At 43.4% G+C, this 71,562-nt stretch overlaps 3 protein-coding genes and 2 long non-coding RNA genes across 7 annotated transcripts; 1 reads left to right on the top strand and 4 right to left on the bottom strand.

Annotated features, from left to right (window-relative positions):
• Positions 1-7,281: 7,281 nt before the first annotated feature.
• Positions 7,282-9,632, bottom strand: LOC135568564 (uncharacterized). Its single transcript, XR_010462689.1, has 2 exons — positions 9,320-9,632; positions 7,282-8,302 (listed from the first exon to the last, which is right to left on the bottom strand). It is a non-coding gene; the product is annotated as an uncharacterized LOC135568564 (long non-coding RNA).
• Positions 9,633-18,942: 9,310 nt separating this feature from the next.
• On the top strand, positions 18,943-20,976 carry LOC135568559 (ubiquitin carboxyl-terminal hydrolase 37-like). Its single transcript, XM_065015355.1, has 5 exons — positions 18,943-19,076; positions 19,172-19,303; positions 19,926-20,058; positions 20,168-20,304; positions 20,472-20,976. The coding sequence occupies exons 1-5, from the start codon at positions 18,943-18,945 to the stop codon at positions 20,581-20,583; spliced, it is 648 nt and encodes a 215-aa protein (XP_064871427.1). The 3' UTR covers positions 20,584-20,976.
• A 14,480-nt stretch (positions 20,977-35,456) lies between these two features.
• On the bottom strand, positions 35,457-47,242 carry LOC135568560 (C-type lectin domain family 10 member A-like). 2 transcript variants are annotated; one of them, XM_065015356.1, is made up of 6 exons: positions 46,957-47,232; positions 37,578-37,691; positions 37,258-37,491; positions 36,995-37,137; positions 36,689-36,792; positions 35,457-35,844 (listed from the first exon to the last, which is right to left on the bottom strand). In XM_065015356.1, the coding sequence occupies exons 1-6, from the start codon at positions 47,174-47,176 to the stop codon at positions 35,688-35,690; spliced, it is 972 nt and encodes a 323-aa protein (XP_064871428.1). In that variant the 5' UTR covers positions 47,177-47,232; the 3' UTR covers positions 35,457-35,687. The 2 variants fall into 2 exon arrangements, with proteins under 2 accessions (XP_064871428.1, XP_064871429.1); XM_065015357.1 differs by having other exon boundaries at positions 35,760-35,844; positions 36,662-36,792; positions 46,957-47,242.
• Positions 47,243-65,679: 18,437 nt separating this feature from the next.
• On the bottom strand, positions 65,680-66,351 carry LOC135568563 (uncharacterized). The gene is made up of 2 exons (XR_010462688.1): positions 66,315-66,351; positions 65,680-66,206 (listed from the first exon to the last, which is right to left on the bottom strand). It is a non-coding gene; the product is annotated as an uncharacterized LOC135568563 (long non-coding RNA).
• Positions 66,352-67,548: 1,197 nt separating this feature from the next.
• On the bottom strand, positions 67,549-69,534 carry LOC135568561 (C-type lectin domain family 10 member A-like). 2 transcript variants are annotated; one of them, XM_065015358.1, is made up of 6 exons: positions 69,317-69,534; positions 69,151-69,252; positions 68,759-69,046; positions 68,509-68,651; positions 68,219-68,322; positions 67,549-67,854 (listed from the first exon to the last, which is right to left on the bottom strand). In XM_065015358.1, the coding sequence occupies exons 1-6, from the start codon at positions 69,456-69,458 to the stop codon at positions 67,743-67,745; spliced, it is 891 nt and encodes a 296-aa protein (XP_064871430.1). In that variant the 5' UTR covers positions 69,459-69,534; the 3' UTR covers positions 67,549-67,742. The 2 variants fall into 2 exon arrangements, with proteins under 2 accessions (XP_064871430.1, XP_064871431.1); XM_065015359.1 differs by having other exon boundaries at positions 68,509-68,633.
• Positions 69,535-71,562: the final 2,028 nt, after the last annotated feature.

Raw genomic sequence — 71,562 nt, 5'->3', positions numbered from 1 at the left:
ACAACAGTTTGAGGTGCTGCATGCTAACAGACAGTCAGAGGAGACCACTGAGGTGTAATAACAACAGTTTGAGGTGCTGCATGCTAACAGACAGTCAGAGGAGACCACTGAGGTATAATAACAACAGTTTGAGGTGCTGCATGCTAACAGACAGTCAGAGGAGACCACTGAGGTATAATAACAACAGTTTGAGGAGCTGCATGCTGACAGACAGTCAGAGGAGACCACTGAGGTATAATAACAACAGGTTGAGGAGCTGTATGCTAACAGACAGTCAGAGGAGACCACTGAGGTATAATAACAACAGTTTGAGGTGCTGCATGCTAACAGACAGTCAGAGGAGACCACTGAGGTATAATAACAACAGTTTGAGGAGCTGCATGCTGACAGACAGTCAGAGGAGACCACTGAGGTGTAATAACAACAGTTTGAGGTGCTGCATGCTAACATACAGTCAGAGGAGACCACTGAGGTATAATAACAACAGTTTGAGGAGCTGCATGCTAACAGACAGTCAGAGGAGACCACTGAGGTATAATAACAACAGTTTGAGGAGCTACATGCTAACAGACAGTCAGAGGAGACCACTGAGGTATAATAACAACAGTTTGAGGAGCTGCATGCTAACAGACAGTCAGAGGAGACCACTGAGGTATAATAACAACAGTTTGAGGAGCTGCATGCTAACAGACAGTCAGAGGAGACCACTGAGGTATAATAACAACAGTTTGAGGAGCTGCATGCTAACAGACATTCAGAGACCACTGAGGTATAATAACAACAGTTTGAGGAGCTGCATGCTAACAGACAGTCAGAGGAGACCACTGAGGTATAATAACAACAGTTTGAGGAGCTGCATGCTAACAGACAGTCAGAGGAGACCACTGAGGTGTAATAACAACAGTTTGAGGAGCTGCATGCTACCGGGCAGTCAGAGGAGACCACTGCGGTATAATAACAACAGTTTGAGGAGCTGCATGCTAACAGACAGTCAGAGGAGACCACTGAGGTATAATAACAACAGTTTGAGGAGCTGCATGCTAACAGACAGTCAGAGGAGACCACTGAGATATAATAACAACAGTTTGAGGAGCTGCATGCTAACAGACAGTCAGAGGAGACCACTGAGGTATAATAACAACAGTTTGAGGAGCTGCATGCTAACGGACAGTCAGAGGAGACCACTGAGGTATAATAACAACAGTTTGAGGAGCTGCATGCTGACAGACAGTCAGAGGAGACCACTGAGGTATGATAACAACAGGTTGAGGAGCTGCATGCTAACAGACAGTCAGAGGAGACCACTGAGGTATAATAACAACAGTTTGAGGTGCTGCATGCTAACAGACAGTCAGAGGAGACCACTTGTGGCAGGAGCTGGATGAACCAGCTTCAGTGGGGGATGGACACCTTGGCACTGGGGGCTCCCATTCTGAGTCAGTGTCACTGTGAAAGAAAATGTTCAGTTAGAATAGTTTGACATATGAGCCCTGTATCAACAGGTATAATAAACAGATATATATAGAGTACAGGGAACATAAGGTTGAATATATTATTATAGACCTGCTAGATCTACTGTCTCATTTATATTATGACAGACCAGCTAGATCTACTGTTTTTATTATATTACAACAGACCAGCTGTATCTACCGTCTCCATTTCACTTTGGCCATTGTTGTGGGCCTGCCCTCCCCTCAACAGCCTCAAATAGGCTATTTCATTTCACAAATAATATTTTATATTATTAATTTCAAACAACGGCATTAGCATGAGAAGAACTTACCAGTCCAAAACGATTTCCTCTCCGTTCAGAAAATATTCCTCCATTTGGGAATCGCTAAATGCATTGTCCTCTATCAATTTCTTCTGTACATCTGTATATCTAGACTTAGATTTAGCTTTCCCTGACTTAGTCGCCATACTGATTGATATATAAACAGCTGAATATGCGCTTTACCAAAAACAATGCTGTGCGCAACATGCATGGCTTTTTCCGGTATGAATCGTCAATGGTGAATGAACCTCTTTACGTCGGAGTTTACTACATGGGTTGGTCTTCCATCACATAAACATTACATATTGCCGTTTACCTCAGCTCATTGGCTATCTACCCAGCTAGATTTCAAGACGATCAGTGGTCATTGGGTTAAAATACAGTCAATCAACGAAACAGTGGTCATATCATTGGTGCACAGTGATGTCATTACTTGCTATCTTCAAATCGGTTTCTTTCAGTCAATATGTCCCGCGAAATGGCCCATCATAGTTTGGTTGTGTTACAAACAAAAGAGCATTCATTGTGTAACAATGAGCATTGGGATTGCAAAGAGAGGAAGATCGTCAAAGGTAAAGGATTTATTTTATTGCAGTTTGTGATATTGTTATGCCTGTGCTGGTTGAAATAGTTGTTTTTTTATGGGGCTCTATCCTCAGATAATCGCATCGTATTCTTTCGCAGTACATCCTTTTTTAAATCTGAAAACACAGTTGGATTAGCAAGATTCTAGGCTTTCGAAACACGTGAGACACTTGTATTTTCATGAATGTTTAATATGAGTATTTATGTAGCGATCACCATATGTGATCATCCCGCTACCGGGATCGGTGCGCAGAGAGGTTAAGTCTCTGCTTCTAGAATTAATGTGGTGGTCTTCCAACATGGCCGCCAGGAGGCGTCGTACATCAACTGCAAGCCCTCTATACGTTAAGTCTCTGCTTCTAGTGACATCTCTGTCTCTGAGTCATCTGTGTGTCTCTGTCTGTGTGATTGCTGTAGGTGTTAAAATCAAATCAAATCATCATTATTTGTCAAGTGTGCCGAATACAACAGGTGTAGACCTTACTTACAGGCTCTAACCAATGGTGCGAAAAAAAGGTGTGTGTGTGTGTTTGTGTAGGTAAGTAAAGAACTAAAACAACAGTAAAAATACATTTGAACAAAAAGTAGCAAGGCTGTATACAGACCTGATAATCAAGCTTATTGAGGTAGTATGTACATGTAGGTATCGTTAAAGTGACTATGCATATATAATTCTAGGGAAGTATCAACAAAATGACACGGGTAGTTGTGGCTATGCTAATACAAAAAATTGAACAAGTTGGCATACATGTGTACATGTGAGAGATTGTTACAGTGATTATTGTTAACGACATCACGCTACCACGTTCCCCAAGGGCACCCCCCCCCCACGCTCAACTCAAAAGATGGCGCACAGAATGCAAAAATATTCTTAGAAATATTTAACCTCCACACATTAACAAGTCCAATAGCTCAAATGAAAGATAAACACCTTGTTCATCTACCTAGCGAGTCAGATTTCTAAAATGTTTTACGGCAAAAACATAGCACATATTTATGTCAAACCACCACCAAAGACACAGCCAATATATAGCCATTTTGTCGAACAAAAGACGCAATCACAAACGCAGGATTAAAAGAAAAATAATTCACTAACCTTTTGAAAATCTTCATCAGATGACAGTAATAGGACATGTTACACAGTACATTTATGTTTTTTTCAATAATATGCAATTTATATCCATAAATCACCGTTTACATTGACGCAATGTTCAGAAAATGCTAAAAAATGTCCGAAGAAATTATGTATAACTCCGCCAGATAACGCCAGATAACAGCAATACACATCATAAACTTTGACTAAATATACACGTTCTACATATAGTTAGAAAGATACACTGCTTCTTAATGCAATCGCTTTGTCACATTTCTTTTTATCGTTACAGAAATCGTTCATTTTTCAATAATCTGACACGGCGCTCAGACATAAGCAATATTTCTCCGCTATGTTGGAGTCAACAGAAACACAAAATTACAACATAAATATTCCCTTACCTTTGATGGTCTTCGATCATAATGTAGTGGAAGAAGTCATACTTACCCAAAACATCGTTTGGTTTCGGCTGGCAACCTTGCGAAGAGCGGAAAACTTAAGGAAACTTCGTAGGAAGAAGGAACACTCAAGAACACGGTTCTATAAAAACCCCTTTAAGTTTGTCAAAGATCTCTTCGCAAAGGAAAAGTGCGGAATCCTAAAAACTCCAAAGCCTGAACTGGAAGAACATCTGGAAAAGGTCCACCAGGACATAAAAAGGCATGAGCAGATAATCATCCCACATGACATCCCACCTATTCAACCACCAGAATTCAATCTGGACACTGACCCTCCAAAATGGAGGGAAGTAGAGAACGTTGTCCGAAGAGCAAGAGCGGCCTCGGCTCCTGGGCCTACTGGAGTACCATACAAGCTCTAGAAGAACGCCCCGGATGTTCTACGCTTTCTTTGGAGGCTCATGAGGATAGTGTGGCAGAAGGAAATAATACCAAAGGCATGGCGAAGGGCTGGTGGTGTGCTAATCCCGAAAGAGAAGGATGCGACAGACATCAGTCAATTCCGACCAATCTCCCTTCTCAACGTCGAAGGGAAGATCTTTTTCAGTATAATAGCACAGAGGCTGTCCACTTATCTGGAAAGGAACAAGTACATTGATACATCTGTACAGAAAGCAGGCAATCCTGGTTTCTCTGGTTGCCTGGAACATACTAGTATGATTTGGCACCAGATCCAAACAGCTAAGAAAGAAAAGAGAGACCTCTATGTCATCTTCCTCGACCTGGCCAATGCCTTTGGCTCAGTTCCCCATGAACTCCTCTGGGAATCCTTCAACATTTTCCACGTACCAGAACCCATCACTACACTGGTAAAGGCCTATTTCCAAGACCTGCAATTGTGTTTCACAACACCTGACTTCACAACAACATGGCAGCGCTTGGAAGTAGGCATAATGGCAGGCTGCACAATTTCTCCTCTGGCCTTCACTATGGCCATGGAAGTCATCATCAGGGCATCGAGATGGGTGGTCGGCGGTGAGAGAACTAAGGAAGGGCTCCGTCTCCTACCTATCCGAGCATACATGGATGACATGACTACACTGACCACCACTGCAGCATGCACCAGGCGGCTACTTGCAAAACTGCAGGATAACATCAAGTGGGCCCGGATGAAAATCAAGCCAAGCAAATCTCGAAGCATCTCCATAGTCAAGGGACAGCTTAAAGATGTGAGGTTCTGCATTGGAGATGACCCGATACCAACGGTGTCTGAGCAACCCATCAAGAGCCTGGGTAGATGGTACAACGAAAGCCTCCGGGATAAAGATCAAGTTCAGCAAGTAAGGCAGGACATCGCCGACGGTCTTGAGAACATCAACAAGACCCTACTGCCTGGGAGGCTCAAGCTTTGGTGCCTACAGTTTGGACTTCTCCCCCGGGTAATGTGGCCACTCACCGTCTATGAGGTCCCAATAACAACAGTGGAGAAGATGGAGCGAACCATTACCTCATACGTGATGAAATGGCTGGGTGTCCCACGATGTCTGAGAAACATCGGCCTCTATGGCAAAGGGGTCCTTGAACTACCTCTTACAAGTCTAACGGAGGAGTACAAGTGCTCTAAAGTAAGACTTCAGATGACATTGAAGGACTCCAAAGACCAGGCCATTAGCAAGGCTACACCTCTCCTACAAACTGGACGGAAATGGACATCATCCCAGGCTGTGCAGCAAGCAACATCAGCCCTGAGACACCAAGACATTGTGGGGAATATCCAGCATGGAAAAGGAGTCTTTGGCCTGGCATCAAGCAAACCAACGTTCCATAAGGCAACAACATCTGAACGCAGGAAGCTGGTGGTTGAGGAGGTGCGCAGACAGGAGGAGACTGCAAGAAGTGCAAAGGCTGTCTCTCTTGCTAAACAAGGGCAATGGACGCGGTGGGAAGGCCTGGAGAGGAGAAAGATCAACTGGAGTGAGCTTTGGCAAATGGAGGCAAGCAACATCAGCTTCATCATAAGAGCTGTTTATGATGTGCTTCCATCACCAAAAAATCTACATCAATGGTATGGCGAGGACTCGACCTGCCCCCTCTGCCCAGCTCCAGCAACTCTCAGACATATAATGACAGGTTGCAAGACCAGCCTCTCACAAGGCCGCTACACCTGGAGGCACAATCAGGTCCTCAAGAGCCTGGCTGCAGCACTTGAGACCAAGAGGAGTGCAACCAATTCATTACCTCCAAAAACAAGCAATCCCGTCAAAACAACAACATTCATCCGGGAGGGACAGAAAAGGCCCAAGTATCCTCCTACGAAGCCAGACACTGGACACCTAGCCATGGCCCGGGACTGGAAGATGCTTGTCGATATTGGCCAGCAACTAATCTTTCCATCTGTGATTGCTTCTACCAACCTTAGGCCAGACATGGTACTCTGGTCCCCTTCACGAAAGGCTGTGTACATCATAGAGCTCACAGTCCCGTGGGAAAACTCTGTTGAAGAGCCCTACGAGCGTAAGAAACTGCGTTACACAGAGTTGGCAGGAGACGCAACTCAGCGTGGCTGGAATGCAAAAGTCTGGCCAGTTGAAGTGGGATGCAGAGGATTCGTGGCTTCTTCCACCATCACGTTGCTGAAAGAACTTGGAATCCATGGACAGGCTCTGCGGCAGACCGTCAGAGCAGTTTCTCAAGCAGCTGAAAGAGGCATCCAGTGGATCTGGATCAAACGGAAGGACCCTTGCTGGGCTATAACTTCATGACCCCCCCCACCCCCACCTGAGAACCCAATTCAGATCCCTCCAACTTGAGGAGGGCATATGAGGAATGCGGTCAGCTGTAGGGCTGGCTCAGGGAAGAGGACGCCCCTGCCTTGCATAGTCCCGTGGGACATCTTAATTGGGCATGGGACACAAGCTAAGGCTTGATCACCCTTTAGCTGGCCACCTTTGATGAGGGTGTTTAGTGATTAAAGGCCGAAACACCCACTGATTCGAAGGCACACTACTGATGACGTGTCCCAAAATTGACATCTTAACCCAGTCTAAGAAATAAACCTCCCATGCCACTCTGTCAACATCACGGCAAATCTCATGTGAGTGCATTCCATCTATTGGCACAATTGACCGTTTTTAACATCTCGTCCCGTGTTTTATGATTCTGGGCACGCAATTCCTCCAAAGGGGGCAGTATTCTGCCTATCCTTAACTGGTTTTAAACCGTTTTCTGCATAACATTATAAATGATTCCATGTCTCAACATGGTCGTCTTGTCCAGAGTACATCTCAACACATTCCTCCTGCCCAGGGAATTTGACTTACTATTTGTGATGATGGACAGGACACTATCATACCAGGAAGATATAGATCATAGAGGGGAAGTGGAGAACAAAGGCTAGATGTTAACATAAACTCAGCAAAAAAAGAAACATCTCACTGTCAACTGCATTTATTTTCAGCAAACTTAACATGTGTAAATATTTGTATGAACATAACAAGATTCAACAACTGAGACATAAGCTGAACAAGTTCCACAGACATGTGACTAACAGAAATGGAATAATGTGTCCCTGAACAAAGGGGGGGTCAAAATAACAGTCAGTAACAATAATAAGTAACAGTCAGTATCTGGTGTGGCCAACAGCTGCATTAAGTACTGCAGTGCAACTCTTCCTCATTGACTGCACCATAATTGCCAGTTCTTGCTGTGAGATGTTACCCCACTCATCCACCAAGGCACCTGCAAATTCTCAGACATTTCCGGGGGAAATGGCCCTCACCCTCCGATCCAACAGGTCATTATAATGTTCTTACAATATATTCAACACTACAAACTGCTCCAAGTGGATATTGACGGTGGTTATGCTTAACCAGTGAGGATGAGGAGACAACATAAACCATCAGGGCTCTCCTCTTTCGCTATGAACCTAATTGGTTCAGGCGTTTTGAGTGACAGCTGGTTGAACCACTGAAAATATCAACTTCACTTCCCTCTTTTGGGACCCATTTAGGGGAACAACAGTCAAATATGAGCATTTGATATTGTTCTTATACGTAACTTGACCACAAAGACTGACTGTCAAAGATTATTAATTAACATCGTTATCGGAAGCTATAATGTCAGGAAAAAAGCAGGACATTTATTAATATATTAATACAAACTAATACAAAATTTGTGTGCATGCGTTTGAGACAGAGATAGAGAGAGAGAAAGAGAGAGTGACAGAGACAGAGACAGAGAGAGAATGAGGAAGCTGTGTGCACTGTGGTTTACAGAATGTGTTACAGCATGTTGTCATGGTGATGTTAAAGCACTTTCTCACAAATTCAGGTCCGTTTGCTGCCACATGACAAGTCATTCCATGACTTTCAACGACTCTGGTCTTTGTGTATCTCAGCACAATCCTCGTCCCCATTAGGACCTGTATTATCAGGCTGTTTGGAATACCAGTACCTACAGGGTTAACAACAGTCAGATATCATGGTTAACACCAGTACCTACAGGGTTAACAACAGTCAGATATCATGGTTAACACCAGTATCTACAGGGTTAAAAACAGTCAGATATCATGGTTAATACCAGTACCTTCAGGGTTAAAAACAGTCAGATATCATGGTTAATACCAGTACCTACAGGGTTAACAACAGTCAGATATCATGGTTATTACCAGTACCTACAGGGTTAACAACAGTCAGATATCATGGTTAATACCAGTACCTACAGGGTTAACAACAGTCAGATATCATGGTTAATACCAGTACCTACAGGGTTAACAACAGTCAGATATCATGGTTAATACCAGTACCTACAGGGTTAACAACAGTCAGATATCATGGTTAATACCAGTACCTACAGGGTTAACAACAGTCAGATATCATGGTTAATACCAGTACCTACAGGGTTAAAAACAGTATGATATCATGGTTAATGCCAGTACGTACAGGGTTAACAACAGTCAGATATCATGGTTAATACCAGTACCTACAGGGTTAACAACAGTCAGATATCATGGTTAATTTAAAAAAAAAAAAAATTATTTCACCTTTATTTAACCAGGTAGGCTAGTTGAGAACAAGTTCTCATTTGCAACTGCGACCTGGCCAAGATAAAGCATAGCAGTGTGAACAGACAACACAGAGTTACACATGGAGTAAACAATTAATAAATATTCTTAGGGACTTGGTTCCTGTGGCGGGATCAAATCAGCGGAAATTTTAGAGCGCCACCTATAGTTTTCGATAAAACTCAAACTTTCATTAAAACACACATGCAAGGTACTGAATTAAAGCTACACTCGTTGTGAATCTAGCCACCAAGTCAGATTTGTAAAATGCTTTTCGGCGAAAGCATGAGAAGCTATTATCTGATAGCATGCACCCCCCAAAATACTGGAACGTCACCTAAAACAACAGATTTTGCGGTAGCCGGCACTACCCAAAACGCAGAAATAAAATATAAAACATTCATTACCTTTGACGAGCTTCTTTCTTGGCACTCCTATATATCCCATAAACATCACAAGTGGGTCTTTTTCCCGATTAAATCCGTCATTGTATAGCCAAAATGTTGTTTTCCTTAGACCGGTCTGATCCAGGAATATTCCATTTTACAAGACGCAACGTCACTTTTTAAAATTACAAAAGTTGCCTATAAACTTTTACAAATCACTTCAAACTACTTTTCTAAACCAACTTTAGGTATTAATAAACGTTAATAATCTATCAAATTGATCACAGGGCGATCTGTATTCGATAGCAGCAAGTCTTGAAATCATCGTCCATTGTTTTCAATTTCACAACATCCTGTGGTGAGACTAAAACAGGAAGGGCCAAAACGTCATCCAACCAAGGATTAAGCAGACTGGAAATGCCAGTACTAGCGACATCGTGTGGAAGCTGTAGGCGTTTACAGGGCATCCTCATTTATTTTCGGTCGCCTTAGACAATACATTGACTGGCGGATTAATATATTTTTTGTGTTTTTGGTGAACAGTTTTTCGAGGGATTTTTACTCCTAAACACGTTATGTTATAGCCACAGACACGATTTAACCAGTTTTAGAGACTTCAGAGTGTTTTCTATACACACATACTTATCATTTGCATATACTTTATTCCTGGCATGAGTAGCAGGACTTTGAAATGTTGCGCGATTTTTAACAAAAAGCTGCGAAAATTCGCATGATCCCTAACAGGCCTGTGCCAATGTCTGTATTGCCAGGGAGAGGGAGTGCCTGGGAGTGTGTGTATTTCAGTGTGTGGGTGGTCAGTGCTCTCCTATTGGCTGAAACCCGAGGGGGTGTATTTCAGGGCTGGGCCAGGACTTGTGGGGGAGGGGCCGTGCGTTGAGTCTTTCTCTTTGCAGGGTGCTCAGTCGAGAGCGGAGTGTGTGAGTGTGCACACAACAGAGAGAGCAGACGATAGAAAGAGGGAGCTGTTCTACTCTGGTTTTTATTCAGCTTATCCGTTTGTCAATTCTCAATTCAAGGGCTTTATTGGCATGGGAAACATGTGTTAACATTGCCAAAGCAAGTGAGGTAGACAACATACAAAGTGAATATATAAAGTGAAAAACAACAAAAATGAACAGTAAACATTACACATACAGAAGTTTCAAAACAGTAAAGACATTACAAATGTCATATTATATATATATATATATACAGTGTTTTAACAATGTACAAATGGTTAAAGAACACAAGATAAAATAAAATAAATTGTCTCCTCCTGACACCCAGGACTCCTCTGGCTCTATCTAACCCAGCAGGGTGCTTTCTGTTGGTGTAACAGTAGACCAGCTCAGCCTCCCTCCTTTTGGGAACTCTGGAGCTCCCTCTCTCACCGTCTGTGTTTGCTCTCCATCGACTGGCTGATTTTTCTTAATTTGGAGTGTGTGAGAGTGTGTTTTACTCGGCAGGATTAGGCAGTCAGTATGCACTCTGGTACAAGCTGGTACGGTGGAGGGCGTTTCACTCGTAAGTGTGCGTCGTTGCCTCTTGCTCTGTGAGCCGCACTTGAGTCTCATACACTCGTCGGATCTAACGGAACGAGCACCCACTCTTCCCAAGGATTTGGGATATTTGTATAAAGGTTTAGCCTTCCCTGAATTGTGGATACAGAGAGGGCTCCACCTTACAACTTCCCCGAGGAGTAACATCGTCTGAGCAGGTGAGAGAGGCGTACCACTGCTTTCACTGGTTATCCACATGGACTGAGGTGTGTGCTTTCGTGTGCCAGCTTTTAAATCTGTTCATGTTGTGGGTAGGGGCATCCATGGCGAGTTGCATAAACTAGAGTCTGGGTTAGAGGGAGCAGAGCTTATGTGCAGCTTTCTGCAGTAAACCATAAACCCAAACTGAATATGTTGACTAGTATTTTCTGCATGGATGTTTGTCCTTGTGGTTCGTGGGCAGATTCCATGTTTTGGTGCGTTTGTGTAGGTCAGTGTGCTTTTTGGTAGTTTTCATATGTGGCGTGTGTGTGTGTGTGTGTGTGTGTGTGTGTGTGTGTGTGTGAGAGAGAGTGAGATCAGGTACATGTGACTGGTCTGTGGGCTATAGCCGTGGAAAGGTTAACAAGTCAATAACACAGTAGAAAAAAAAGAGAGTCTATATACATTGTGTGCAAAAGGCATGAGGAGGTAGGCGAATAATTACAATTTTGCTGATTAACACTGGAGTGATAAATGATCAGATGGTCATGTACAGGTAGAGATATTGGTGTGCAAAAGAGCAGAAAAGTAAATAAATATAAACAGTATGGGGATGAGGTAGGTAAAATTGGGTGGGCTATTTACCAATAGACTATGTACAGCTGCAGCGATCAGTTAGCTGCTCAGATAGCAGATGTTTGAAGTTGGTGAGGGAGATAAAAGTCTCCAACTTAAGCGATTTTTGCAATTCGTTCCAGTCACAGGCATCAGAGAACTGGAACGAAAGGCGGCCAAATGAGGTGTTGGCTTTAGGGATGATCAGTGAGATACACCTGCTGGAGCGCGTGCTACGGGTGGGTGTTGCCATCGTGACCAGTGAACTGAGATAAGGCGGAGCTTTACCTAGCATGGATTTGTAGATGACCTGGAGCCAGTGGGTCTGGCGACGAATATGTAGCGAGGGCCAGCCGACTAGAGCATACAGGTCGCAGTGGTGGGTGGTATAAGGTGCTTTAGTAACAAAACGGATGGCACTGTGATAAACTGCATCCAGTTTGCTGAGTAGAGTTTTGGAAGCTATTTTGTAGATGACATCAACGAAGTCGAGGATCGGTAGGACAGTCAGTTTTACTAGGGTAAGTTTGGCAGCGTGAGTGAAGGAGGCTTTGTTGCGGAATAGAAAGCCGACTCTAGATTTGATTTTAGATTGGAGATGTTTGATATGAGTCTGGAAGGAGAGTTTACAGTCTAGCCAGACACCTAGGTACTTATAGATGTCCACATATTCTAGGTCGGAACCATCCAGGGTGGTGATGCTAGTCAGGCGTGCGGGTGCTGGCAGCGAACGGTTGAAAAGCATGCATTTGGTTTTACTAGCGTTTAAGAGCAGTTGGAGGCCACGGAAGGAGTGTTGTATGGCATTGAAGCTCGTTTGGAGGTTAGATAGCACAGTGTCCAAGGGCGGGCCGGAAGTATACAGAAGGGTGTCATCTGCGTAGAGGTGGATCAGGAAATCGACCGCAGCAAGAGCAACATCATTGATATATACAGAGAAAAGAGTCGGCCCGAGAATTGAACCCTGTGGCACCCCCATAGAGACTGCCAGAGGACCGGACAGCATGCCCTCCGATTTGACACACTGAACTGTGTCTGCAAAGTACTTGGTGAACCAGGCAAGGCAGTCATCAGAAATACCAGTACCTACAGGGTTAATAACAGTCAGATATCATGTTTAATACCAGTACCTACAGGGTTAAAAACAGTCAGATATCATGGTAAATACCAGTACCTACAGGGTTAAAACAGTCAGATATCATGGTTAATACCAGTACCTACAGGGTTAATAACAGTCAGATATCATGGTTAATACCAGTACCTACAGGGTTAAAAACAGTCAGATATCATGGTTAATACCAGTACCTACAGGGTTAAAAACTATAAGACATCACAGTTAGAACATCACAATCCTAAATAATATACAGACATGTTTCATATTACAGCTACCTTTGTTGATTGCTGCCATCAGTGACAATAACCTGTATAGAACATTTTTGAATGGAGCCTTATTGACAGATTAGTTATCATCTCTCACCTTGTGGTCAGTGGGGTGCCGTCCACCCATTTCCAGGTCCCCTCAATAACAGAGTCAGTCAGACCAATCCAGACTCATTTCTTGAGGTTGAAGAGAAATGTCTTTCGTTGAGAAAGATAAATATATACAGTAAATATATTTATGTACAGTATATGCATGATCATATCTATCTCTCTCTCTCTATCTAATCACCAGGTCTGCTCTCCTTCCAGGTTTTATTCTCAGTAGACAGGAAGTACCAACTGGATTTTAACTTCTGCCAGGCTTCAGGACAGGTTTGTTCTTCAAGATGAAAACATGAATTTCCTTCAACTTATCACGCTGGATACTTTATAAAAAATTCAGACACACGATAAAGTGTGTGGGATTTATGAAAATGTATGACTGTAGGTTTACTCACTGAGATTGGTAAGCCTCCCACTAAGAATATCTCTCTGTCTGTAGCTGGTCTCTAACTATAGTCAGGTTGTTGTAACTGGTCTTTAGCTGGTCTCTCTCTTTAGTCAGAAGGCTGTTGCTGTCCTGTAGCTGGTCTCTCTCTTTAGTCAGAAGGCTGTTGCTGTCCTGTAGCTGATCTCTCTCTTCAGTCAGGGTGTTGTAACTGGTCTGTAGCTGGTCTCTCTCTGTTGAGTCGTGATGATCAATGTCTCCATCTGTAAAAGGGTAAAGTTGATGAAACATGTAACTAAAACACCATTAATGAGTAAGTATAATTAAGTAGGCTACTTAAGTCTCAGTAAAAACATACTAAACTTACAGTAGACAGACAGGCCTATGATCCCAGCCAGTAGGAGAACACACAGCAGCCCCAGACACACTGCAGCAACTCCAGAGGGTCTCTTCCACCACTGAACATGTACTGAATAACACATTATTAAAGATCTTTGGTAATGTGTTTTACTGTATCATCCAGGATTAGGACAAATAACGGTATGGTACTACAGGTTACTCTCACCAATTTAATGTTTGTGTGCGTGTGCGTATGTGGTCAAATACAGTAACTTATTCTTCTAACCTCAACTCTAATATACATCTGTAGCTGTGTCGTTTCCCTAGACTGTCCTGTGTCTGTGTGACTTACAGTGGTTCCTCAATTAAACGTTTTGAGATTATGCCGCAGGATTTAGAGGTCATTTGTGGTTTAGTATGTTACCTTGCGTTACTGCATCATTGCTCCAGACCACCACAAGGGGGGGTCAGAGGACTGATTATGCTTTTGGGTCCCAAGGTCTAATGTGTCTCTACCTGAATTAATGCTGTCAATGAATTGGTGGTATAAACCAAATATAAATTCCTAATTGTGCATTCAAAATTGGATTTCAATTAACTGAATGATGAGGATGAAGATGGTGATTGAATGTAAAACAATAGTGTAGGTATTGCTATTTCTCTGTCCTTCATGCACTCCTGAAAAATACCCCTATTTTTTTGTTTCCACTTGGTCAGACGAAGCTGTAACTGGACAGTAGCATATTACTTACTGAAACTGCAGTTAGATTTGGTTTTTATTCTAAGACAAATGAAAATGTTTAATTATATTCTTAACATATATGTGTAGGCATACTGTGGAATACAATCGATACTTTTGCAGAGCATATGACCATGCAGACAACCATCCGTGGAGATCGGTGGACAAAGGGCTGGACAACGGGCCACACCCATAAAACACATGGTTCCCATGAAAGCGGTTGGTTTTGCTACATTCTTAAAACATGTTTCATTATGCAGAATTTGTGTGTTGGAGTCACTTTAAATTATTAATTGATCTACCATTTATATTATAGGACACCACAATCAATGGGGACGCAGAGCTGATCCGATGAAGGTGCACGTGAATCAGTATCACTCATTATTTACAGAGACAGATACTTGTATTTTTTATTTAACTAGGCAAGTCATTTAAGAACAAATTATTATTTACAATGATGTCCTAGGAACAGTGGGTTAACTGCCTTGTTCAGGGACAGAACAACAGATTTTTACCTTGTCAGCTCAGGGATTTGTTTCAACACCCTTGCGGTTACTTGCCCAACGCTCTAACCACTAGACTACATGCCGCCCCAACTGGGATGGATCCCGAGGCAAATGTGGCTCACCAGTAAACCTCCAGGTGTTCATCATTAATACTGTGACCAAGACTGATGCATCCCGAAAAAACATTCAAGACAGAGTTAATGAGTACTTGAGGTCACTGAGAAAGTCTTGACATGGCCTGCTCTCCCTTATGTAAGGAATGAAGCATCTTTGCCATGTTTACTATGTACTGTGGGCTATGTTTACTATGTACTGTGGGCTATGTTTACTTGTCAGACTGCACAGTAGCTTATTAAACTTGTGCATTTTGAAATAGTAAAAATAAAAGAATAATCAATAACATGTTTCTATCACGGTGTGTTTCTGGTTGATGGCAAATATTAAGTTCTGGAGTTATTTTAAGAATAAAGTAGGCAAATAAAGGCAACAAATTGCTGCTTACTGAAACTCCCAATGTCATCCAATTGTTACAATAGGATTTGAAGCAAAAGCCTACCTGCGTATGGTCAACTATTTCAGCACCGTTTTGTGCTGCTCTGAGAAAAGCAAGACAACGTATTAAACATATACATTTTTAAAAGTAATTCAAAAATATATTTATATTGTACCACTGTAGATGTTGCAGGCAGTCAGAGATGAGTCCTATTGTAAAGTGTAGCCTAAAGGCCAAAATGGGAAAACTTCAATGTATTCAATGCTTAAGTACTCTAAAACCAGATTTGCCCAACCCCTACAAATATATGAATGTATTATTATCCCTGCATTATCATTGTATAAAAGCCCATTAGATATTAATTTAGAATCCTCTAAATGTAATTAGATATACTATTGTAATTTGTTGATCTGAATTGATCTGCAAGTATTTTCATTTTGAGGTTCCGGTAAACTCTTTGTTTCCTTTCATGTGTCCAACCAATTATTATTGGATTATTCACCATGGCAACCAGTGAAATGTATTTCTGAGTTAGGTTGGCTTGTTTTCAGAATTCACAACGAAATGCCTTCAGCTGTCCATCACCACTGTAAATATAAAGACTGGTTATAGAGGGTGAGCGTGTATGTGTGTGTTTGTGCGAGAGAGAATCGAAACACACACAGTAACGTGTGTAAATGAGTTCCGAGAGCAGATCTGTTATCCAACGATTCGTTTCATATTAAAAACGGTCAAATGTTTCTCGAATATGCTCTCTGGTGGTCAAACTAGCTCTAACGAGCGTTAATGGCAACAATGTCTGACACTTAAATAATAAATAATGTGCCATAGAATTCTGCGGCAGCCCGCAAGTTGTGCTGCAATATGATGCAACTTTTTAAGAAAGAACCACTGGAGGAGTTGGCAAGACAGCACTAAACAGACCTGGGACTCTTGCTAGTAGGAGTTGGCAAGACAGCACTAAACAAACCTGGGACTCTAGCTAGTAGGAGTTGGCAAGACAGCACTAAACAGACCTGGGACTCTAGCTAGTAGGAGTTGGCAAGACAGCACTAAACAGACATGGGACTCTAGCTAGTAGGAGTTGGCAAGACAGCACTAAACAGACCTGGGACTCTAGCTAGTAGGAGTTGGCAAGACAGCACTAAACAGACCTGGGACTCTAGCTAGTAGGAGTTGGCAAGACAGCACTAAACAGACCTGGGACTCTAGCTAGTAGGAGTTGGCAAGACAGCACTAAACAGACCTGGGACTCTAGCTAATAGGAGTTGGCAAGACAGCACTAAACAGACCTGGGACTCTAGCTAATAGGAGTTGGCAAGACAGCGCTAAACAGACCTGGGACTCTAGCTAGTAGGAGTTGGCAAGACAGCACTAAACAGACCTGGGACTCTAGCTAGGGTTGTGTTAAATTTAGGTAAGAAGAATTGTTTAGGGGTTGGAGTGAGATTAGAAAACAAAATTCATGCCAGCAACCTTGTGTTATGCCTTCCATTCAACACCAATGTATCACCTAGCAAGTTTATTTAACACGCACTGGGCACTGTAAGCTCTGCCCACTGACCATTGAGCTTTAAGTGAACCAATCACATTCATTATGTCCTTGAGACAGAGCTGCCCTCAGGGCAAGATTGAATACGGAAAACTGTCCTTAACCAACCTGGATTGTTGTTTGAGGTTTAGGCTAAATCTCTACCACCTGTTCACATTCTTTTAACCAACCCTTTGTCCATCTGCTGGTGAATAAGAGAAAAAGCATTTAGCATTTAAATAAACCGATGACCAAACCAAAAACAACATGGAAGCTATCAAAAAACTTGTAAGATGAAGATGAAGGCACTTAAAATGCCTTTATTGTGGTCGTACGTTTCATGAAACAACATACAAAAAATGAATGTAAAAAAAGAAACAAGAATACAATGGAGCATATTATCTACAATATTGTATGTATACTGCATAACTTTGCTCTTCAATAAAACATATTTGTTCATTGAACAATATATTTTAAAATGTTATAGATTGGGTTGCCAGATGGTGGTGTCATACATGACCGATGACATCACAATGGTCTTAAAGCCAATTTGAACAATGGGTTAATGTGGAACTGTATCAGTCTTCATTGGTTATCGACATGGCTTGTTTCTGCTGGTGCAAAAAGGTATGAAATCAGGTTATTTAATCAATTAACAACTACTATAATTCTGGAGTAGTATTTTTCTCTTAAACCTAGTGGGAAGAATAAAAGTAAAATGACATTCTGATTGACGAATACGTAAAAAGTGTACATGAAATGTACATGAAGTTCGGCTATTGCAAATGTCACTCAATGTAACCTGTCTATACTGTGTTATTTGAGGTATAGGATAGATACCTATGATTCTCCATTTAGGCCAACCTCTTCCTACTCTTATGACCCCCTCTTCCATTGGCTGGGGATCTGGGGGGAAAGTATTTAGCACTATCACATTTTCTTGTCAACAGAAAAAACGTCAGAAAGCAAATTCAGTTGATGTGGAGCAGATGACAAGACAGAAGAAGGAGAGGGGCACTTCATCCCCCTCTCCAATTCCATCTGACCGTTCTGAACGGAATGGCTCCGCTACCTCTGACCCCTCACCCTCTGACCAACTCTCCTCCCTCCATCCACCTCCCTCTCCTGTTAAATGTTCCTCTCATCCTTGCTCTCCTGCTAAACAACCCTCTGTACCCCGGTCACCTGCCAAAAACCCTTCCCCAGTGAAATCCTCTCCAGTGGTGTCCCACCCTAGTTCTCCCTCTCCTACCAACCCTCTGTATCGTCATGGAGACACCAGTCAGGAGGGCACAACAGTCAGGTAATCCAAACATAAAGTACAGTGCCATCCTAGAGTCTCTTTGGAGAGTTGGGTTTAGTGCTACCAGACCAGGGCCAGTGTTAATCAACAGTATGAGTGCTGATCTAGGATCAGGTCCTCTCTGTCCATAATAATCTGATTCATTGATCTATGATCTAAAATGCAAAACTGGTCCTAGATCAGACTCAGACTCAGACTACTCTGAGACACTTGATAAACACAGTCCCAGAAAGTTATTTTCCTGAAACTGTAGTTTTAGCCTCTTCTGTCTACATCTAGTGGATAAAGATAGTACTAACCTATTGGCCTGGTCTACTTGGTACACTGCATTTATATGGACAGCAGTACTCAGCTGTGTTTATAGTACAGTACAGTATTTAATAGAGAGACTGTGTAGAGTGATAATATCTCTGTGTTGGAGGCGTAAGACCTGTTTCTCTCCTTCCTCCAGACCTCTGTCTCTTCAGGACCACTCTAGTCCAAGGCCCCAGAGACCAGTCTCAGCCACCAGATGCATGACTCTTCCCAGGGCCAGCTCAGCCACCAGGAGCATGACTCTTCCCAGGACCAGCTCAGCCACCAGAAGCATGACACTTCCCAGGGCCAGCTCAGCCACCAGAGGGTCAGAAGCGACCCAGGGGGGCAGAGGAGAACAGGTGGCACTGGTCAACATGGAACTTCTTGGGTAAACCACAACACACTGCAAATGCATTACATATAAGTTCTTTATTATTGTGATTAATCTCTATGTGTGTACTGATGGCTGCTTCTTCTTCACAGGTTGCCTAACATTGGCAACACTTGCTTCCTTAACGCCACCCTGCAGTGCCTCCTGGTCCTGCCTTCCTTCTCAAAGGAAATCCTGCACCAGGAACAACTCTGGAGCTCCTCTCCCTTCTCCAACCTGCTCAGGTAAGTGAAGGCTCAAAAGCATACACTCACCCCACACACCCATTAATTGTGGTCATAAATTAAAGAAGGGACACTCTTTTCACGCCACTTCTACAGAAAGGGATTGTCGTAGCAGGTTAAGATAGCACTTTCACTAATCCTAACCCTTATCCTAACCTTAACCACTTCATATTTTGCTGTGTATTGTATTTATGGTTTATTTTCCAGGTTCTTTTTGTTTTTGGAATCTTCATAACCAAGAGGAACAACAATGACACACTGATTATGATGTAGGCATTTTGTAGGCCAATTTGGAAAGTGGAGAATGACTACATGACCCATAATGCTCATTGACTGAACATTCCACCTTACTGTGGGAAATTTGGTAGTTTTTTAAAATGCTCTGGAATTGAGAGCAGTATCCAAACCAAATATCTTATCAGAATAAACAACACATTTTTGTTGTTTGGCTTCATTGTCCGTCCTCAAAAGTGAAATTGCATCAAATCGAATGAAAAAATTCTAATGATGGGGTGCCACTAGATAAAATATCTTTGTATTTACTCATCTGCCTCTTCAGGCGTAAGCCAGTAGGTTGACACCATCCAGTCAGCTGCTAACTTACTCTCTGTCTCCCCTACAGGTGTCTGTCTGATGTGCACCGTTCGGGTCTACCTGACAGTGTGGCAAACCAGGCCTCAAAAGCAGACCTCATGTGGAAGGTCAAGTACTCCTTGTCGGGATACGATTTGAAGTATCTGGGGGACACGCAACAGGTAACTGAGGCACTACTCTCTTGTGTACGAGTGCTCTTCTTGCAAGGGTTCATTTTCTCTTCATCATTTGCTTTTATCTTGGTGTGTTTCTTTCTCTTCCTCATCACAGGACGCACACGAGTTACTTGTCAATATGCTGTGCCAGCTGAAGGAGGAGGGCATGATTCTGAAGACACTCGGGATGAACTATACCTGCCCTGTTTCCCAGCTGGAGTTCCAACTTGTGTCGGTGCGCACATGTACCAGGTAAGAGCTCCCATTGGTTGTAATGTATCTACTGAGAACATGATCTTTCTCTGTATATATATATATATTACAAAACACATGGCATGACAGAAACACAGAAACATTGTAGAGACCTGAAACAGAAACAGACTTGATGCATTTTTCTTCTCTTTGTCCTGCTTCTGAAGCTGTGGGCGCGAGTCGTCTACCAGAGAGGACTACAACCACCTCTCATTGGACTTCAGCCCTGAGCGCACCTTGCTGAACAGCCTAGCACTCACTTTCAAAGTCAGCACTTAGGGCTCAGCCCTGCATGTAGAGACTAACACCCAGGGCAAGCTGCCCACTGCCTCAGAATACGCTATCTTATTATTGTAGTGGTATCATTCATTATGTAATGCTTTTGTTTCTAACCAGAGTGAACAGGTTGAATTCACATGTGAGGGCTGTAAAGGCCTCCACGCCTCAAAGGTGGAGCAGTTCCACACACTGCCTCTGTGAGTTGTCCCTTTATAACCTCTCATAGTACTAGCAGTGTTTAATGTCCTGAGCCTTTAGGAGTAGTTACCTTCCTGAGCAGGTTGTAGGACTTAGAGGTGAGCACCACCAAACAAATTTCACTCATCTGTTATTTTGTTGACTGGTTTCATTGTCTGTCTGTTCATCTCTCTTCCTCTCTGTTTCTGGGCAGTGTGCTGGTTCTGCATCTGAAGTGGTTTGGAGGACCTGGGGGGTTGGAGAAGCTGGAGGCTCCTCTTTTGTTTCCTTCGGAGTTGAGGCTCTCCACCCTCTGTGGGGACATGGTGCCACACCTGCACAGTGCCAGCGCACAGGCCCTCACCAACCAGGCCCCCAGCATCCAGGGGTCCATCCCCCAGACCCTCGCTAGCCAAGTCTCCAGCCCACCTGGAGTGGCCAATGACAGCGCCCTCTGCTGTTCAGGTAGGTCATGGCACCATAACACTATTCTTGCTCCAACACCACACAAACCACCCACTCCCAAAACGGTCCTGCTGACAGAGAAGCTGGAAGCTGCAATTTAAAATGTTTCTCAGACATCTTTAGTGATGTATGGGAGCTGTTTTAGTCCAGAGCATTTCAGACAAGTGACCACGTTTTCACAGCTCTTGATATGTATATTTGACCCCTCAGATTCAAATGAGCAGGAACCAGTGAAAGTGTTGCTGACAGCCTCAGTGGTGAGAAGAGAGAGAAGAGAGAGAGAGAGAGAGAGAGAGAGAGAGAGAGAGAGAGAGAAACCAGTGAAAAATAAGTTATGACAGAACACTGAGATAGTTATGAGGAGTACATGATGTAGTAGACCTGTAGTAGACTAGTACTGTAGTAGACTGTAGACAGTGTGGTGGACTGTAGAGGAAATGAGAAACCTATGATCACATGTGTTTTCTTACAGAAGCAGAAGCCAGTACAGTCAGTGAATGGTTACTACCAGTTGACTGGCGTAGTCTCTCATTTAGGAGGCTCCGCAAACTCCGGTAAGTAAATACCATCAAACACACACATGCAGATGCACAATACATATGACATCAGCTGAATCCAAAATCACTCCCTTCTCCGTGGATCTCAATTTGCATGTTCACGTGTGCCTCTGCCGTATACACAAGTATCCCAAAGCTGAGGGAGTGAAAATTATCGAGGGTGAAGGCCAGGGATCATCAACTAGATTCAGCCTCGGGTCCATTTTTTTTCTTGGCCAGATGGTAAGGGGTGTGGAACAAATTTACAAATAATTTGTAGACTGCAAATATACCGTAGGAAGGCCAAACAGATATAATATTTGACTAATTTCAAAACTTGCTTATATTTGTGTACAACCACATATATCTCTTTATTGTGCGTGGGAATACTTTGAAACAGATTTCCAAAATGAGCTGATTTGCTGGTGTTTTTACAGTCTTTTAACAATTCCGTTTTATTTGGTCCGAAAACATAGGGGGCCAAATAAAATCACCCGCGTGGCGCCATTTGGGGAACCCTGGGGTAGGGGATAATTAGACCCTCCAACAGCCATTTCAGCCAAGCTAGCAAGGCTGCAGGCTTCAGAGTGAAGTGTCATCCCAACAAGCACTGCAATATGTTTAGAGTTTGCTCAATTTAATTGAAAAGAATGGAGAGGCATGCCTAATTTAATGCCATGTGTATTTGTTTATCTCTGATTTCAAAACTTGACACATGTAACAGATAAAATACCTCCCAAATGAACTGTTTAACTGTTACAAAACACTCTATTACCCACAATAGCCTGACCTTTGACCTCTAGTCTGTCTTCCTTGTTCCACAGGGCACTACATTAGTGACATATTGCATGCCAGTGGAAACTGGTTCTGCTGTAACGACAGCCAGGTGTCAATGTCCAATGAAGCCAGTGTGCTGAGGACCAGAGCCCGGAGTGCCTACATGCTCTTCTATATGTTCAGGTACTGCTTACTCTCACCATCTATATTCTTGTGTTGCTATTTATGTGTACGGTTCCTTTCACCCTACAGGGCAATAGAGCGGGAGGCCCCAGCACACAGGGCCTAACAGGGCCACCAGCATCAGCCTAAACAGGGGCAGCACCTGGACCAGCCTCCAAACACTCAGACCTGTCTCAACAGGGGTAGTACCAGGCCCAGCCTCAAAACCCACAGCCCAGCCTCAACAGGGGTAGTACCAGGCCCAGTCTCAAAACCCCCAGCCCAGCTTCAACACTTACACACCTGCCTCGAAAGGGGTAGTATTTGGCCCAACATCAACAACCCCGAGCCCAGCCACAACAGGGGCAGCACTGGGCCCAACATCAACACACCCAGCCCAGCCTCAACATGGGCAGAACAAGACCCAGCCCCAACACCCTCAGACCTGCCTCAACAGGTACAGCATTCAGCCCAACTTCAATCATGCAGCTCTTCAACACTAGCATGAACATTCTTTCAGTAGCTTATGTCATAAATACCTGCCCTTGATTTGACTACTTCACCTAATGTATAAAGCGTATAAAGTATACACACTAAATGTAGTACACATGTAAATGTGGTGGATAGAGAGTGTGATTATTTAGAGGATATAACATCCCTTCTATTTGGTTTGGTTTGAAATCCTCCTGTTGTGAAATACACTGTGGTGTCTAACCTCTTATTCAGCATGGTCACACCGGAAGACCTGCAATATTAATAAAGACAAGCAAATGTAAGAAAATCCCATTTAAGATGATTCTGTTGACCGTTGTAACTCTTTAACTCAGGAAGATTTATCGTCTGGGATTCAGGCCGGTCCTAACAGGAAACGTGACAAAGGGAAGCAGCTGTAATGGAGCCTTCTAACACCCAATCAGGTCTGGAGGAGGAATGTCACATAAAGATTCAGAGATGCTATGAGTATCTTTTGAAGTTACTCTCCAGTTGTATTCCATTTGAATAAATACAGACATGAAAATGCTGGGCTACGGATGTGACCTTGGTTCTGTGAGTAGAGTAACGGGTCACCAAACAAGCTATGGGAACTCCTTCCCTTTATCGTGATATGATTGAGATGCTTAATATCAACGATGACGCCACACCCTTACTGTACCATTGTGACCTGTCACTATTAAAGGCGGTGTGACGTGACACACTGTCTTTTCTTATCTCACATATACTCCCTTACGTATTTATTTTTTACAGTGAATCTACAACTTTTCATTTGGCTCTATACGCCAGCGTGTTGGATTGGATATCAAATAATAGGTAAGGTTAGCATTTTATATCATACCCCCAAGACATGCTAACCTCTCACCATTACCAATAATAGGGGAGGTTAGCATTTTATATCATTACATTTACATTTAAGTCATTTAGCAGACGCTCTTATCCAGAGCGACTTACAAATTGGTGCTTTCACCTTATGACATCCAGTGGAACAGCCACTTTACAATAGTGCATCTAGGTCTTTTAAGGGGGGAGAAGGATTACTTTATCCTATCCTAGGTATTCCTTAAAGAGGTGGGGTTTCAGGTGTCTCCGGAAGGTGGTGATTGACTCCGCTGTCCTGGCGTCGTGAGGGAGTTTGTTCCACCATTGGGGGCCAGAGCAGCGAACAGTTTTGACTGGGCTGAGCGGGAACTGTACTTCCTCAGTGGTAGGGAGGCGAGCAGGCCAGAGGTGGATGAACGCAGTGCCCTTGTTTGGGTGTAGGGCCTGATCAGAGCCTGGAGGTACTGAGGTGCCGTTCCCCTCACAGCTCCGTAGGCAAGCACCATGGTCTTGTAGCGGATGCGAGCTTCAACTGGAAGCCAGTGGAGAGAGCGGAGGAGCGGGGTGACGTGAGAGAACTTGGGAAGGTTGAACACTAGACGGGCTGCGGCGTTCTGGATGAGTTGTAGGGGTTTAATGGCACAGGCAGGGAGCCCAGCCAACAGCGAGTTGCAGTAATCCAGACGGGAGATGACAAGTGCCTGGATTAGGACCTGCGCCGCTTCCTGTGTGAGGCAGGGTCGTACTCTGCGGATGTTGTAGAGCATGAACCTACAGGAACGGGCCACCGCCTTGATGTTATTTGAGAACGACAGGGTGTTGTCCAGGATCACGCCAAGGTTCTTAGCGCTCTGGGACGAGGACACAATGGAGTTGTCAACCGTGATGGCGAGATCATGGAACGGGCAGTCCTTCCCCGGGAGGAAGAGCAGCTCCGTCTTGCCGAGGTTCAGCTTGAGGTGATGATCCGTCATCCACACTGATATGTCTGCCAGACATGCAGAGATGCGATTCGCCACCTGGTCGTCAGAAGGGGGAAAGGAGAAGATTAATTGTGTGTCGTCTGCATAGCAATGATAGGAGAGACCATGTGAGGTTATGACAGAGCCAAGTGACTTGGTGTATAGCGAGAATAGGAGAGGGCCTAGAACAGAGCCCTGGGGGACACCAGTGGTGAGAGCACGTGGTGAGGAGACGGAGTCTTGCCACGCCACCTGGTAGGAGCGACCTGTCAGGTAGGACGCAATCCAAGCGTGGGCCGCGCCGGAGATGCCCAACTCGGAGAGGGTGGAGAGGAGGATCTGATGGTTCACAGTATCGAAGGCAGCCGATAGGTCTAGAAGGATGAGAGCAGAGGAGAGAGAGTTAGCTTTAGCAGTGCGGAGCGCCTCCGTGATACAGAGAAGAGCAGTCTCAGTTGAATGACTAGTCTTGAAACCTGACTGATTTGGATCAAGAAGGTCATTCTGAGAGAGATAGCGGGAGAGCTGGCCAAGGACGGCACGTTCAAGAGTTTTGGAGAGAAAAGAAAGAAGGGATACTGGTCTGTAGTTGTTGACATCGGAGGGATCGAGTGTAGGTTTTTTCAGAAGGGGTGCAACTCTCGCTCTCTTGAAGACAGGAGGGACGTAGCCAGCGGTCAGGGATGAGTTGATGAGCGAGGTGAGGTAAGGGAGAAGGTCACCGGAGATGGTCTGGAGAAGAGAGGAGGGGATAGGGTCAAGCGGGCAGGTTGTTGGGCGGCCGGCCGTCACAAGACGCGAGATGTCATCTGAGAGAGAGGGGGAGAAAGAGGTCAGAGCACAGGGTAGGGCAGTGTGAGCAGAACCAGCGGTGTCGTTTGACTTAGCAAACGAGGATCGGATGTCGTCGACCTTCTTTTCAAAATGGTTGACGAAGTCATCTGCAGAGAGGGAGGAGGGGGAGGGGGAGGAGGATTCAAGAGGGAGGAGAAGGTGGCAAAGAGCTTCCTAGGGTTAGAGGCAGATGCTTGGAATTTAGAGTGGTAGAAAGTGGCTTTAGCAGCAGAGACAGAGGAGGAAAATGTAGAGAGGAGGGAGTGAAAGGATGCCAGGTCCGCAGGGAGGCGAGTTTTCCTCCATTTCCGCTCGGCTGCCCGGAGCCCTGTTCTGTGAGCTCGCAATGAGTCGTCGAGCCACGGAGCGGGAGGGGAGGACCGAGCCGGCCTGGAGGATAGGGGACATAGAGAGTCAAAGGATGCAGAAAGGGAGGAGAGGAGGGTTGAGGAGGCAGAATCAGGAGATAGGTTGGAGAAGGTTTGAGCAGAGGGAAGAGATGATAGGATGGAAGAGGAGAGAGTAGCGGGGGAGAGAGAGCGAAGGTTGGGACGGCGCGATACCATCCGAGTAGGGGCAGTGTGGGAAGTGTTGGATGAGAGCGAGAGGGAAAAGGATACAAGGTAGTGGTCGGAGACTTGGAGGGGAGTTGCAATGAGGTTAGTGGAGGAACAGCATCTAGTAAAGATGAGGTCGAGCGTATTGCCTGCCTTGTGAGTAGGGGGGAAGGTGAGAGGGTGAGGTCAAAAGAGGAGAGGAGTGGAAAGAAGGAGGCAGAGAGGAATGAGTCAAAGGTAGACGTGGGGAGGTTAAAGTCGCCCAGAACTGTGAGAGGTGAGCCGTCCTCAGGAAAGGAGCTTATCAAGGCATCAAGCTCATTGATGAACTCTCCGAGGGAACCTGGAGGGCGATAAATGATAAGGATGTTAAGCTTGAAAGGGCTAGTAACTGTGACAGCATGGAATTCAAAGGAGGCGATAGACAGATGGGTAAGGGGAGAAAGAGAGAATGACCACTTGGGAGAGATGAGGATCCCGGTGCCACCACCCCGCTGACCAGAAGCTCTCGGGGTGTGCGAGAGCACGTGGGCGGACGAAGAGAGAGCAGTAGGAGTAGCGGTGTTGTCTGTGGTGATCCATGTTTCCGTCAGAGCCAAGAAGTCGAGGGACTGGAGGGAGGCATAGGCTGAGATGAACTCTGCCTTGTTGGCCGCAGATCGGCAGTTCCAGAGGCTACCGGAGACCTGGAACTCCACGTGGGTCGTGCGCGCTGGGACCACCAGATTAGGGTGGCCGCGGCCATGCGGTGTGGAGCGTTTGTATGGTCTGTGCAGAGAGGAGAGAACAGGGATAGACAGACACATAGTTGACAGGCTAGAGAAGAGGCTACGCTAATGCAGAGGAGATTGGAATGACAAGTGGACTACACGTCTCGAATGTTCAGAAAGTTAAGCTTACGTAGCAAGAATCTAATTGACTAAAATGATTAAAATGATACAGTACTGCTGGGGTAGGCTAGCTGCGTTGTTGACACTACCCTAATCAAGTCGTACCGTTAAGTGTGAAGTTTCTACAATGCTGCTTTTCGGGAGCTAGCTGGCTAGCTAGCAGTGTTGGTTACGTTACGTTGCGTTAGGAGAACGACAATAGCTGGCTAGCTAACCTAGAAAATCGCTCTAGACTACACAATTATCTTTGAAACAAAGACGGCTATGTAGCTAGCTATGTAGCTAGCTACGATCAAACAAATCACACCGTTGGGACTGTAATGAAATTAAATGAAAATGTGATACTACCTGTGGAGCGAAGCGGAATGCGACCGGAATGCGAAAGTTCTATTCAGTAGACGTTGGCTGGCTATTGGCTAGCTAGGAGTGTCTCCTACGTTAAGGACGACAAAATAGCTGGCTAGCTAACCTCAGTGAATTAAGATAATCACTCTAAGACTACACACTCTAAACTACACAATTATCTTGGATACGAAGACAGCAAAGACAACTATGTAGCTAGCTAATACTACACTAATCAAGTCGTTCAGTTGAGTGTGATAGTTACTACAGTGCTACGGTAGCCGGTGAACGTATGCTAGCTGGCTAGCTGCTAGGCAGATAGGAGGACGACGAAATACGATAATAACGCAATTATCACTCTAAGACTCCATACTCTAAACTACACAATTATCTTGGATACGAAGACAGCAAAGACAACTATGTAGCTAGCTACACTAATCAAGTCGTTCAGTTGAGTGTGATAGTTACTACAGTGCTACGGTAGACGGTGAACGTGTTGGGCAGATAGGAGACGACGAAATACGATAATTACGCAATTATCTTTGATACAACGACGACTATGTAGCTAGCTAAGAAGAAATTTCTAAGATTAGACAAATCAGACCGTTGTACTATAATGAAATGTAATGAAATGTAATGAAAAAGTTATACAACCTGCAGACCGAAGCGCGGATGCGACCGGCTCGCTCCAACCCGGAAGGTCAGGTGACATGCTAACCTCTCACCATTACCAATAATAGTGACAGAGACCTGGGTGGATGTAGTACTAACTACAGGTACAGCTGTAGTGTTGGTGACAGAGACCTGGGTGGATGTAGTACTAACTACAGGTACAGCTGTGGTGTTCGTGACAGAGACCTGGGTGGATGTAGTACTAACTACAGGTACAGCTGTAATGTTGGTGACAGAGACCTGGGTGGATGTAGTACTAACTACAGGTACAGCTGTAATGTTGGTGACAGAGACCTGGGTGGATGTAGTACTAACTACAGGTACAGCTGTAGTGTTGGTGACGGAGACCAGGGTGGATGTAGTACTAACTACAGGTACAGCTGTAATGTTGGTGACAGAGACCTGGGTGGATGTAGTACTAACTACAGGTACAGCTGTAGTGATGGTGACAGAGACCTGGGTGGATGTAGTACTAACTACAGGTACAGATGTAGTGTTGGTGACAGAGACCTGGGTGGATGTAGTACTAACTACAGGTACAGCTGTAGTGATGGTGACAGAGACCTGGGTGGATGTAGTACTAACTACAGGTACAGATGTAGTGTTGGTGACGGAGACCTCGGTGGATGTAGTACTAACTACATGTACAGCTGTAGTGATGGTGACAGAGACCTGGGTGGATGTAGTACTAAGTACAGGTACAGGTACAGCTGTAGTGTTGGTGACAGAGACCTGGGTGGATGTAGTACTAACTACAGGTACATCTGTAGTGATGGTGACAGAGACCTGGGTGGATGTAGTACTAACTACAGGTACAGCTGTAGTGTTGGTGACAGAGACCTGGGTGGATGTAGTACTAACTACAGGTACAGCTGTAGTGTTGGTGACAGAGACCTGGGTGGATGTAGTACTATCTACAGGTACAGCTGTAGTGATGGTGACAGAGACCTGGGTGGATGTAGTACTAACTACAGGTACAGCTGTAGTGATGGTGACAGAGACCTGGGTGGATGTAGTACTAACTACAGGTACAGCTGTAGTGTTGGTGACAGAGACCTGGGTGGATTACCAATAATAGTGGAGGTTGGCATTTTATATCATACCCCCAAGACATGCTAACCTCTCACCATTACCAATAATAGGGGAGGTTAGCATTTTATATCATACCCCCAAGACATGCTAACCTCTCACCATTACCAATAATAGGGGAGGTTAGCATTTTATATCATACCCCCAAGACATGCTAACCTCTCACCATTAACAATAATAGGGGAGGTTAGCATTTTGGGGGGGTATGATATTTATACCTCTGTAACTGTCTCACTCATTATTATTCACAATTCATTATCTTTAATCATGGAATTCTATTCATATTTACAATAAAAATGACTCCAAAGTTACACAATACATTATTTACTATTACATTTCCATTTGAGTCATTTAGCAGATTAGAGCATTCATCTTAACATACAGTGCCTTCAGAAAGTGGGACCAGGTTGGACTACAGCAGAAATATTGTTGTGTTACACACTACATTTAAAATGCAGTAAATATATTTTTATATTTTTCCAAAATACCCCATATTTTTAGAAATGTTTGCAAATGTATTGAAAATGAAATATAAAATAGATTTTACATAAGTATTCACACCTCTAAGTCAATACATTGTAGAAGCACATTTGGCAGCGATAACAGCTGTGAGTATTTCCTGGTAAATCTCTAGGAGCTTTCCACACCTGGATTGTGCAACGTGACCATTATTCTTTTCAAAATTCTTTAAGTTTGTCAAATTGGTTGTTGATCATTGCTAAACAACCATTTTCAGGTCTTGCCATAGATTTTCAAGTAGATTTAAGTCAAAACTGTAACTTGGCCACTCAGGAACATTCACTGTCTTCTTGGTAAGAAACTCCAGTGTATATTTGGTCTTCTGTTTTAGGTTATTGTCCTGTTGAAAGGTTTATTAATCTCCCAGAGTCTGGTGGAAAGCAGACTGAACCAGGGTTTCCTCTAGGAATTTGTCTGTTTAGCTCCACTCAGTTTATTTTTCTTCTGAAAGACTCCCCAGTCCTTAATGATTATAAACATACCTTGACATACTGTATGATAGTGAAACTCTTTATCACAGTGGATTAGAAACACTGGCCATCACGTGACTCCCACCAGCCTTAGTGTGATAATATAATACATGATATGACTCCCACCAGTCTTAGTGTGATAATATAATACATGATATGACTCCCACCAGTCTTAGTGTGATAATATAATACATGATATGACTCCCACCAGTCTTAGTGTGATAATATAATACATGATATGACTCCCACCAGCCTTAGTGTGATAATATAATACATGATATGACTCCCACCAGTCTTAGTGTGATAATATAATACATGATATGACTCCACCAGCCTTAGTTTGATAATATAATACATGATATGACTCTATATCATAGTACATACATACATACCTACAATAGTTATTATACAACTCTATAGCTCTACTCTCTAGGAGAGAATGCATCACACAGATCCTTAGATACAGGGACAGAGTCAAAGGTGGCCCTCTGGTGGACGTAGTACTAACTACAGGTACAGCTGTAGTGTTGGTGACAGAGACCTGGGTAGATGTAGTACTAACTACAGGTACAACTGTAGTGTTGGTGACAGAGACCTGGGTGGATGTAGTACTAACTACAGGTACAGCTGTAGTGTTGGTGACAGAGACCTGGGTGGATGTAGTACTAGGTACAGCTGTGGTGTTCGTGACAGAGACCTGGGTGGATGTAGTACTAACTACAGGTACAGCTGTAGTGTTGGTGACAGAGACCTGGGTGGATGTAGTACTAACTACAGGTACAGCTGTGGTGTTCGTGACAGAGACCTGGGTGGATGTAGTACTAACTACAGGTACAGCTGTAGTGTTGGTGACAGAGACCTGGGTGGATGTACTACTAACTACAGGTACAGCTGTAGTGTTGGTGACAGAGACCTGGGTGGATGTAGTACTAACTACAGGTACAACTGTAGTGTTGGTGACAGAAACCTGGGTGGATGTAGTACTAACTACAGGTACAGCTGTTGTGTTGGTGACAGAGGCCTGGGAGGATGTAGTACTAACTACAGGTACAGCTGTTGTGTTGGTGACAGAGACCTGGGTGGATGTAGTACTAACTACAGGTACAGCTGTAGTGTTGGTGACAGAGACCTGGGTGGATGTAGTACTAACTACAGGTACAGATGTAGTGTTGGTGACAGAGACCTGGGTGGATGTAGTACTAACTACAGGTACAGCTGTAGTGATGGTGACAGAGACCTGGGTGGATGTAGTACTAACTACAGGTACAGATGTAGTGTTGGTGACGGAGACCTGGGTGGATGTAGTACTAACTACAGGTACAGCTGTAGTGTTGGTGACAGAGACCTGGGTGGATGTAGTACTAACTACAGGTACAGTTGTAGTGTTGGTGACAGAGACCTGGGTGGATGTAGTACGAACTACAGGTACAGCTGTAGTGTTGGTGACAGAGACCTGGGTGGATGTAGTACTAAAATACAAGATCCCAACTGAAGGTGGGAAAAGGGGCTGCCTAAGTATAAGCTTCCCCCCAAAGGTGCGGTCTCCCGGCCGCAAACCTGAACCTATAGGTGAGGGTCCGGGTGGGCATCTATCCTCGATGGAGCTCCGGTTCGGGACGTGGGGCTACGCTGATCCATATGCTTCTTTGGAACCTGACCGTGGATTGTTGCCGGAGGCTCTGAACTGGGAACCACCGCTGGAGGCTTCGGACTGCAGATCGTCGCTGGAGGCTCCGGACTGGGGACCGTCTAACTGACTCCTAATGGTAATATCTACTGTATGATTACCTTTCTAACTGACTCCTAATGGTAATATCTACTGTATGATTACCTTTCTAACTGTCTCCTAATGATAATATCTACTGTATGATTACCTTTCTAACTGACTCCTAATGGTAACATCTACTGTATGATTACCTTTCTAACTGACTCCTAGAGAGAGAGAGAGAGAGAGAGAGAGTGTTATTTTTACATCGCTTTCTCACAGATCCAGTTATGATATTTGGTACAATTGTCATCATGTCTGTACAGGGTCAGCTTGTCCATAGTAAATCTCAACACAGCCCTCCTGCACTCTATCATCAGGCTGTCCTTTCCCCCAGTACCTAAACAACACAGAGAACCAGACAGTCAGAACATGTGGTAAAAACATCCTCCTCAATTATATACAGTCCTATGTGTTATCCACTTTAAAGACATACTCTGTAAGATGATCATACCATTATCAAGACCATCAATACATTTTTTATTTTACTCTTTCAATTACATGTTCATTTGTCAATATTACCTGGTTTCTAATACACATCTATAGTTCTCATTGAATGACATTCATGTTTATATATTTATATTCATGCAATATATCATTGTTGTTTTTGCATTCTTCATCAAACCATTTGTCATTGTTGTTCATTTTATTCGATTTTCTATTTGAGATTTTTAGATTTGATAGGGAAGCTGAGAGGTCAAATATACTGTTAAGATTTTCTACTGCCAAGTTTACACCTTCACTATTACAGTGGAACGTTTTACCCAGGAAATTGTCTAAAAGGGATTGAATTTGTTGTTGCCTAATTGTTTTTTGGTAGATTTCCAAACTGCATTCCTTCCATCTATAGCATTTCTTAATGTTACTCAGTTCATTTGGCTTTGATGTCTCATGATTGAGTATTGCTCTGTTCAAGTAGACTGTGATTTTGCTGTGGTCTGATAGGGGTGTGAGTGGGCTGACTGAACGCTCTGAGAGACTCACTGTCCTCAATGCTGGGTTGAGGTCAGTGATAAAGTAGTCTACAGTAGTACTGCCAAGAGATGAGCTATAGGTGTACCTACCATAGGAGTCCCCTCGAAGCCTACCATTGACTATGTACATACCCAGCGTGCGAAAGAGCTGCGTTGTGACTTGTTTTTGTTGGTTATGTTGCCTCTCTCTCTCTTTCTCACCTGTTCCTCTCTGCTGTTTATGATCACCAGGACTGCTTCTCTCTCCTCCCAGGTTTTCTTCTTAGTAGAGAGGAAGTACAAAATGTAGTCAAAGTTTGGTCTGTAGCTGGTCTCTCTCTTTAGTCAGGTTGTTGTATCTGGTCTGTAACTGGTCTCTCTCTCTAGTCCGGGTGTTGTAACTTGGCTGAAGCTGGTCACTCTCTTTAGTCAGGGTGTTGTAACTGGTCTGAAGCTGGTCTCTCTCTTTAGTCAGGATGTTGTAACTGGTCTGAAGCTGGTCTCTCTCTTTAGTCAGGATGTTGTAACTGGTCTGAAGCTGGTCTCTCTCTTTAGTCAGGATGTTGTAACTGGTCTGAAGCTGGTCTCTCTCTTTAGTCAGGATGTTGTAACTGGTCTGAAGCTGGTCTCTCTCTTTAGTCAGGATGTTGTAACTGTCCTGTAGCTGGTCTCTCTCTGTTGAGTCATGATGACCAATGACTCCATCTGTATAAAGGAAAAGTTCATCAAAACATGGAACTACCACACCATTGATGATTAAGTATGATTAAGTAGGCTACTTAAGTGTCAGTGACAACATAGGGTCTACTGTAAGTTTACTATGATCCCAGCCAGTAGAACACACCCACAGCAGCCCCAGACACAATGCAACAACTAGGAAGGGTTTCATCCCTGAGCTATCAGGCTCTGTGGACACATACAATATAAGTATCGTGTGTGTGTGTGTGTGTGTGTGTGTGTGTGTGTGTGTGTGTGTGTGTGTGTGTGTGTGTGTGTGTGTGTGTGTGTGTGTGTGTGTGTGTTACCTGAGTGCTGGTCTCCTGGTCCATTATTAGGAGCAGAGTCTGCTGTCTCTTCTCTCTTGGTGCTGGTCTCACCGTCTCTCAGGGTGTCTGCACTGACGTAGACATCCACAATCCTCTCCTCCATCTCACCTCTGTCAAACTTGACCTTCTTGTTCCTATCTGGTTCAGCATAGATGACCTTTGACATCTTTAACAATACGTGGGTCTTTCTTTCTATGTAGGTCTACTATACATTAAGTCTCTGCTTCTAGAATTCATGTGGTGGTCTTCCAACATGGCCACCAGGAGGCGTCGTACTTCAACTGCAAGATCTCTATACATTAAGTCTCTGCTTCTAGTGATATCTCTGTCTCTGAGTCATCTGTGTGTCTCTGTCTGTGTGACTGCTGTAGGTGTTAACTCTAGGGAAGTATCAACAAAATGGCACGGTTAGTTGTGGCTATGCTAATACAAAAATAGAACAAGTTTGCATACTGTGTCTGTGCTTGTGTGAGATTGTTACAGTGATTATTGGTAAAACATTTTCTGCAGAACAATTTAAATCATTCCATGTCTCTACATGGTCATCTTGTCCAGAGTATATCTCAACACAGTCCTCCTGTCCAGGCAATGGGACTTTCTATTTGTGATGATGGACAGGACATTATCATACCAGGAAGATATAGATCATAGAGGGGAAGTGGAGAACAAAGACTAGATGTTAACATATATTAAATATCATATGTAACAGCCCCAAGATAATTCAGGGAGTTTCCAGAACTCCTCCTTCCGTTCACCTTTCTGCTGATTTGGACCCTCTGTTTACTCCCAAATATACATCAACATGTTCAGGAGGTCCAGAACTACAAACATGGGTCATTATAATGTCCAGACAATAGATTTGACACTATAAACTGCTACAAGTGGATATTGAGGGTGGGTAGTTTTAACTAGTGAGGATCAACCTGATTGGTTGAGGAGTTTATGAGTGACAGCTGGTTGAACCACTGAAAATGTCCACTTCCCTTCCCTCTTTTGGGACCCATATAGGAGAACAACAGTCAAATATGAGCATTTGATATTGTGCTCATATGTAACTTGACAACAAAGACTGACTGTTAAATATTATTAAGTAACATTGTTTGATATCTCTACTACACTCATTGATTGGTGATACAGTCAACTCCTTCCTATACAGTGTATGTAATGGTGGTTTGGTACTGTTGAGAATGTCATCACCAGGCCTAAATTGGAGCATGTAAATATCTGCAGAATATATTTGAATTGGAAGTTATGTGAATGCACAAAGTCAAATGTACTGAATTCATGTTGAACCTGATGATGTGTGAAACATAACTACTGGTACACAGTAAGTTACAAACAGGAAATAAGTAGGACTTTTATTCATATGATACTACAAACAAATACAACAATAGGAGTGTGTGTGTGTGTATGCGTTTGTGTACGTGCATGCAAGTGTTAGTGCGTGTGTGTGAATGAGGTTTTGTGACGGGAGTGTGTGTGTGTGTGAGAGAGAGAGAGAGAGAGAGAATGAAGGAAGAAGTTGTGTGTACTGTAGGCTACTGTATGTGTTACAGTATGTTGTCATGGTGATGTTAAAGCACTTTCTCACAGACCCAGTTGAGTTTGCTGCTACATGATAGGTCATTCCATGACTTTCGAGGACTGTGATCTTTTTGTATCTGAACACAGTCCTCCTCACCATATTCTGGTTTGCCACCACCATTATCAGGCTGATTTGGAGACCAGTACCTACAGGGTTAAAAACAGTCAGATATCATGGTTAATACAAGAACCTACTACAGGGTTAAAAACAGTCAGATATCATGGTTAATAACATTACCTACAGGGTTAAAAACTGTCAGATATCATGGTTAATACCAGTACCTACAGGGTTAACAACAGTCAGATATCATGGTTAATACAAGAACCTACAGGGTTAAAAACAGTCAGATATCATGGTTAATAACATTACCTACAGGGTTAAAAACTGTCAGATATCATGGTTAATACCAGTACCTACAGGGTTAACAACAGTCAGATATCATGGTTAATACCAGGACCTACAGGGTTAAAAACAGTCAGATATCATGGTTAATACCAGTACCTACAGGGTTAAAAACAGTACCTACAGGGTTACCAACAGTCAGATATCATGGTTAATACCAGCACCTACAGGGTTAACAACAGTCAGATATCATGGTTAATACCAGCACCTACAGGGTTAAAAACAGTCAGATATCATGGTTAATACCAGTACCTACAGGGTTAATAACAGTCAGATATCATGGTTAATATCAGTACCTACAGGGTTAATAGCAGTCAGATATCATGGTTATAACATCACAATCCTAAATAATGTACAGAAATGTTTCAGTTTAAATTCAACTTTGTTGACTGCTGCCATTAATGACAATAACCTGCATAGATAAAGGTTGAACGAACTGAAAATGTGAGCCTTATTGTCAGAGTAGTTATCATCTCTCACTCTGTGGTCAGTGTTGGTCTATCAGTTGAGTGTGGAGAACCTAGAGTATGAACAACACAGAGAATCAGTCCTACTCCTTACACTGTTATTAGAGCAGTAATATATTACTTTGGGGTGGTCAGTGGGGTGCCGTCCACCAATTTCCAGGTCCCCTCAGTAACAGAGTCAGTCAGACCAATCCAGAGTCCCTTGTTGAGGTTGAAGAGAAACTCCTGTTGTTGAGAAAGATAAATATTTATGTTTGGTCATATTTACCGCATGCACACCCAGAGCTCCCCCCTCTCTCTCACTCACTCACTCTCTCACTCACTCACTCACTCACTCACTCACTCACTCACTCACTCACTCACTCACTCACTCACTCACTCACTCATTCACTCACTCACTCACTCACTCACTCACTCACTCACTCACCTGTTCCTTATCACTGTTTATGATCACCAGGTCTGCTCCTCTCTCCAGACAATCCTCTCTGCTCTCCTTCCAGGTTTTAGTCTCAGTAGACAGGAAGTACCAACTGGATTCAAACTTCTGCCAGCCAGCAGGACAGGTTTGTTCTACAAGATGATTGACATGAATTTCCTTCAAATTATCACAATGTACACTTAATATAAGAATACAGACTCATGATCATGTTTGTGGGATTAATTATAATTTATTACTGTAGGTTTACTCACTGCAATTGGTAAGCCACCCCCTAAGAAAATCTCTCTCAGTCTGTAGCTGTTCTATCTGTTTAGTCAGGTTGTTGTAACTGGTCTGTAGCTGGTCTCTCTCAGTAGTCAGGTTGTTGTAGCTGGTCTGTAGCTGGCCTCTCTCAGTAGTCAGGTTGTTGTAGCTGGTCTGTAGCTGGTCTCTCTCTGCAGATGAGTTGGTTTTATAGGCTAAGAAACTCTTATAAACCCCATAATCTGTTACAACAACAACAATGTTTATAATTAAAAGAGATAGTCACAGAACTGCTGGTGAATTGTAGGAATTATAACTTCAGACTTACAGTAGACAGACAGGCCTATGATCCCAGCAAGTAGAACACACAGCAGCCCCAGACACACTGCAGCAACTCTGGAGGATCTCTTCCCTGAGTTATCAGGCTCTGTGGACACAGGTACTGTACATAGCGTCATCAATGAGACACAATCGAACATGAACCATCTGGTGCAGGGCTCATCTGGTAGATTCCAAGGTTTTGTCTTGAGCGAATGATCAGGGGCAGGAACATAATTTGCAAATTGACTACAAAAGCCCAAATAAATATAAAATGTGACTAAAACGTAATAATTTCAAACCTTTCTTACGTTAGTGTGTCTCTCTATTATACTTGGGAACAGATTCCCAAAATTAAAATCAATAGGAGCTGATTTCCTCGGTATTTGCTAGCATGCCATTCACCTCCAGTCATTGCAAAACTACCGCTAACTTCCTTCATACGGGATACAGTCATAAAAATGTCATCTACAAGCTCGTCTGTCTCTGGGGAAGTAGATAAAGGGCCAAAATCCTGAAGTATCACTTCAGTTTTATTTTGTCTCCAAATTGACATCATTGAAGGACAATGTCTAAATTTGACTTAAGTGGAAGATAGGATTCGCCCCATATGATCCCAAAGTATGAAGCATCTCTATTGTTTGGTCGGTAGGGATGTCCTTGTCTCATTACGCACCAGCAACTCCTGTGGCGGGCCAGGTGCGCAGTGTTGCCAGGTGCACAGTGTTTCCTCCAAAATATTGGTGCGGCTGGCTTCCGGGTTGGATGCGCGCTGTGTTAAGAGGCAGTGCGGCTAGGTTGGGTTGTGTATCGGAGGACGCATGACTTTCAACCTTCGTCTATACCGAAGCCCGTACGGGAGTTGTAGCGATGAGACAAGATAGTAGCTACTACAACAATTGGACACCACGAAATTGGGGAGAAAAAATAAATAAAATAAATAATAATAATAATAAAAAAATAAAACTATATCCGAAATTCTGAACATCCCACGGAGCACCATTACATCCATTATTTAAAAAATTAAAGAATATGGCACCACAACAAACCTGCCAAGAGAGGGCCACCCACCAAAACTCATGGACCAGGCAAGGACGGAATTAATCAAAGAGGCAACAAAGAGACCAAAGATAACCCTGAAGGAGCCGCAAAGCTCCACAGTGGAGAATTTTGTATCCATCCATAGGACCACTAGAAGCCGTACACTCCACAGAGCTGGGCTTTATGGAAGAGTGGCCAGAAAAAAATGCTTAAAGAAAAAAATAAACAAACACGTTTGGTGTTCGCCAAAGGTATGTGGGAGACTCCCAAACATATGGAGAAGATACTCTGGTCAGATGAGACAAAAATTGAGCTTTTTGGCCATCAAGGAAAACGCTATGTCTGGCACAAACCCAACACCTCTCATCACCCCGAGAAGCATAGTGGTGGCAGCATCATGTTGTGGGGATGTTTTTCTTTGGAAGGGACTGGGAAACTTGTCAGAATTGAATGAATTATGGATGGTGCTAAATGCAGGGAAATTCATGAGGGAAACCTGTTTCAGTCTTCCAGAGATTTGAGACTGGGACAGAGGTTCACCTTCCAGCAGGACATTGACCCTAAGCATACTGCTAAAGCAACAGTCGAGTGGTTTAAGTGGAAATGTTTAACTGTCTTGGAATGGCCTAGTCAAAGCCCAGACCTCAATCCAATTGAGAATCTGTGGTATGACTTAAAGATTGCTGTACACCAGGGGAATCCATCCAACTTGAAGGAGCTGGAGCAGTTTTGCCTTGAAGAATGGGCCAAAATCCCAGTGGCTAGATATGCCAAGCTTATAGAGACATACCCCAAAACACTTGCAGCTGTAATTGCTGCAAAAGGTGGCTCTACAAAGTATTGACTTTGGGGGGTGAATAGTTATGCATGCTCAAGTTTTCTGTTTGTTGTCTTATTTCTTGTTTGTTTTACAATAAAAAAATATTTTGCATCTTCAAAATGGTAGGCATGTTGTGTAAATCAAATGATACAACCCCCCAAAAAATCTATTTTAATTTCAGGTTGTAAGGCAATAAAAATAGCTAAAATACCAAGGGGGGTGAAAACGTTTGCAAGCCACTGTACATGCAGGTAGGACATATAGCCAAACCTATTGTTGACTTTCAAATGAATCATTAGACAGAATTTTACAGAGAAGTAACACTTACTCATGGATTTGAAAAACACTTGAGCTTAAAGAGTTACAAGTAGGCTGGCTAACCAGAGAGAGAAGAGGAAACTGTGGCTGTCAGAGTGAGATCGGAGGGAGGGAGGGAGAGCAGTAGCAGTGTTAGTAGCTTCCTGTATCTGTGAGGTCAGAACTCAATCTATCAACCACAATGAGGAACGAGCTATCTTGTTCCAGGCCAACTATATTGCAGTTGAGTTGCACGCGTCAACAAATAAGGTTACTGTACAACATGATGTGATCATCTGATGTGTTAAACACCAATCCAGGCATTGTGAGATCTGGCAGGCGACTTCAATGTAATCAAACTGGAATGTGTCCAATGTCATGAGTGGGGTTGAAGGAGAGAGAGGGCGGGACTTGGTAATGAAGGAAGCTTTCAGCAGCCATCATGTCAACTAGCAGAGACAACAGAGGTCATAGGGTGGCAATGAACTGTCAAAAAAACTACTGTCTATCCACAGGTTAACTGTCATAACATCTACTGTCTATCCACAGGTTAACTGTCATATCATCTACTGTCTATCCACAGGTTAACTGTCATAACATCTACTGTCTATCCACAGGTTAACTGTCATAACATCTACTGTCTATCCTCAGGTTAACTGTCATAACATCTACTGTCCATCCACAGGTTAACTGTCATAACATCTACTGTCTATCCACAGGTTAACTGTCATAACATCTACTGTCTATCCTCAGGTTAACTGTCATAACATCTACTGTCCATCCACAGGTTAACTGTCAAAACATCTACTGTCTATCCACAGGTTAACTGTCATAACATCTACTGTCCATCCACAGGTTAACTGTCATAACATCTACTGTCTATCCACAGGTTAACTGTCAAAACATCTACTGTCTATCCACAGGTTAACTGTCAAAACATCTACTGTCTATCCTCAGGTTAACTGTCATAACATCTACTGTCCATCCACAGGTTAACTGTCATATCATCTACTGTCTATCCACAGGCTTACTCTTATAGTATCTACTGTCTATACCTAGGTTGCTTTGACACTACTATAAAACAAAATATATTTAATAGATGCAAATGATAATTAATACCTTATACAGTAATGATGACACCTGCATAGTTACATCTGGGAAACTGAATTATCGTATCTTTGTCAGGTTGTTTGTGTTGGTTGAGGTTTACGCTAAACTCAGCCTGATGATGACTGTGTCACACCTTCAAATCAAAATCCAATCAAATGTATTTGTCAAATACACATGGTTAGCAGATGTTAATGCGAGTGTAGCGAAATGCTTGTGCTTCTAGTTCCGACCATGCAATAATATCTAACAAGTAATATAACCTAACAATTTCACAACAACTACCATATAAACACAAGTGTAAAGCAATGAATACGAATATGTACATAAACATTTATAAAAACACACATTACATCAAGTTGGCAAGATGCAGTAGATGGTATAGAGTACAGCATATACATCTGAGATGATTAATGTAGGGTATGAAAACATTATATAAGGTAGCATTGTTTAAAGTGGCTAGTGATACATTCAAGAGGGACTCAAACATTAGTGTGGGGAAAATACCAGAAAATTATTCAGATTTTATAGTTCATTCTATAGAAATTATGATGCATGAATCTGCCACAACCTTTTTTATAAAACCCGTTACTGAGAAATGTCTGGAACTCATCCAGTGACATCATTACCAGTCACACAATCTGAGAGACTGTGACCATGACAACTGACCACAAGGTCCTGAATTTGAGAGAGGACCACTCCCACTGCTGTGAGTGATGCGTCACAGGTGACCAGAGTTGGGCTGGTGAGGTTAAAGTGGGTGTCCAGGCCAAGTACACCTCCTTCTTCAACAGCTGATGCAGAAGGGAAGTGATGGCTGAATACTGGGGCAGAAAGAGCATGTTGTAACCCACCATTCCCAGAAATGAGGCAGGATGCGAAGCAGATGTCGGTTCTGGGACAAGATAGACGACTTCCATGACTGGAATGACAGGAGTCATCGTAGGGTCCAGGAGGGGCTTATGTGTGAACGCTGTCATGGCAAATACGCCGTTGAAGAGGGTGGGCCATTGCTCTTGCAACGTGGAGGTGACGTGCAGGATTGTTGAGCCAATGTTGTCCAACAGAGAGAACCCCAGGCTGGTGAACATGTATAGACCTAAGATATTAGTGCCCTGCCGTGTGATGTGGAAAGGGATCTGAGTGAGGAGGTTCTTTCAATTAACTGGTCCCTGATCATTTAATCTCTAAAATAACCACACTGACATGACTGCTAGTCCTTTATGATCACTGACGCACTGTTTCACTGACTCACCCACTCTCTGTGACGTACTGTGTCACTGACTCACCCACTCTCTGTGACGTACTGTGTCACTGACTCACCCACTCTCTGTGACGTACTTTGTCACTGACTCACCCACTCTCTGTGACGTACCATTTCACTGACTCACCCACTCTCTGTGACGTACTATTTCACTGACTCACCCACTCTCTGTGACGTACTGTGTCACTGACTCACCCACTCTCTGTGACGTACCTTTTCACTGACTCACCCACTCTCTGTGACGTACCATTTCACTGACTCACCCACTCTCTGTGACGTACTGTGTCACTGACTCACCCACTCGCTGTGCACGCTGCCAAAACTGTATCCTCTTCAGAAGCCCACTCTGTTTCTTCGCGAAATGTCCATGCAAAAGTTTAAAAGGTGTATCATAAACTCAGCAAAAAAAGAAATGTCCTCTCACTGTCAACTGCTTTTATTTTCAGCAAACTTAACATGTGTAAATATTTATATGAACATAACAAGATTCAACAACTGAGACATAAACTGAACAAGATCCACAGACATGTGACTAACAGAAATTGAATGTTTCCCTGAAAAAAGGGGGGGTGGGGGTCACAATCAAAATCAAAACAGTCAGTATCTGGTGTGGCCACCAGCTGCACTAACTACTGCAGTGCATCTCGTCCTCGTGAACTGCACCAGATTTGCCAGTACTTGCTGTGAGATGTTACCACACTCTTGCACCAAGGCACCTGCAAGTTCCCGGGGGTAATGGCCCTAGCCCTCACCCTCTGATCCAACAGGTCCCAGACGTGTTCAATGCGATTGAGATACGGGCTCTTCGCTGGAAATGGCAGAACACTGACATTCCTGTCTTGCAGGAAATCATGTACAGAATGAGCAGTATGGCTGGTGGCTATGTTATGCTGGAGGGTCATGACAGGATGAGCCTGCAGGAAGGGTACCACATGAGGGAGGAGGATGTCTTCCCTGTAAAGCACAGCGTTGAGATTGCCTGCAATGACGACAAGCTAAGTCCAATGATGCTGTGACACACCGCCCCAGACCATGACGGACTCTCCACCTCCAAATCGATCCCGCTCCAGAGTACAGGCCTCGGTGTAACGCTCATTCCTTCGACAATAAATGCGAATCTGGCCATCACACCTGGTGAGACAAAACCGCGACTCGTCAGTAAAGAGCACTTTTTGCCAGTCATGTCTGGTCCCACAACGGTGGGGTTGTGCCCATAGGCGATGTTGTTGCCAGTAATGTCTGGTGAGAACCTGCCTTACAACAGGCCTACAAGCCCTCAGTCCAGCCTCTCCCAGCCTATTGCGGACAGTCTGAGCCCTAATGGAGGAATTGTGCATTCCTGGTGTAACTCAGGCAGTTGTTGCTGCCATCCTGTACTTGTCCCACAGGTGTGATGTTCAGATGTACCGATCCTGTGCAGGTGTTGTTACGCGTGGTCTGCCACTGCGAGGATGATCAGCTATCCGTGCTGTCTCCCTGTAGCTCTGTCTTAGGCGTCTTACAGTACGGACATAGCAATTTATTGCCCTGGCCACATCTGCAGTCATCATGCCTCCTTGCAGCATGCCTAAGGCACATTCACGCAGATGAGCAGGGACCCTGGGCATCTTTCTTTTGGTGTTTTTCAGAGTCAGTAGAAAGGCCTCTTAAGTGTCCTAAGTTTTCATAACTGTGACCTTAATTGCCTACCGTCTGTAAGCTGTGGTCGTTAAGCTGTGTCTTAACGACTATTCCACAAGGTGCATGTTCATTAATTGTTTATGGTTCTTTGAACAAGCATGGGAAGCAGTATTTAAACCCTTTACAATGAAGATCTGTGAAGTTATTTGGATTTTTACAAATTATCTTTGAAAGACAGGGTCCTGAAAAAGAGACATTTCTTTTTTTGCTGAGTTTATGTGTTTGCTTCCCCGAGCATTTGGAAATTGCGAAGGCCCTCGGCGCCAAAACAGTGAAAAAGAATGGCCCTTTTCCTCTCACGGCTAACCACATCGAGTCCGGTAGCTAGCATGTACACTACCATTCAAAAGTTTGGGGTCACTTAGAAATGTCATTGTTTTTTACAATGCCAGCATCCCGGAGTCGCCTCTTCACTGTGGTGTTTTGCAGGTACTGTTTAATGAAGCTGCCAGTTGAGGACTTGTGATGCATCTGTTTCTCAAACTAGACACTCTAATGTACTTGTCCTCTTGCTCAGTTGTGCACCGGGGCCTCCCACTCCTCTTTCTATTCTGGTTAGTGCCAGTTTGCGCTGTTCTGTGAAGGGAGTAGTACACAGCATTGTAAGAGATCTTCAGTTTTTTGGCAATTTCTCGCATGGAATAGCCTTCATTTCTCAGCACAAGAATAGACTGACTCGTTTCAGAAGAAAGTATTTGTTTCTGGACATTTTGAGCCTGTAATCAAACCCACAACTGCTGATGCTCCAGATACTCAACTAGACTAAAGAAGGCATGTTTTATTGTTTCTTTAATCAGGACAACAGTTTTCAGCTGTGCTAGCATAATTGCGAAAGGGTTTTGTAATGATCAATTAGCCCTTTAAAATTATAAACTTGGATTAGCTAACACAACGTGTCATTGGAACACAGGAGTGATGTTTGCTGATAATGGGCCTCTGTACTCCTACGTAGATATTCCATAAAAAAATCTGCCGTTTCCAGCTACAATAGTTATTTACAACATTAACAATATCTAGATGGCATTTCTGATAAATTTGATGTTATTTTAATGGACAAAACATTTGCTTTTCTTTTAAAAACATGGACATTTCTAAGTGACCCCAAACTTTTGAACAGTAGTGTACGTCTCAAACTACAACTTCCATGTGTCCCATGGGATTGTTGGTTTAAACACATGAGGCAAGAGCTGCTCTGGTGGAGGTAGGGATATTGTAGAAAGACTTTCAGCCATCCTCGTTTGACAAATGTTCTGTGAATCAAAGCTAATTGAAGCTTATGCTTGTCTCAATGAATAGCATAACCGAAATACAACAGATATAGAACTACCATATTAGCTCTGCATAAACCAATTAGACTGTCCAATCAATGATACCAATCATGAATGACAATCAGTGATGAACTCTATCTCTCTCTCTCTCTCTCTCTCTCTTTCTTTCTTTCTTTCTTGTTCCTTATCACTGTTTATGATCACCAGGTCTGCTCCTCTCTCCTCTCTGCTCTCCATCAAGGTTTTAGTCCCAGTAGACAGGAAGTACTAACTGGACTCAAACTTCTGCTAGCCTTTAGGACTCGTTTGTTCTACAATATGATTAACATACATTTCCATCAACTTATCATGATGAACATTTAACGAAAGAATAAAGACACACTATATCCTTCCTGTTTGGCCCTGTCCGGGGGTGTCCTCAGATGGGGCCACAGTGTCTCCTGACCCCTCCTGTCTCAGCCTCCAGTATTTATGCTGCAGTAGTTTATGTATCGGGGGCTAGGGTCAGTTTGTTGTATCTGGAGTACTTCTCCTGTCCTATTCGGTGTCCTGTGTGAATTTAGGACCATGCCTCAGGACTACCTGACATGATGACTCCTTGCTGTCCCCAGTCCACCTGGCCGTGCTGCTGCTCCAGTTTCAACTGTTCTGCCTTATTATTATTGGACCATGCTGGTCATTTATGAACATTTGAACATCTTGGCCATGTTCTGTTATAATCTCCACCCGGGACAGCCAGAAGAGGACTGGCCACCCCACATAGCCTGGTTCCTCTCTAGGTTTCTTCCTAGGTTTTGGCCTTTCTACGGAGTTTTTCCTAGCCACCGTGCTTCTACACCTGCATTGCTTGCTGTTTGAGGTTTTAGGCTGGGTTTCTGTAGAGCACTTTGAGATATCAGCTGATGTACGAAGAGCTATATAAATAAATTTGATTTGATTTGATTTGATACAGAGTGCATGAGATAAATGTATTACTGTAGGTTTACTTAGTGAGATTGGTAAGCCGCTAATAAAGTCTCTCTCAGTCTGTATCTGGTCTTTCTCTTTAGTCAGGTTGTTGTATCTGATCTCTAGCTGGTCTCTCTCTTTAGTCAGGTTGTTGTATCTGGTCTGTAGCTGGTCTCTCTTTAGTCAGGTTGTTGTATCTGGTCTGTAGCTGATCACTCTTTAGTCAGGTTGTTGTATCTGATCTCTAGCTGGTCTCTCTCTTTAGTCAGGTTGTTGTATCTGGTCTGTAGCTGGTGTCTTTCTGCAGAGTTTTTTAAGACAACTAATAAGGACTACTGAAGCTGAATGATAAGAACTATATCTACACTGAACATAAATATAAATGTAAAACATGTAAAGTGTTGGTCCCATGTTTCATGAGGTTAAATAAAAAAATCCCATAAATGTTCCATACGCACAAAACGCTTATTTCTGTCAAATTTTGTTTACATCCCTGTTAGTCAGCATTGCCAAGATAATCCATCCACCTTTCAGGTGTGGCAAATCAAGAATTTGATTAAATAGCATGATCATTACACAGGTGCACCTCATGCTGGGGGCGGTAAAAGTTAGTTTTGAGAGAGCATGCAATTGGCATGCTAAATTCAGGAATGTCCACCAGAGCTGTTGCCAGAGAATTGAATGTTAATTTCTCTACCATAAGTATTTCTGTCTGTAATAAAACCCTCTTGTGGCTGAGCCTGGCTCCCCAGTGGGTGGGCTTGGTATACTGTCTATGAACATACTGCAGCAACTAGGAAGGATCTCTTCTCTGAGTTATCAGAATCTGTCGACATATATGAGACATGCTCTGTGTGTGTGTGTGTGTGTGTGTGTGTGTGTGTGTGTGTGTGTGTGTGTGTGTGTGTGTGTGTGTGTGTGTGTGTGTGTGTGTGTGTGTGTGTGTGTGTGTGTGCAATCTTACCTGAAGCAACAACTCCATCTCTTGTACTGGGCTTGAAGGCTCTTACGTTGGCATATAATTGGCCATCAATGTCTGTGTTCTTCATTGCATCAGGCTCATCGTTTTCATAGACTCCCTCTGACATCTTAACACACACGTGGTCAAATACAATAACTTCTACTTCTAACCTCAACTCTATTGTACGTCTGTAGCTGTGTCTTCTCCCTGCACTGTCCTGCATCTGTGTGACTCACTGTAGTGACACTATGTTTTTAACAGACAACCACAGTGGAGGGGAAACTGTCAAATCAACACCACGCTTCCACCAGCCTTAGTTTGTAATCTAAACATGTTTCCCATAGTGCTCATTATGTGATATTATGATTAAACTTGTTAGGTTCTAAATATCAGAGTAAGAACTCAACGGACTCTATGAAAGCTTCGACCAACTTTATTCACCCCAAAGGATGGAACAGCTGAACAGACAAAGACATATTTCCACCAGTGGTAATATACATACCCCAATTTGGTTGGAGTCTCCTCCTTCTCTCTAACTTCACATCTTTATTGCTAGGCAGGAAGTTAAGTGATACGGGCAATAAACTGTTCCTTCTGCCTTAAGGTGATCTGACCTGACCTCAACCCCCTTCCTCACAAATCCACAGCTCTCCACCCTTATCAGTGCCTGCCAACTTGATGTGATTGTTTTCCCTGCACTCAGTACATTCCAAGCTTAATTGCATCCTCCATATACATTCCACCTACAGATATTGCTCCCCTCATGTCTCTAGAATAACTAATGATTAATCATATTTAAAGTTCAGAAATCCAAGCCCATCAAACTGAAGTGATAATATACTCCATGATATGACTCTATATGTGATGTATGTGTGACTCATATATGATGTATGTGTGAATTCACAGGGTCACAATTTGTGATGTGTTAAACTAAATTGGGATCCTGTTAATTGACATATACACTACATATATCCTGACTGAGTTTACAGCACCCCCAGCCTTCAAATGGAAAGCACATTATGGCTCTCACTCTGTGACTGGTGGTGTAGGGGGGAGTTGTCCCTCAAATCTGATCTTGGGGTCAGTTTTGCATTTCCACCACAAATGGTTAAGGTTAGGATCAAGTGGGAGAGGGGTGGGGTTGCTGATCCCAGATCTGTACCACCGATGACCATATAGTTTTTTTTTTTCTATCTATGCTTTCTGTGAGATTTAGGATAAATGATATTCAGAATGAAACTCTGGCGGTCAACTTGGTTTAGGGGTGAATTTCACCAAAAGCAGTAATTCTGACAAAATCTTCATAGTTTCAGTTTGACAGATTTAATAGAATAGAAAAAGAAAAAGCCTCCACACGTTTTATGACAAAAAGTTCATATTTCCACCCTGTCTTTCAGTACAACATAACATATACATACTGGTTACATCTTATGACACAACTCTCTCTGCACTGTTTCCACTGTTCCACATGACATCTACCTACATGAACTATTATACAACTCTACAGCTCTACTCTATTCCACAGGAGGAGAGAAAACATCACACAGACCATTAGATACAGGCACAGAGTCAAAGGTGGCCCTCTCGTGGTCATAGTACTAACTACAGGTAGAGATGTAGTGTTGGTGACAGAGACCTGGGTGGATGTAGTACTAACTACAGGTACAGCTGTAGTGTTGGTGACAGAGACCTGGGTGGATGTAGTACTAACTACAGGTACAGCTGTAGTGTTGGTGACAGAGACCTGGGTGGATGTAGCACTAACTACAGGTACAGCTGTAGTGTTGGTGACAGAGACCTGGGTGGATGTAGTACTAACTACAGGTACAGCTGTAGTGTTGGTGACAGAGACCTGGGTGGATGTAGTACTAACTACACCTACATCTGTATTGTTGGTGACAGAGTCCTGGGTGGATGTAGCACTAACTACAGGTACAGCTGTAGTGTTGGTGACAGAGACCTGGGTGGATGTAGTACTAACTACAGGTACAGCTGTAGTGTTGGTGACATAGACCTGGGTGGATGTAGTACTAACTACAGGTACAGCTGTAGTGTTGGTGACAGAAACCTGGGTGGATGTAGTACTAACTACAGGTACAGCTGTAGTGTTGGTGACAGAGACATAGGTGGATGTAGTACTAACTACAATAGGATCCTGTGGTAATAATGATGGACTTTGACTTAAGATGCTTTTGGGAAACCGGCCCTGGGATGTAGAGCTCACAACCACTCCCACGTTGTCTGCACTGTCCACTACCACCGGCTCTGCCTTCTTTGAACCGCAGGTGGCACTGTAGACCACCCGGGTCACATTCTTGGCCCTGGGGCTCACCTCTGTAGAAGTGTTGAGGGCCCCGTTGCCCTGGCATAGGGTGACTAAAACGATGCGCGTCTCTTTGACATCTTCGTTTAGGTTGGCAGAGAGCTGCCAGTTTGAGGAGCTCCATGCTAATGGTATGTCGGAGGAGACCACTGAGGTACAATAACAGCTGGAGACTGCATCCAAGATGTCCGCCCGTTGGTATCAAGGTAATCATGTTCGCATAATCAGATTCATGGACGTCTATATCCCGGGTGCATCCGGTTTACACAGCCAACATCACATGTGCAGTAACACTAAGTGCACAGGGAATAGTGTTAGCAGCAACATTGTCATTAAGTCATCCAAAAACATGCCAGACATTGGATGAATATAAAATGTTTTTAAAAAATCAGCCTCAACAACAAATATTTCAATATTTCAATGGATGTTTTGTGCACGAATGTGATGACTTAAGTGTCTTATTTGGAATTTTCTCATTTGGATTCTCAATGTGGCAGTGTTTGGAAAATTGTCTTTCTGGGCCGAGCCTCCGTTAAACTGCAGTAAGAAAACCTTCAAAACCATCCATCTTCCTCTGTAGCTGGCCTCTCTTTAGTCAACTTGTTGTAGCTTGTCTGTAGGTGGTCTCTCTCATTAGTCATGGTGTTATAACTTATTTGTAGCTTGTATCTCTCTTCAGTTAAGTTGTTGTAACTGGTCTGTAGCTGGTCTCTCTCCTCAGGCAGGTTGTTGTAGCTGGTCTGTGTCTAATCTCCTACTTCAGTCAGGTTGTTCTAGCTTGTCTGTAGTTGGTCTCTTTCCTCAGTAAAGGTGTTTTTAACTGGCTTGTAGCTGGCCTTTCTGCAGATGTGTCATGTTGCTGATCTCACTGTTCCCCCCAGTGTGTCTGCACTGTTGTAGATATCCACAATCCTCTCCTCCATCTCACTTCTGTCAAACTTTATTGGTCATATCTGGATTGGTATAGATGGACTCACACATTTAAAAAAAAAAAATCTGATTCTAGCTACAGTGCCTTAAAGCAGAGTTTCTCAAACTCGGTCCTGGTGCCCCCCTTTGGCTAACGTTTTGGTCGTTGCCCTAGAACTACACAGCTGATTCAAATAACCAACTCATCATCAACATGTCCTGGCTGGTTATACAGTAACATGTCCTGGCTGGTTATACAGTAACATGTCCTGTCTGGTTATACAGTAACATGTACTGGCTGGTTATACAGTAACATGTCCTGGCTGGTTATACAGTAACATGTCCTGGCTGGTTATACAGTAACATGTCCTGGCTGGTTATACAGTAACATGTCCTGGCTGGTTATACAGTAACATGTCCTGGCTGGTTATACAGTAACATGTCATAGTTGGTTATACAGTAACATGTCCTGTCTGGTTATACAGTAACATGTCCTGGCTGGTTATACAGTAACATGTCCTGGCTGGTTATACAGTAACATGTCCTGGCTGGTTATGGTAACATGTCCTGGCTGGTTATACAGTAACATGTCCTGGCTGGTTATACAGTAACATGTCATAGCTGGTTATACAGTAACATGTCCTGGCTGGTTATACAGTAACATGTCCTGGCTGGTTATACAGTACCATGTCCTGTCTGGTTGTACAGTAACATGCACTGGCTGGTTATACAGTAACACGATCACCGAGAGTGAATGCACATTTCACATCAGTTCAGATCAGAGCAACTGCATTTCACATCAGAACAGAGCGCAGAGTTCCTCATGTGCACATTTCTTGATATTCTTTGCTAGTTGATGAGTTATTAGCCCAGTTATTGTAAGGTCTGCTTTCCAGCTCACACTGTCAAACACTTAGATCCCCTGAACGCAGCTCACTCTCCAGATCCCAATCACCTGAATTCTGATCACCTGTTCACACACCTGTATGTCATTTTCACACACTATTTAGTTCAGTTCTTTGCTCCCCATCACTGTGAGGTGTTGTTTATTTTGTGACACTTCTTTCGGTGTGCTGGTTTTCCCATGAGTAGCTCCTCCCGTGAATGATCGTTTTTGCCTATTCCCTGCCTGTACTTTAGCCTGTTGGATTTCCTGTGTGTATGACCTTCTGCCTGCCCCTGGACCCAGCTACCTGCCTCCTCCTGTTTTTGACCTTCAGCCTGCCCCTGGACCCAGCTACCTGCCTCCTCCTGTGTATGACCTTCTGCCTGCCCCTGGACCCAGCTACCTGCCTCCTCCTGTGTATGACCTCCTGCCTGCCCCTGGACCCAGCTACCTGCCTCCTCCTGTGGTCCTTTGCAATAAACACCTGCTGCGCCCTGCGCTTGAAACCAACACTCTGTCTCCCCTCTTGTTCATTACATGTATACTTCAGTGTAGGTCAGTAACGGGAGTTATTGCTTCCTACAAGAGCACACAAAGTGTAGGCTCCATTTCAAACTGTCTTTGAAAAACCAGTCAGGTAAAAAAGCTTATGTCTTAATTAAAGGGACGATGGTGAATTTTTTAAGACAGGTTTGAATATGTAAATAAGCCAATAGGCAGAGGGGTAGCCTACATTGTCTGATTCGCTGTAAGGTTAAAATAATTAATTTGGTGTCTTGCATAATACAACACAATGCCATTTACAGTCACCTATTTGGCCCATGGTGTAACAGACCAAATAAAAAATGAGTAAGTAGTATGATTAGAACACAGTAGTTTTAGTAAGTAGTAGCAAGACAAATGTCAGACACAAACTATGTGGTTTGTCTTTGAGGCAGGTTGACAAATATAAAATAGTGCAATAATTTTAGGATATATTTTTGCCATTGAACTTTTCTAAATTGAACTGATCAAGGGACAAAGTGGAAGAAAACTATACTTACATAAAAACATTTGCAGATTGTGCAATGTCCTCAAACAATAGCATGGGATTCTTTCACTGTAATAGCTACGGTATTGGTATCAAACACAAACATATGGAAACCACATGTTTGACTCCGTTCCATGAATTCCATTCCAACCATTACAATGAGCCCATCCTCCTTTTTCTCCTCCCACCAGCCATCACTGATTTTCAGACATGAAGGTCTGCATGACTTTGTGCACATACAGTGGGGAGAACAAGTATTTGATACACATGTAGAGATCTGTAATTTATATCATAGGTATACTCCTGTTCAGCCTGTACATTAATGATCTGCCTTCTGTCTGTACTGGGTCTGAAGTTCAAATGTATGCAGATGATACAGTGATATATGTGCATGCAAAGAGCAAACAACAAGCTGCACAAGAACTCACTACTGTAATGGTCCAGGTTACAAAGTGGCTCAGTGACTCGTGTTTGCATCTCAATGTGAAAAAAACTGTTTGCATGTTCTTCACAAAGAGGGCAACAGATGCTACTGAGCCAGATGTCTATGTGTCAGGGAGAAGCTCCAGGTGGTATCCGATTTTAAGTACCTTGGCATCATACTTGATTCCAACCTCTCTTTTAAAAAGCATGTGAAAAAGGTAATTCAAATAACCAAATTCAACCTAGCTAATTTCCGATTTATACGAAATTGTTTGACTACAGAGGTAGCAAAACTGTACTTCAATTCTATGATACCCCCACTTAACATACTGCTTGACTAGTTGGGCCCAAGCTTGCTGTACAACATTAAAACCTATTCAGTCTGTCTACAAACAGGCTCTCAAAGTGCTTGATAGGAAGCCCAATAGCCATCATCATTGTCACATCCTTAGAAAGCATGAGCTCTTGAGTTGGGAAAATCTTGTGCAATACACCGACGCATGTCTTGTATTCAAGATCCTTAATGGCCTGGCTCCCCCTCCACTCAATATTTTTGTTAAACGGAAAACCCAGACATATGGCAGCAGATCCACAAGGTCTGCCATGAGAGGTGACTGTATAGTTCCCCTAAGGAAAAGCACCTTTAGTAAATCAGCATTCTCTGTGAGAGCTTCCCATGTCTGGAATACACTGCCATCAGACACACATAACTGCACCACATATCACACTTTCACAAAATGCTTGAAGACCTGGCTAAAGGTCAATCAGATTTGTGAACATGGTCCCTAGCTGTGTGTTGCCGCTTTCCATGTTGTCTGTTGTCTGTAGCTTGTGAGGTGTGGAAACACTTTGTTGCTTTTATGAATTTTGTTTTGCTGCTTTTTGTTCTATGTTGCTCTGTCTGTATGCTATGTCTTGCTTGTCCTATGTTGCTATGTATTGCTTGTTCTATGGTGCTATTGTCTATATTGTAATTGTTTTTAATAACCTGCCCAGGGACTGCGGTTGAAAATTATTTTTTATTGAAACGTTGATTAATGTGCACTGTCCCTGTAAAAATAAAATAAACTAAACTAAACTAAACTTCAACTGTGAGAGACGGAATCTAAAACAAAAATCCAGAAAATCACATTGTATGATTTTTAAGTAATTAATTTGCATTTTATTGCATGACATAAGTATTTGATCACCTACCAACTAGTAAGAATTCCGGCTCTCACAGACCTGTTAGTTTTTTAAGAAGCCCCCTGTTCTCCACTCATTACCTTTATTAACTGCACCTGTTTGAACTCGTTACCTGTATAAAAGACACCTGTCCACACACTCAATCAAACAGACTCCGACCTCTCCACAATGGCCAAGACCAGAGAGCTGTGTAAGGACCTCAGGGATAAAAGGTCTCAGGGATAGACCTGCACAAGGCTGGGATGGGCTACAGGACAATAGGCAAGCAGCTTGGTGAGAAGGCAACAACTGTTGGCACAATTATTAGAAAATGGAAGAAGGTCAAGATGACGGGCAATCACCCTCGGTCTGGGGCTCCATGCAAGATCTCACCTCGTAGGGCATCAATGATCATGAGGAAAGTGAGGATCAGCCCAGAACTACACAGCAGGACCTGGTCAATGACCTGAAGAGAGCTGGGACCACAGTCTCAAAGAAAAACATTAGTAACACACTACGCCGTCATGGATTAAAATCCTGCAGCGCATGCAAGGTCCCTCTGCTCAAGCCAGCGCATGTCCAGGCCCATCTGAAGTTTGCCAATGACCATCTGGATGATTCAGAGGAGGAATGGGACAAGGTCATGTGGTCTGATGAGACAAAAATAGAGCTTTTTGGTCTAAACTTCACTCGCCGTGTTTGGAGGAAGAAGAAGGATGAGTACAACCCCAAGAACACCATCCCAACCGTGAAGCATGGAGGTGGAAACATCATTCTTTGGGGATGCTTTTCTGCAAAGGAGACAGGACGACTGCACCGTATTAAGGGGAGGATGGATGGGGCCATGTATCGCGAGATCTTGGCCAACAACCTCCTTCCCTCAGTAAGAGCATTGAAGATGGGTCATGGCTGGGTCTTCCAGCATGACCCGAAACACACAGCCAGGACAGCTAAGGAGTGGCTCTGTAAGAAGCATCTCAAGGTCCTGGAGTGGTCTAACCAGTCTCCAGACCTGAACCCAATAGAACATCTTTGGAGGGAGCTGAAAGTCCGTATTGCCCAGCGACAGCCCCGAAATGTGAAGGATCTGGAGAAGGTCTGTATGGAGTGGGCCAAAATCCCTGCTGCAGTGTGTGCAAACCTGGTCAAGAATGTATGATCTCTGTAATTGCAAACAAAGGTTTCTGTACCAAATATTAAGTTGTGATTTTCTGATGTATCAAATACTTATGTCATGCAATAAAATGCAAATGAATTAAAATCATACAATGTGATTTTCTGGATTTTTGTTTTAGATTCCGTCTCTCACAGTTGAAGTGTACCGATGATAAAAATTAAAGACCTCTACATGCTTTGTCAGTAGGGAAAACCTGCAAAATTGGCAGTGTATCAAATACTTGTTCTCCCCACTGTATGTGGTGCTTCAGTGTGGGAACATGGTTTGTAGTCATGTCTCCTTGTAAAGTCAGATCTCTGATCAGGTTAAGTAGATTTTATCAGACAGTCTGCAAACACAAGTCCTGAAACTGAACAATACAAAACTACCTCTGTTGCATGAATGAATCAGTTAGCAAACAATGTGAAAAAGAAATCAATGAGTTAATAAAGCTGCATACAAACATGGTTTGTTGAGTAAGGCAGCTCCAAACTGCAGGTGTTTCAGTCTAGCTCAGAGTTTAATGTGGTGGTCGGGCAGCCAGCGAAATTAACTGTTTCGCTACCAGACAAGGCTCTGCTGATAGCCACGTGTAGTAGTGGAAAGGTGTTGGGACTGCTGTTGGGACTCTGCTGTTGGGACAGCTTTATGTAGGCCCTAACAATTTGTATGCACCGTTTGTCACAGTTATAGTCCAACTAATGTATTGTTTAGTGTTTTGTAGTGGTTTCGCTGGAGTTTGAATTAGATTTTTCCCCAACAAGATTTACATTGCAAAATCACCACTGATGTTGACTATGACTATGACGTTACTTTAGCTAATATGGTGACAACGATGTCGGCTGTGTGTACCGGTTATGATATGGTTTGCTTGGAAAGTAACGTCATAGTTGATCAGCTGATGTGATTTGCATTGAAGTCCACACTCGAAGGGAAATGGTGAGAGGAGGAGAGCGCATAGTTGCGAGAAGGAATACAAAGTGGCTGCTATGAAAGTGAACTGTGTTAACACGTGGTCAGGGTTGTATTAATTTCATTCTGAAAAATGTTTCTTAAACGGAAGCAAATACAGTGGGGAAAAAAAGTATTTAGTCAGCCAGCAATTGTGCAAGTTCTCCCACTTAAAAAGATGAGAGGCCTGTAATTTTCATCATAGGTACACTTCAACTCTGACAGATAAAAATGAGAAAAAAAATTCCAGAAAATCACATTGTAGGATTTTTAATTAATTAATTTGCAAATGATGGTGGAAAATAAGTATTTGGTCAATAACAAAAGTTTATCTCAATACTTTGTTATATACCCTTTGTTGGCAATGACAGAGGTCAAATGTTTTCTGTAAGTCTTCACAAGGTTTTCACACACTGTTGCTGGTATTTTGGCCCATTCCTCCATGCATATCTCCTCTAGAGCAGTGATGTTTTGGGGCTGTTGCTGGGCACCACAGACTTTATACTCCCTCCAAAGATTTTCTATGGGGTTGAGATCTGGAGACTGGCTAGGCCACTCCAGGACCTTGAAATGCTTCTTACGAAGCCACTCCTTCGTTGCCCAGGCAGTGTGTTTGGGATCATTGTCATGCTGAAAGACCCAGCCACGTTTCATCTTCAATGCCCTTGCTGATGGAAGGTTTTCACTCAAAATCTCACGATACATGGCCCCATTCATTCTTTCCTTTACACGGATCAGTCGTCCTGGTCCCTTTGCAGAAAAACAGCCCCAAAGCATGATGTTTCCACCCCCATGCTTCACAGTAGGTATGGTGTTCTTTGGATGCAACTCAGCATTCTTTGTCCTCCAAACACTGCGAGTTGAGTTTTTACCAAAAAGTAATATTTTGGTTTCATCTGACCATATGACATTCTCCCAATCTTCTTCTGGATCATCCAAATGCTCTCTAGCTAACTTCAGACAGGCCTGGACATGTACTGGCTTAAGCAGGGGGACACGTCTGGCACCTCAGGATGTTGAGAGTGACTTGTAGAACACACAGCATCCCAAAACTTGCAGCAACCATCCTGTAGTCTTCTACCTGAATCCTCAGGTCCTGAGGAGATACACACTGATGTGAGAACACACACACACATACCCACACACACATGTGTGCACACACACAATCACATGCACATGCGCACACACACACACACACACATATAAGAGGGTGAAAACCAAACACATAACCACACACACACAGTTTCTCACAACTGTTTGATGATATCAAGTCTACCAATCTATTCTTAAAAATGCTAACTTATAAATGCCTCATCAGCTTAATTCAACAGTTGTACCCCATCGGAACCCAAAATATAAGATTTAGTTTTTAATTAATTGTTTGTAAATAACGTTATTGTAAATAAACTGTATGTAAACCTCAAAACACGGATAAAACTATAATGTTGATGGATGATCCGTTGATGCATCCATAGCTCTGTCTATGAATTTAACAGTGGTTACATTTCTCCAGCACCATTCCTCAGACTTTTACAAAATCAGTGGTGGGGTGACCGCTATGTTTAGGTTGAACAGCAGATTGCCTTCATAATAACACTGAATAGTCTTAAAACATACTGTCATGATCGTCAGGGCGTGACACGCGTCATGCGTTGCAACAATTTTGGCAGATCATTTTAGAAAGAAAGGGTCCAGATTGTCTAGTCCGGCTGATTTGTAGAGGTCCATATTTTGCAGCTCTTTCAGAACATCAGCTGACTGGATTTGGGAGAAGGAGAAATGGGGAAGGCTTGGGCGAGTTGCTGTGGGGGGTGCAGTGCTCTTGACCGGGGTAGGGGTAGCCAAGTGGAAAGCATGGCCAGCCGTAGAAAAATGCATGTTGAAATTCTCAATTGTAGTGGATTTATCTGTAGTGACAGTGTTTCCTATCCTCAGCGCAGTGGGCAGCTGGGAGGAGGTGTTCTTATTCTCCGTGGACTTTACAGTGTCCCAGAACTTTTTTGAGTTTGTGTTGCAGGAGGCAAATTTCTGCTTGAAAAAGCTAGCCTTGGCTTTTCTAACTGCCTGTGTATTGGTTTCTAGCTTCCCTGAAAAGTTGTATATCACTGGGGCTGTTTGATGCTAATGCAGAACACCATAGGATGTTTTTGTGTTGGTTAAGGGCAGTCAGGTCTGGAGAGAACCAAGGGCTATATCTATTCCTGGTTCTAAATTTCTTGAATAGGGCATGCTTATTTAAGATGGTGAGGAAGGCATTTAAAAAAATAATCAGGCATCCTCTACTGACGGGACGAGATCAATACCCTTCCAGGATACCCCGGCCAGGTCGATTAGAAAGGCCTGCTCGCTGAAGTGTTTCAGGGAGCGTTTGACAGTGATGAGTGGGGGTCGTTTGACCGCTGACCCATTACGGATGCAGGAAATGAGGCAGTGATCGCTGAGATCTTGGTTGAAGACAGCAGAGGTGTATTTAGAGGGCAAGTTGGTTAGGATGATATCTATGAGGGTGCCCGTGTTTACGGCTTTGGAGAGGTACCTGGTAGGTTCATTGATAATTTGTGTGAGATTGAGTGCATCAAGCTTAGATTGTAGGAGGGCCGGGGTGTTCCAGTTTAGGTCGCCTAGCAGCACGAGCTCTGAAGATAGATGGGGGGCAATCAGTTCACAAATGGTGTCCAGAGCACAGCTGGGGGCAGAGGGTGGTCTATAGCAGGGGGCAATGGTGAGAGACTTGTTTTTAGAGAGGTGGCTTTTTAAAAGTAGAAGTTGAAATTGTTTGGGTACAGACCTGGATAGTAGGACACCGCTCTGCAGGCTCTCTTTTAGATTGCAACACCGCCCCCTTTGGCCGTTCTATCTTGTCTGAAAATGTTGTAGTTTGGATGGAGATTTCAGAATTTTTGGTGGTCTTCCTAAGCCAGGATTCAAACATGGCTAGATCATCCGGGTTGGCAGAGTGTGCTAAAGCAGTGTTTTACTCAAACTTAGGGAGGAGGCTTCTAATGTTAACATGCATGAAACCAAGGCTATTACGGTTACAGAAGTGATCAAAAGAGAGCGCCTGGAGAATAGGAGTGGAGCTAGGTACTGCAGGGCCTGGATTCCCCTCTACATCACCAGAGGAACAGAGGAGGAGTACGATAAGGGTACGGCTAAAAGCTATGAGAATTGGTCGTCTAGAACGTCTGGAACAGAGAGTAAAAGGAGGTTTCTGGGGGCGATAAAATAGCTTCAAGGTATAATGTACAGACAAAGGCATGGCAGGATGTGAATACAGTCGAGGTAAACCTAGGTATTGAGTGATGATGAGAGAGATATTGTCTTTAGAAACATCATTGGAACCAGGTGATGTCATCGCATGTGTGGGTGGTGGAACTAAAAGGTTGGAGAAGGTATAATGAGCAGGACTAGAGGCTCTACAGTGAAATAAGCCAATAAACACCAGAACCAGAAGAGCAATGGACAAGGCATATTGACATTAAGGAGAGGCATGCTTAGTCGAGTGATCATAAGGGTCCAGTGAGTAGTGAGGTTGGTTGGGGTCACGGCGATTCAGACAGCTAGCTAGGCCATCGGTAGCAAGCTAGCATAGGATGGAGGTAAGTTTTTAGCCACCTCATGCGTTTCCGTCGGTAGATTAGTGGGGTTCCGTGTGGTAGAGGGGATCAATCCAATTGGTAAAATAGATATAGTTATAGTGACCCAAGAAAAATTGTCCAATAGACCTATTCAGATAGCAGCCGATAAGACAGCTAATGATTAGCGGGCCGCAGATGGGCGTTCAGGAACCGTCGCGACGGAGGGGCCAGTTGGATAACTCCCTCGGGCAGATAACGTCGGTAGTCCAGTCTTGAAGGCTCGGTGGGGCTCCGCATCGGCAGTAAAACGGGTCCGGATAGGTGATTGTAGCCCAGGGGTGGCTGATGGAACTCTTCAGCTGGCTAGCTCCGGACAAATTGATGTTTGCTCCGGAATCGACGTAAGCCAATAGTCACACAGATAGCAGCTAGCTAGCTGAAAGATCCAGGTGTAAATGTCCAGAGTTTTCGGTTGAAATCCGGGGATATGGAGAGAAAAATAGGTCCGGTATGATCTGGTCTGAGTCGCGTTGTACAAAACTGGCAATAGCTTTTCAAGCTAAAGGATAGCTGATGGCCACCACTGTGGTTAGCTGAATGCTAACGTTAGCCAGTAAACTGGCTAGCTTCTGGTTAGCTTCTGGACAGTTTCTGGTTAGCTTCTGGCTAGCTTCTATTGTGAATTTCAGATTTGAGGTAAATACATTTTTATTTTTAATTGGTGAGGCGGGTTGCAGGAGAGTGTTTTGAAGTTGATTTTTTGGAAAAGAAAATATATAAAACATATGCGAAGAAAGATGCAAATATATATACAGTTGAGTAGTCATCCATCTTAACTACTCTTAACTAACTGTATGATTACCTTTCTAACTGTCTCCTAATGGTAATATCTACTGTATGATTACCTTTCTAACTGTCTCCTAATGGTAATATATACTGTATGAGTACCTTTCTAACTGTCTCCTAATGGTAATATCTACTGTATGATTACCTTTCTAACTGTCTCCTAATGGTAATATATACTGTATGAGTACATTTCTAACTGTCTCCTAATGGTAATATCTACTGTATGATTACCTTTCTAACTGACTCCAAATGGTAATATCTACTGTATGATTAACTTTCTAACTGACTCCTAATGGTAATATCTACTGTACCTTTCTAACTGTCTCCTAATGGTAATATCTACTGTATGATTACCTGTTCTGTAATATCTACTGTATGTCTCCTAATGGTAATATCTACTGTATGATTACCTTTCTAACGGACTCCTAATGGTAATATCTACTGTATGATTACCTTTCTAACTGACTCCTAATGGCAATATCTACTGTCAGAGCCTGATTACCGTTTTCTAACTGACGGATCCTAATGCCAGTAATACTTCTGAACACCAGACGGGCTGCGGCGTTCTGGATGAGTTGTAGGGGTTTAATGGCACAGGCAGGATTACCAGTAATCCAGACGGGAGATTCTGGATTGACTGTCTCCTCTGCGGATGGTAATGAACCTACAGGAACGGGCCACCGCCTTGATGTTAGTTGAGAACGACAGGGTGTTGTCCAGGATCACGACTACCTTTCGTGATAACTGACTCCTAATGGTAATATCTATGTCTGCCAGTATGATTACCTTTCTAACTGACTGACAGAGCCAAGTGAATGGAATAAGGGCCTAGAACAGATCAGTGGTACGTGGTGTATGACTACCTGGTAGGAGCGACCTTCTAACTGACTCTGATGGTAATATCTACTAATGGTCTCCTAATAATATCTAATGGTAATATCTACTGTATGATTACCTTTCTAACTGACTCTAATGGTAATATCTACTGTATGATTACCTTTCTGACTGTCCTAATGGTAATATCTACTGTATGATTCTAACTGTACTGACTTGTAGTCAGATCAAATCAACATTTATTTGTCACATACACATGGTTAGTAATATCAGATGTTAATGTGAGCATAGCGAAATGCTTGTGCTTCTAGTTCCGACAATGCAGTAATAACCAACGAGTAATCTAACCTAACAATTCCAAAACTACTACCTTATACACACAAGTGTAAAGGGATAAAGAATATGTACATAAAGATATATGAATGAGTGATGGTACAGAACGGCATAGGCAAGATGCAGTAGATGGTATCGAGTACAGTATATACATATGAGATGAGTAATATAGGGTATGTAAACAAAGTGGCATAGTTTAAAGTGGCTCGTGATACCTGTATTGCATAAAGATGCAGTAGATGATATAGAGTACAGCATTAACCTATATGAGATGAGTAATGTAGGGTATGTAAACATTATATTAAGTAGCATTGTTTAAAGTGGCTAGTGATATATTTTTCCATAAATTTCCATAAATTTCCATTATTAAAGTGGCTGGAGTTGAGTCAGTGTGTTGGCAGCAGCTACTCAATGTTAGTGGTGGCTGTTTAACAGTCTGATGGCCTTGTTTTTCAGTCTCTCGGTCCCTGCTTTGATGCTCCTGTACTGACCTCGCCTTCTGGACGATAGCGGGGTGAACAGGCAGTGGCTCGGGTGGTTGTTGTCCTTGATGATCTTAATGGTCTTCCTGTGACATCGGGTGGTGTAGGTGTCCTGGAGGGCAGGTAGTTTGCCTCGGTGATGCGTTGTGCAGACCTCACTACCCTCTGGAGAGCCTTACGGTTGTTGGCGGAGCAGTTGCCGTACCAGGCGGTGATACAGCCCGACAGGATGCTCTCGATTGTGCATCTGTAGAAGTTTGTGAGTGCTTTTGGTGACAAGCCGAATTTCTTCAGCCTCCTGAGGTTGAAGAGGCGCTGCAGCGCCTTCTTCACGACGCTGTCTGTATGGGTGGACCAATTCAGTTTGTCCGTGATGTGTACGCAGAGGAACTTAAAACTTACTACCCTCTCCACTACTGTCCCATTGATGTGGATAGGGGGTGTTCCCTCTGCTATTTCCTGAAGTCCACAATCATCTCCTTTGTTTTGTTGACGTTGAGTGTGAGGTTATTTTCCTGACACCACACTCCGGAGGCCCTCACCTCCTCCCTGTAGGCCGTCTCGTTTGTTGTTGGTAATCAAGCCTACCACTGTAGTATCGTCCACAAACTTGATGATTGAGTTGGAGGCGTGCATGGCCACGCAGTCGTGGGTGAACAGGGAGTACAGGAGAGGGCTCAGAACGCACCCTTGTGGGGCCCCAGTGTTGAGGATCAGCGGGGTGGAGATGTTGTTACCTACCTTCACCAGCTGGGGGCGGCCCGTCAGGAGTCCAGTACCCAGTTGCACAGGGCGGGTCGAGACCCAGGGTCTCGAGCTTGATGACGAGTTTGGAGGGTACTATGGTGTTAAATGCTAAGCTGTAGTCGATGAACAGCATTCTCACATAGGTATTCCTCTTGTCCAGATGGGTTAGGGCAGTGTGCAGTGTGGTTGCGATTGCGTCGTCTGTGGACCTATTTGGGCTGTAAGCAAATTGGAGTGGGTCTAGGGTGTCAGGTAGGGTGGAGGTGATATGGTACTTGACTAGTCTCTCAAAGCACTTCATGATGACGGAAGTGGTGGTCGTTTAGCTCAGTTACCTTAGTTTTCTTGGGAACAGGGACAATGGTGGCCCTCTTGAAGCATGTGGGAACAGCAGACTGGTATAGGGATTGATTGAATATGTCCGTAAACACACCAGCCAGCTGGTCTGCGCATGCTCTGAGGACGCGGCCGGGATGCTGTCTGGGTCTGCAGCCTTGCGAGGGTTAACACGTTTAAATGTTTTACTCACGTTGGCTGCAGTGAAGGAGAGTCCGCAGATTTTGGTTGTGGGCTGTGTCATTGGCACTGTATTGTCCTCAAAGCAGGCAAAAAGTTATTTAGTCTGTCTGGGAACAAGACATCCTGGTCCGCGACGGGGCTGGTTTTCTTTTTGTAATCCGTGATTGACTGTAGACCTCTGCTCTCTGCTCTCTGTCTGTGGTCCTATGCTAGAATGTTTTAAACTGGAAGTTATACATTGCAAGGCCTGTTTGTGTCATTGTTCACATTGTGTTTTGTGTTCTGTAGCCAGCCACCAATGGCCCTATAGGGGCCTTCTTTCTTTCTACACTGTCTGTTCTCTATCTATACTGACATCAGTGTGAAGAGTTATTAAGAAGTGTCTGTATGTGTTGTGTGTTGTGTGTGTGGATGCTTGTGTGCTCGTGTATGTGCCTCTTAGATCTACTCCTGTTTTGTGTTCAGGTCACACTATTTTATTGATCCAATCACATCCAATCAGGAAGCTAGTTCTCCTGCTGGGACATTGTTTCCTTGTTAGTTGACTTTCAGAGCCTTGAAAAGAATCACAGTGTTAGAATATGGCAAATCACATGACATGTTCCTAATGAAAACTATTAATACAAGCATTTTACAGAGTAAAGTCCCACTGGGCAGAGACGTCAATTCAATGTCAATTCTACATTGGTTCAGCGTAATTTTATTGAAATGATATTGATACAATCTTGATTCAACCAATGTGTACCCATTAAGGTATGTCTACACAGTCCTTTAATTAAATCTTAACATAACTATTCTTATTTTCTTTCTGCCTTTCTCTTAATTTTCTTCTTCATCTCAGTTTGTGTTTCTTCCATTCCTCACCTCCTATCAACCCTATTGGGAGAGAAGGTCCAAGGTCCCTCCCCTAGGATCTCCAGTGTGTTTTGAGACAGTCTGTAATACCATTATTTCACCTCCTTGGTGAATTCATCTCTCATTTTAACCACTAGGTGGAATCATCACTTAACCATTCAGGACCTTATCCAACTGAAGGGTTAAAGTTGATTTTGTGGGTCTTCTAAAGACCCCCACCATTGATTATGGTGTTACTAATTTGCTTTCGTGCCATTGTACTTTTATTCACTTTATAGCTGAGTATTGAGGTCTCTGTCTGTGTCTAGCTTTCTGCCAAAACCCGCCGCCCAGTGTCTGTGAGGAAAGGTGAGAAAAGGGACTGTGGGTGATAGCGAGACAGAGAGAGACACTGTCTGTTTTTCTCTAAAACAAGGGCAGCTTTGCATACTGCTGAGACAGGTTCTTAGGAACCTTGTGTTAAGAATAACTTTAGCTGCACATGCAGGTTTTGACATCGGAGATCGCACCATAAGGTCTGATCTCGGGTATATAAGATGCCGTCTTTCTTTTGTTCGGGGCAGAACTCAGGAGAGACATCAGTTGCATGTCTGATGTTTGATCTTTGACTTCTGTCTACGGCTGTATTCTAATTATATATGCACATTTTAAGTATTCCTTATCTGCTAAGTAAATAACGGAGCCCAGATAAGTGGAACCAACACAACCATTAACACAATAACTATGGGAAATAATAGCGAAAGGGGAGAGAGACTGTCTCTCTCTCTCTCTCTCTCTCTCTCTCTCTCTCTCTCTCTTCTGTTCCTCTATGCTGTTTATGATCACCAGGTCTGCTCCTCTCCCCCCACTCTTTCTCCCTCGCTCTCTCTTGCTCTCTCTCTCTCTCTCTCTCTCTCTCTCTCTCTCTCTCTCTCTCTCTCACCTGTTCCTCTATGCTGTTTATGATCACCAGGTCTGCTCCTCCTCCCTCCCTCCCTCCCTCCCTCCCCCTCCCTCCCTCCCTCCCCTCTCTCTCCCTCTCTCTCTCTCTTGCTCTCTCTTCCTCTCCCTCCTCTCTCTCTCTCTCTCTCTCTCTCTCTCCTGTTCCTCTGTGCTGTTTATGATCACCAGGTCTGCTCCTCTCTCTCTCTCTTCTCTCACCTCTCCCCTCCCTCTCCACCCCCTCTCTCTTATCTCACCTCTCCCCTCCCTCCCTCTCCTCTCTGCCCTCCCTTCTTCTGTCCTCTCACTCTCTCCTCTCTCTTTCTCTCTCTCTCTCTCCTCCCTCACTCTTCTCTCTCTCTCTCTCTCTCTCTCTCACTATTCTCTCTCTCTCATCCCTCTCTCTTCTCACTCCCTCTCTCTCTATCTCTCTCTCTCAACTGTTCCTCTATGCTGTTTATGATCACCAGTTCTGCTCCTCTCCTCCCCTCTCTCTCTCTTCTCTCTCACATCTCACCTCCCTCTCTCTCTCAACTCTCTCTCTCTTCTCTATCACCTCACTCCCTCCCTATCACCTATTCCTCTCTGCTGTTTATGATCACCAGGACTGCTTCTCTCTCTTCCCAGGTTTTCTTAGTATAGAGGAAGTACAACTGTAGTCAAAGTTTCTCCATCCCTTTTGAAAATGCTGCTCTGTTGTAGAGCAAAGGTTTACACATCGAGAAACATAGCCAGTATCTTCATACTCATTGATATATAATATAACCCATTGATATATAATTACTGTTTATTTTACTTATAATTTATCACAGATTATATCTCACCTATCACAAAAAGCTTTGCCTGAATATGGCCTTTCTCTTTAGTCAGGATGTTGTATCTGGTCTGTAACTGGTCTCTCTCCTCGGTCAGGTTGTTGAATCTGGTCTGTAACTGGTCTCTCTCTTCAGTCAGGTTGTTGAATCTGGTCTGTAACTGGTCTCTCTCTTCCGTCAGGTTGTTGTATCTGGTCTGTAACTGGTCTCTCTCTTTAGTCAGGTTGTTGTATCTGGTCTGTAACTGGTCTCTCTCTTTAGTCAAGTTGTTGTTTCTGGTCTGTATCTGATCTCTCTCTTCAGTCAGGTTGTTGTATCTGGTCTGTAGCTGGTCTCTCTCTTCAGTCAGGTTGTTGTATCTGGTCTGTAGCTGGTCTCTCTCTTCAGTCAGGTTGTTGAATCTGGTCTGTAACTGGTCACTCTCTTCCGTCAGGTTGTTGTATCTGGTCTGTAGCTGGTCTCTCTCTGCAGTTGTGTTAGTCTTATAAAGGGAAACACAAGTTTATCAAACATGTAACTAAAACACCATTAATGAGTAAGTATGATTAAGTAGGCTACTTAAGTCTCAGTAAAAACATACTAAACTTACAGTAGACAGACAGGCCTATGATCCCAGCCAGTAGTAGGTCTACTATACATTAAGTCTCTGCTTCTAGAATAATGTGATGGTCTTCCAACAGTTGCCAGAAGGCGTCGTCACATCAAATACAAGCCCTCTATGCGTTAAGTCTCTGCTTCTTGTGATATCTCTGTCTCTGAGTCATCTGTGTGTCTCTGTCTGTGCGACTGATGTAGGTGTTAACTCTAGGAAGTATCAACAAAATGACACCGGTAGTTGTGGCTATGCTAATACAAAAATATAACAAGTTTACACACTGTGTTTGTGGTTGTGAGAGATTGTTCCAGTGGTTATTGTTAAACCATTTTCTGCAGAACAATATAAATCATTCCATGTCTCTACATGGTCATCTTGTCAGAGTATTTCTCAACACAGTCTTCCTGTCCAGGGAACCTGACTTGCTATTTGTGATGATGGACAGAGGACACTGTCATACCAGGAAGATATAGATCATAGAGGGAAGTGGAGAACAAAGACTAGCTGTTAACATATATTAAATATCATATGTAACAGCCCCAAGATAATTCAGAGTTTCAGAACTCCTCCTTCCTTTCACCTTTCTGCTGATTTGGACCCTCTGTTTACTCCCAAATATACATCAACATGTTCAGGAGATCCAGGACTACAAACATAAGGTCATTATAATGTCCAGATTATGAATTTTACACCACAGATTGCCCTACCATGGATATTGAGGGTGGGTATGCTTAACCAGTGAGGATCAACCTGATTGGTTGAGTGACAGCTAGTTTGAACCACTGAAAATATCCACTTCACTTCACTTCCCTCTTTTGACCCATATGGGGGAACAACAGTCAAATATGAGCATTTGACATTGTGCTTATATGTAACTTGACAACAAAGAAAGACGACTGTATTATTAAGTAACATCCTTTGATACCCTTTTATATCTCTACTACACTCATTGATTGTTGATACAGTCCCTCCTCCTATACAGTGTATGTGTAATGGTGGTTTGGTACTGCTGAGAATGTCATCACCAGGCCTATATTGGAGCATGTAAATATCTGCAGAATATATTTGAATTGGAAGTTAAGTGAATGCACAAAGTCAAATGTACTGAATTCATGTTGAACCTGATGATGTGTGAAACATAACTACTGGTACACAGGAAGTTACAAACCGGAAATAAGTAGGACTTTTATTAATATGATACTTCAAACAAATACAACAATAGGTGTGTGTGTTTGTGTACGTGCATGCATGCAAGTGTTTGTGCGTGTGTGTGAAGGAGGGTGTGTGCGTGAGAGAGAGAGCGAGAGAATGAAGGAGGAAGTTGTGTGCGCTGTAGGCTACTGTATGTGTTACAGAATGTTGTCATGGTGATGTTAAAGCACTTTCCCACAAACCCAGTTGAGTTTGCTGTCACATGACAAGTTACCTGTTCCATGACGTTCGAGGACTCTGTTCTTCATGTATGTGAACACAGTCCTCCTCACCATATTCTGGTTTGCCATCACCATTATCAGGCTGATTTGGAGACCAGTACCTACAGGGTTAAAAACAGTCAGATATCATGGTTAATTCCAGTACCTACAGGGTTAAAACAGTCAGATATCATGGTTAATACCAGTACCTACAGGGTTAATAACAGTCAGATATCATGGTTAATACCAGTACCTACAGGGTTAAAACAGTCAGATATCATGGTTAATACCAGTACCTACAGGGTTAACAACAGTCAGATATCATGGTTAATACCAGTACCTACAGGGTTAAAAACAGTCAGATATCATGGTTAATACCAGTACCTACAGGGTTAACAACAGTCAGATATCACTGTGGTCAGTGTTATTATAACAGTAGTATCTTACCTTGGGGTGGTCAGTGTTATTAGAGCAGTAAGGTATTACCTTGGGGTGGTCAGTGGGGTTCTGTCCACCCATCTCCAGGTCCCCTCAGTAACAGAGTCAGTCAGACCAATCCAGACTCCCTTGTTGAGGTTGAAGAGAAACTCCTGTTGTTGAGAAAGATAAATATATTTGATCATATCTACCCACTGCACATCCATACCCCCCTCTCTCTCTCTCTCTCTCTCTCTCTCTCTCTCTCTCTCTCTCTCTCTCTCTCTCTCTATCTCTCTCTCTCTCTCTCTCTCTCTCTCTCTCTCTCTCTCTCTCTCTCTCTCTCCTCTCTCTCTCACCTGTTCCTTATCACTGTTTATGATCACCAGGTCTGCTCCTCTCTCCAGGCAGTCCTTTCTGCTCTCCTTCCAGTTTTTAGTCTCAGTAGACAGGAAGTACCAACTGGATTCAACCTTCTGCCAGCCTACAGGACAGGTTTGTTCTTCAAGATGAAAACATGAATTTCCTTCAACTTATCACGATGTATACTTAATGAAAAAATACAGACACGCGATAATAATAATAATTTATTACTGTAGGTTTACTCACTGAGATTGGAAAGCCTCCCGCTAAGAAAAACTCTGTCAGAATGTAGCTGGTCTCTCTCTTTAGTCAGCGTGTTGTAATTGGTCTGTAGCTGGTCTCTCTCTTTAGTCAGGGTGTTGTAACTGGTCTGTAGCTGTTCTCTCTCTTTAGTCAGGGTGTTGTAACTGGTCTGTAGCTGGTCTCTCTCTTTAGTCAGGGTGTTGTAACTGGTCTGTAGCTGGTCTCTCTCTTTAGTCAGGGTGTTGTAACTGGTCTGTAGCTGGTCTATCTGTGTTGAGTTGTGATTATCATCTGTAAAAGGGAAAAGTTCATCAAACATGTAACTAAAACACCAGTAATGAGTAAGTATAATTAAGTAGGATACTTAAGTCTCAGTGACAACATCCTAAACTTACAGTAGACAGACAGGACTATGATCCCAGCCAGTAGGAGAACACACAGCAGCCCCAGACACACTGCAGCAACTCCAGAGGGTCTCTTCCACCACTGAACATGTGCTGAATCACAAATTATTAAAGTAAGTGTGTGCGTGTGCATGTGCGTGTGCGTATGGAATCTTACCTGAAGCAACAACTCCATGTCTTGGACTGGGCTTGAAGGCTCTTACGTTGGCATATAATTTTCCATCAATGTCTGTGTTCTTCATTGCATCAGGCTCGTCTTCTTCAAATCCATCTGGGATTTCATAGACTCCCTCTGACATAATTAAACACTTGTGGTGAAATACAGTAACTTATATGTCTAACCTCAACTCTGTGTCTTGTCCCTGCACTGTCCTGCGTCTGTGTAACTAATGGTAGTGTCACTATTTTTTTGTCAACCACAGTGAAGGGGAAACTGTCAAAACCACACAACATTGGCCACCATGTGACTTGTTCCATCTTTAGTTTCTAATCAGTGAAAAACAAACATTATGTATGTGTGAATTGACAGGGACCCAATATTGGATCTGCTAAAATAAATTGGGATCGTGTTAATTGACATATACACTACATATATCCTGACTGAGTTTAGAGCACCCCCAGCCTTCAAATGGAGAACACATTATGGATCTCACTCTGTAGTGTAGGGAGAAGGTGTACCTAGACACTGATTTTAGGTTAGTTTTGCATTTCCACAACAAATGGTTAAGGTTAGGTTTAGAAGAAAGCTGATCCTAGATCTGTGTGATCCTGATCCTAGATCTGCCAAGGAGTATGAATGGCAACAATGATCATATCAGGTCTTTGTCCTATCTATGCTGACTGTGAAGATTTAATCAGAATGAAAAATAGAAGTTCTGACAATATCTCCATAGATTCAGTTTGACAGATTTAATAGAATAGAAAGAAGAATGAAAACACTTCACATGTTTTATGACAAGAAGTTCATATCTCCACCCTGTCTTTCAGTACAACATCACATTACATTACCAGTTACATCTAATGACACAACTCTCTCTGCACTGATTCCACTGTTCCACATGACATCTACCTACATGAACTATTATACAACTCTACAGCTCTACTCTATTCCACAGGAGGAGAAAGCGTCACACAGATCGTGGAGATACAGGGACGAGTCAAGAGGAGGCCCTCTGGTGGACGTAGTACCTAACTACAGGCTGCAGCTGTAGTGTTGGTGACAAGAACCTGGGTGGATGTAGTACTAACTACATGTACAGCTGTAGTGTTGGTGACAGAGACCTGGAGTGGATGTAGTACTAACTACAGGTACAGATGTAGTGTTGGTGACAGAGACCTGCGTGGATGTAGTACTAACTAGAGGTACAGCTGTAGTGTTTGGTGACAGAGACCTGGGAGGATGTAGTACTAACTACAGGTACAGCTGTAGTGTTGGTGACAGAGACCTGGGTGGATGTAGTACTAACTATCAGTGTTGGTGACAGCTGCACTAACTACAGGTAAAGCTTGGTGACAGAGACCTGGGTGGATGTAGTACTAACTACAGGTACAGCTGTAGTGTTGGTGACAGAGACCTGGGTGGATGTAGTACTAACTTCAGGTACAGCTGTAGTGTTGGTGACAGAGACCTGGGTGGATGTAGTACTAACTATCTGTAGGTACAGCTGTAGTGTTGGTGACAGAGACCTGGTTGGATGTAGTACTAACTACAGGTACAGCTGTAGTGTTGGTGACAGAGCCTGGGTGGATGTAGTACTAACTACAGGTGACAGTTGTAGTGTTGACAGAGACCTGTGTGGATGAAGTACTAACTACAGGTACAGCTGTTGTGTTGATGTGACAGAGACCTGGGTGGATGTAGTACTAACTACAGGTACAGCTGTAGTGTTGGTGACAGAGACCTGGGTGGATGTAGTACTAACTACAGGTACAGCTGCAGTGTTGGTGACAGAGACCTGGGTGGATGTAGTACTAACTACAGGTACAGCTGTAGTGTTGGTGACAGAGACCTGGGTGGATGTAGTACTAACTACAGGTACAGCTGTAGTGTTGGTGACAGAGACACGGGTGGATGCAGTACTAACTACAGGTACATCTGTTGTGTTGGTGACAGAGACCTGGGTGGATGTAGTACTAACTACAGGTACAGCTGTAGTGTTGGTGACATCTGGGTGGATGTGTACTAACTACAGGTACAGCTGTAGTGATGGTGACAGAGACCTGGGTGGATGTAGTACTAACTACAGGTACAGCTGTAGTGTTGGTGACAGAGACCTGGGTGGATGTAGTACTAACTACAGGTACAGCTGTAGTGTTGGTGACAGAGACCTGGGTGGATGTAGTACTAACTACAGGTGCATCTGTAGTGTTGGTGACAGATACCTGGGTGGATGTAGTACTAAC

This window comes from Oncorhynchus nerka, unplaced genomic scaffold, assembly GCF_034236695.1.
Source record: "Oncorhynchus nerka isolate Pitt River unplaced genomic scaffold, Oner_Uvic_2.0 unplaced_scaffold_1483, whole genome shotgun sequence".
In the NCBI taxonomy this organism is placed as follows: Eukaryota; Metazoa; Chordata; class Actinopteri; order Salmoniformes; family Salmonidae; genus Oncorhynchus; species Oncorhynchus nerka.
This window is presented reverse-complemented; position numbering and strand designations above follow the sequence as displayed.

Excerpts from the sequence above, each read along its gene's own strand:
- LOC135568559 (XM_065015355.1), top strand. The coding sequence starts at position 18,943 with ATGACTCTTCCCAGGACCAGCTCAGCCACCAGAAGCATGACACTTCCC. Across the intron at positions 19,077-19,171 it reads GTCAACATGGAACTTCTTGG|GTTGCCTAACATTGGCAACA; the intron begins GTAAACCACAAC and ends TCTTCTTCACAG. Across the intron at positions 19,304-19,925 it reads CCCTTCTCCAACCTGCTCAG|GTGTCTGTCTGATGTGCACC; the intron begins GTAAGTGAAGGC and ends TCTCCCCTACAG.
- LOC135568560 (XM_065015356.1), bottom strand. The coding sequence starts at position 47,176 with ATGCAGGACAGTGCAGGGAGAAGACACAGCTACAGACGTACAATAGAG. Across the intron at positions 37,692-46,956 it reads AGATGGAGTTGTTGCTTCAG|TACCTGTGTCCACAGAGCCT; the intron begins GTAAGATTGCAC and ends CGCTATGTACAG. Across the intron at positions 35,845-36,688 it reads ACCCCACTGACCACCCCAAA|GTACTGGTCTCCAAATCAGC; the intron begins GTAATATATTAC and ends TTAACCCTGTAG.
- LOC135568561 (XM_065015358.1), bottom strand. The coding sequence starts at position 69,458 with ATGTCAGAGGGAGTCTATGAAATCCCAGATGGATTTGAAGAAGACGAG. Across the intron at positions 68,652-68,758 it reads CGGGAGGCTTTCCAATCTCA|AACAAACCTGTCCTGTAGGC; the intron begins GTGAGTAAACCT and ends TTCATCTTGAAG. Across the intron at positions 67,855-68,218 it reads ACCCCACTGACCACCCCAAG|GTACTGGTCTCCAAATCAGC; the intron begins GTAATACCTTAC and ends TTAACCCTGTAG.